The following is a 72,089-nucleotide window of genomic DNA, read 5'->3' as shown; positions in this document are numbered from 1 at the left end:
GGTCCCATGCTGTTTATACTTACGTACTACTGTTTGTATAGATGAACGTGGTATCTTCAGGCGTTTGGAAATTGCTCCCAAGGATAAACCAGAATTTTTGAGGTCTCCAATTTTCTGAGGTCTTGGCTGATTTCTTTTGATTTTCCCATGATGTCAAGCAAAGAGGCACTGAATTTGAAGGTAGGCCTTGAAATACATCCACAGGTACACCTCCAATTGACTCAAATGATGTCAAGTAGCCTATCAGAAGCTTCCAAAGCCATGACATAATTTTCTGGAATTTTCCAAGCTGTTTAAAGGCACAGTCAACTTAGTGCATTTAAACTTCTGACCCACTGGAATTGTGATACAGTGAATTATAAGTGAAATAATCTGTCTGTAAACAATAGTGTCATTCACAAGGTAGATGTCCTAAACAACTTGGCAAAACTATAGCTTGTTAACAAGAAATTGGTGGAATGGTTGAAAAACTAGTTTTTATCACTCCAACCTAAGTGTATGTAATTTTCCGACTCAACTGTATGTGTTGGAGTGTCAGTGTAAGTATGTGTGAGTGTATGGGTAGAATCCAGTGTGCGTGCATAGAGTGAAAAGTTAGTCCAAAAAGGGTAAATACAGATAGTTCAAGTAGCTATTTGGTTAACTATTTAGCAGTCTTATGGCTTGGGGGTAGACACTGTTTAGGGTCCTGATGGTTACAGACTTGATGCTTTTCAGCCTCCTGAGGAGGAAGAGGTGTTGTCGTGCCTTCTTCACAACTGTGTTGGTGTGTGTGGACCATGTTAATTCCTTAGTGATGTGGATACACAGGAACTTAAAGCACTCGATCCGCTCTACTACATCACCGTCGATGTGGATGGGGGCATGCGTTTCCTGTAGGATCGTCGTCGGTGATCAGGCTTACCACTGTCGTGTCGTCAGCAAACTTGATGATGGTGTTGGAGTCGTTCGCGGCCACACAGTTGTGGTTGAACAAGGAGTACAGGAGGGGACTAAGCACACACCCCTAAGGGGCCCCCGTGTTGAGGGTCAGCGTGGTGGATGTTGTCTATCCTCACAACCTGGGGGTGGCCAGTCAGGAAGTCAAGGATCCAGTTGCAGAGGGAGTTGTTCAGTCCCAGGGTCCTGAGTTGAGTGATGACCTTGGTGGGCAAGATGGTGTTAAACGCTAAACTGTAGTCAATGAACAACATTCTCATATACAGTACCAGTCAAAAGTTGGGAGACACCTACTCATTCAAGGGTTTTTATGAATTTTGACTACTTTCTACATCGTAGAATAATGGTGAAGATATCAAAACTATGAAATAACACGTGGAATCATGTAGTAACCAAAAAAGTGTTTTAGATTTGAATTTTTCTAAGACGCCACCCTTTGCCTTTATGACAGATTTGCACACTCTTGGCATTCAACCAGCTTCACCTGGAATGCTTTTCCAACAGTCTGTTGGAGTTCCCACATATGCTGAGCACTTATTGGATGCTTTTCCTTCACTCTGTGGTCCAACTCATCCCAAACCATCTCAATTGGGTTGAGGTCGGGTGATTGTGGAGGCCAGGTCATCTGATGCAGCACTCCATCACTCTCCTTCTTGGTCAAATAGCCCTTACACAGCCTGGAGGTGTGTTGGGTCATTGTCCTTCTGACAAATAAATGACAGTCCCACTAAGCACAAACCAGATGGGATGGCATATCGCTGCAGAATGCTGTGGTAGCAATGCTGGTTAACTGTGCCTTGAATTCTAAATAAATCGCTGACAGTGTCTCCAGAAAGATCCCCCACACCATCACACTTCCTCCTCCATGCTTCATGGTTGGAGCTACACATGCGGAGATCATCTGTTCACCTACTCTGCGTCTCACAAAGACACGGCTGTTGGAACCAAACATCTCAAATTTGGACTCATAAGACCAAAGGACAGAGTTCCACCGGTCTAATGTCCATTGCTTGTGCTTCTTGGCCCAGCAGGTCTCTTCTTCTTATTCATGTCCTTTAGTAGTGGTTACTTTGCAGAAATTCGACCATGAAGGCCTGATTCACATAGTCTCCTCTGAACAGTTGATGATGAGATGTGTCTGTTACTTGAACTCTGTAGCATTTATTTGTGCTGCATTTTCTGAGGCTGGTAACTCTAATGAACTTATCCTCTGCAGCAGGAAGACTCTGCGTCTTCCTTTCCTGTGGCGGTCTACATGAGAGACAGTTTCATCATAGAGCTTGATGGTTTTTGCGACTGCACTTGAAGAAACGTTCAAAGTTCTTGAAATGTTCCTGATTGACTGACCTTCATATCTTAAAGTAATGATGGACTGTCATTTCTCTTTGTTTATTTGAGCTGTTCTTGCCATAATATGGACTTGGTATTTTACCAAATAGGGCTATCTTCTGTATACCACCCCTACCTTGTCACAACACAACTGATTGGCTCAAATGCATTAAAAAGAAAGAAATACCACAAATATACTTTTAGCAAGCCACACCTGTTAATTGAAATGCATTCCAGGTGACTACCTCATGAAGCTGGTCGAGAGAATGCCAAGAGTGTGCAAAGCTGTCATCAAGGCAAAGGGTGTTTACTTTGAAAAATCTAAAATATATTTTGATTTGTTTAACACTTTTTTGGTTACTACATTGTCCAGGTGGGAGAGGGAGTGTGGAATGCAATAGAGATTGCGTCATCTGTGGATCTGTTGGGGCAGTATGCGATTTGGAGTGGGTCCAGGGTGTCTGGAATAATGGTGTTGATGTGAGCCATGACCAGCCTTTCAAAGCTTTTCAGTGCTACGGCATGATAGTCATTTAGACAGGTTACATTGGCATTCTTGGGCACAGGGACTATGGTGGTCTGATTGAAACATGTATGTTTTACAGACTGGGTCAGAGAGAGGTTGAAATTGTCAGTGTAGACACTTGCCAGCTGGACAGCACATGCTCTGAGTACTCGTCCTGGTAATTCATCTGGCCTCACAGCCTTTGAATGTTAACCTGTTTAAAAGTCTTACTCACATTGGCAACGGATAGCGAGATCACACAGTCGTCCGGAACAGCTGATGCTCTCGTGCATGGTTCAGTGTTGCTTGCCTGGAAGCGAGCATAGAAGGCATTTAGCTTGGCTGGTAGGCTCGCATCACTGGGCAGCTCGCGGCTGGATTTCCCTTTGTAATCTGTGATATATTGCAAGCCCTGCCACATCCGACGAGAGTCAGAGCTAGCGTAGTAGAATTCGATCTTAGTCCTGTACTGATGCTTTGCTATTTTGATGGCTCGTCTGAGATCGTAGTGGGTTTTCTTGTAAGTGTCTGGATTAGTGTCCCATTCCTTGAAAGTGTCAGCTCTAACCTTCAGTTCAGTACAGATGTTGCCTGTAATCTATGGCTTCTGGGATATGTACGTATGGTCACTGGGGGAACGACATAGCTGATGCACTTATTAATGAAGCCGGTGATTGACGTGGTAACACCTCATGTTATTGGATGAATCCTGGAACATATTCCAGTCTGTGCTAGCAACATCTCTCTCTCTCTCTCTCTCTCTCTCTCTCTCTCTCTCTCTCTCTCTCTCTCTTTCTCTCTCTCTCACTCTCCCTTTCTCTCTCTCTAGCTTTCTCTCTCTCCCTCTCTCTCACGCGCAAATTTTTCAGCGTTGCCTGGGACTGTGTACTGTCTCTCCCAAATTGGCGACCCGTCATTCAGGGCAGGTGGGGCAGAGCCCCACCTATTTTGAGCCCCTCATTTTTAGCCAAAAAAAATGTGTTATGTTATGTTATTTTGGCATTAAAATGTGTCACATATCAGTTTGCAAAGAATGTAAAAAAAAAAAAAAATCCTTGAGTTACATGTGGGACGAACTCGTCCCACCTACGTAAAAGCCACTGAAATCCAGTGGCGCGATTTTTGAATCGTTAGAAATGCTATAACTTCAATTTCTCAAACATATGACTATTTCACAGCTATTTAAAGACAAGAATCTCGTTAATCTAACCCCACTGTCCGATTTCAAAAAGGCTTTACAACAAAAGCAAAACATTAGATTATGTCAGCAGAGTGCCCAGCCAGAAAAAATCTGACACCCATTTTTCAAGCTAGCATATCATGTCACATAAACCCAAACCACAGCTAAATGCAGCACTAACCTTTTATAATCTTCATCAGATGACACACCTAGGACATTGTGTTATACAATACATGCATGTCTGTTCAATCAAGTTCATATTTATATCAAAAACCAGCTTTTTACATTAGCATGTGACGTTCAGAAAAAGCATAACCACCGCAAACTTCCGGTGAATTTACTAACAGTTTGCTAAATTACTCACGATAAACGTTCACAAAAAGCATAACAATTATTTTAAGAATTATAGATACATTACCCCTCTATGCACTCGATATGTCCGATTTTAAAATAGCTTTTCGGATGAAGCACATTTTGCAATAATCTAAGTACATAGCCCGGCATTACAGGGCTAGCTATTTAGATACCCACCCAGGTCAGCATCCACCAAAATCACATTTCCTATAAGAAAGATGTTCTTACCTTGCTTGTTCTTCATCAGAATACACTGCCAGGACTTCTACTTCAATAACAAATGTTGGTTTGGTCCCAAATAATCCATCGTTATATCCAAACAGCGACGTTTTGTTCGTGAGTTCTAGAATGCTTCTTCGCGGTGTCGCGCATGGCGCATTGGCGTGTCAAAAATGTCTAAATATTCCATTACCGTACTTCGAAGCATGTCAACCGCTGTTTAAAACCAATTTTTATGCCATTTATGTCATAGAGAAGTGTTAATATTCCGACCGGGAGTATGCATTGAGCCTAAACAGCCGAATAAAATTTCTCCTCAGAAGCGACTCATGCACGCGCATCATTGAAAGGTCCTCCGAGCATCCACTTACAAAAGGCGATAATATATTTCAACCTGAGGTTCCCTCGTAAACCTTCAGTTATTTCGCGGGCTCTGAGAGCCTATTGGAGCCCTGGGAATTGTCACGTTACAGCTAAGATCCTTACTTTTCAATAAAAAGAGGTAAGACGCACGACTCCTTGTCAGACAGGGTACTTCCTGCTTGAAGCCTTGTCAGGTTTTTGCCTGCCATAGGAGTTCTGTTATACTCACAGACACCATTCAAACAGTTTTAGAAAATTCAGAGTGTTTTCTATCCAAACCTGAACAATAATATGCATATTCTAGCTTCTGAGTTGGTGTAGGAGGCAGTTAAAAATGGGAACATATTTTTTCCAAAATTCTCAATACTGCCCCCTATACCAAAGAGGTTAATAAAGCTTCATGCAAACATGGTCTCTTTTTTGCTTTCTTGAGTAAGGCAGCGCCAAAATGCAGGTGTTTCAGCCTAGCTCAGTGCTTTCTGTGGTGGTAGGGCAACCAGTGGAAATTATGGAGCGTATGTGTTGGTAATGTTCTCTAGTTGCACCATGATTAGCTCAGTGTTCTGTCACTCATGTGGACAGTACGAGTTCCCGACTTACAATTCCAAGTCTAAGGGTAGACTTCGAAAATTCAAGCCCCTTGGGTGCTGCCATAGAGTTACATTAGAAGTGCCCATCCAATAAGGCTCAAGGTCATTGGCCAAAGATAAAATTATGTCAAATCATGTTATACTGTATCTACAGTAGCTTTGATTGGACTGATGTCAAAATCATACTTTCAAAATCTTAGCAAGCAGTCATCATCATGAATCAAGTCGACAATCCTTTTTAATCCTTGTCATATGAAGATAAATAATGAAGAGAAATTATGGATAAAATGTATCGGTGCTCATCGGCCATTGGACATAAACATTACACAACAAGTTGGAAATTGCAAATTCAACAATGAGTGGTTTGGTAGGAATCAGTAACAGTGGCTAACTGCAAGCATTGCAAAGCAATCACTAGTGGTCCCAAATCTGTGTTCCTAAATCTGGGATTGTGTCTCTTTTCCAAGTTTAAAATGATAAACATTCAACATTGGCCATGCTGTCAATGAAGCATGGTTTGTGCCGCACCCAAAACAACTGTTAACTCGGAACTGCGAAGCTGAAGATCAAGGACGTCCTCCTGGTTCAACCTTGTTTTTTTCAGAGTTCACCGGAAAGCACCATAAACCCAGAAATTTGCCCACAAAGGACCACCGTGCCACCTTCCTGTACAAGTGAGCACAGCACAACAAGGTGAGTCCAAAAATGTCTTGTATGCGGCTGCATAAATGATGTAAAATGCTAGGAAGATATGTATACTGTAGATAAGAAAGTAATATTAAGTGTATGTTGTGTAGTAAGCCGTTAGTAGCCCATGTGCTTCACCCTAAAAATGTGGTCTATTTACCTTTCTTAATTTCACATACTGTTCTGACTTGGTGGTGCACATGTAGCCTATAACCTGTTTTAGAGAATTGTAATCATCGAATGTTTAAGAGCTTTCATTGTCTGTTTATATGCCCCCTTTATTTATCCTACAGTTCTAACTTGGTTTACAGGGAGAATACTGTAAGAACAGCCCATGTTCTGAATTCTGTCGCTGTACATTTCAAAAGTGTTAAACAAATAGTTATGTTGACTATGTCCGTCCTAGCTCGCTCATTAATGTCTTAATCAAAACCACGGATTGCCTCTAATCCGCTTGTCGTCCTCTTATGCAATAGTTTGTACATCTCAATTGTTTAAGCAAGTCAGCCATATCAGCTATGTTTTTTAAAAGGCAGTAAATGAGGCTGAATGAACTGTTTTGCTGCCAGACAAGGCTCCACTGATATCCAGGTGTAGCAGTAGTAAGATGTTGGGACTGCTGTTGGAACAGCTTTATGTAGGCCCTAATAGTTTGTGGGCACCGTTTGTCACCATTATAGAACAATTAATGTATTGTTGCTGGCATGCATCCCACGTTTTATTATTTTTTGCCCCACCAAGATTTGCATGCTAAAATTGCAACTGCTCTCTCAGCCCTATCCCAAACTTGACTCTCTCTCCCAGCCCCATCTCAACCTTGACTCTCTCTCCCAGCCCTATCCCAACCTTGACTCTCTCTCCCAGCCCTATCCCAACCTTGACTCTCTCTCCCAGCCCCATCCCAAACTTGACTCTCTCTCCCAGCCCCATCCCAACCTTGACTCTCTCTCCCAGCCCCATCTCAACCTTGACTCTCTCTCCCAGCCCTATCCCAACCTTGACTCTCTCTCCCAGCCCCATCTCAACCTTGACTCTCTCTCCCAGCCCTATCCCAACCATGACTCTCTCTCCCAGCCCTATCCCAACCATGACTCTCTCTCCCAGCCCTATCCCAACCATGACTCTCTCTCCCAGCCCTATCCCAACCTTGACTCTCTCTCCCAGCCCCATCTCAACCTTGACTCTCTCTCCCAGCCCTATCCCAACTATGACTCTCTCTCCCAGCCCTATCCCAACCTTGACCCTGTCTCTCCCAGCCCCATCCCAACCTTGACTCTCTCTCACAGCCCCATCTCAACCTTGACTCTCTCTCCCAGCCCCATCTCAACCTTGACTCTCTCTCCCAGCCCTATCCCAACCTTGACCCTGTCTATCCCAGCCATGTCCCAGTCCTGACTCTCTCTCCCAGCCCTATCCCAACCTTGACCCTGTCTATCCCAGCCCCATCTCAACCTTGACCCTGTCTCTCCCAGCCCTATCCAAACCTTGACCCTGTCTCTCCCAGCCCTATCCCAACCTTGACCCTGTCTATCCCAGCCATGTCCCAGTCCTGACTCTCTCTCCCAGCCCTATCCCAACCTTGACCCTGTCTATCCCAGCCCCATCTCAACCTTGACCCGGTCTCTCCCAGCCCTATCCAAACCTTGACCCTGTCTCTCCCAGCCCTATCCCAACCTTGACCCTGTCTATCCCAGCCCCATCTCAACCTTGACCCTGTCTCTCCCAGCCCTATCCAAACCTTGACCCTGTCTCTCCCAGCCCTATCCCAACCTTGACCCTGTCTATCCCAGCCATGTCCCAGTCCTGACTCTCTCTCGCCCACATTCTTCAACGCTGGGCCTGGGCCAAGCAGTAAGCAGCAGAAGTCAGAGTTCATGCCTGGTGACCCAGAGCCCTCAGATAGAGAGCCTCCCCACACCAAGCATCAACACCAGAGGCACTTTGAAGGGCTAAAACCAACAGGGGTCATGGTCTGAGAAAACATAAGATCCACACCTTCTCTAGCCAAACACCACAATGGCATCAAATAGCCTTCCCACACCAGAGGCATCAAAAAGTCTGAGCTTGCTACACCACAGGCACGATAAAGACCTTATACCAATAGGGTCATAGTGATAGAAAATATGAGAACCACACCTCACTCCATTCACCTTCTCACTCCATTCACTCCATACACCTTATTTACACCCTGTTGCGACTATTACTGCCTCTCCACACCACATACACTTTCAACGGCTGAAACCAATTGGGTTCATGGTCTGAGAAAAACCTTCTCTAGCCATACACCCTCCCCATTGTGACTACTTCTTCTCTCTCCACAGTGTGCTTCCCTTTACCACCTCAGTCAATTAGACACAGTGTATTAATGTAGCACTACATACAGATGCAGGATCTCAATTTAATCCCCCTGTTGCAAGAGAACATTCCTGCAATGTAGGACATTTAAAACCTGTAGTGTTTTTGAGGTGACTGAAGGTGACAGAAGTTTGGAATTTCCACTTTGACATTTCACACTTAATTTTCCTTTAAGAAAAATGTATCAACCCCTGCAAAAATGTCCATTAATTACAATCCATATAATAATTAATATGTCCTGTTGCAGCAGGCTTATTTTCCTGCTGTAGAAAACTGGTTCAAATTAAGATCCGACATCTGTAGGGAATCAGGTGCCATTTCAGATACACACAGTGTAATAATAACAACAACAGATCTGATGCCCTGAGCCAGACTTTCTCCTGGCAGGAGTGTATCAGGGTCCTGGAAACAACAGAGCACCCCCAGGGTTGTCTCAGTCACCGTAAAGGGTACAGTATGCTAATGTGAGCTACTAAAGAAGAGAAGCACTAATGTTTACACAGTCTAAAGCTGTAAAAGTACAACTAGTCAAGTCTCACAACTATTTACAATCGCTTCATAACCGCAATGTAACTGTTGAAGAAATACACCAGTGAAATGTTTAAGGGAGATCAGTTGTATATTTAAGTTTTACAGGGAGATTTTTGTTCATTTTCTGCTCTTTAAATCATTTGTCAATCAATGTGGTTTCCAGGTATTTTACAGGACCCATGTTACCTTGTGTGGTTGACACGCAAGCAAAATCTATGCAAATGTAGCATATTTTCCAAGAACATCAGAAGTGTAAATCCCTATTTTTATGCAGTGTAAATCAGTGCAACACTTTATAAGTTCCAGATGCCTCTCTGGACGTCTTGCAGAATCACCCGTGTAGGTACCAACATATTTATTTGATTTTCATTCTTAACTGCAGCCAAGGGTCAAGAGGTTCTTATCACACACTCACTTTGACTGGAGCAAGGTGAAGTGATGTCACATTCCGTGAATTGGATGTGCTTTTATTATTTATTTCCTTGGTTGTAAAGATATCAGAGTTCCAATGATGCCTCTCTGTGTTATTGGATGATTGAATGTTTAAGTGCAACTATAAATAACTTCTAGGCGTAGTACCTTTAACCTTTCGATTAAATTAAGTGTTCAGTGCTCCCCTTGTGAAAATGGGGTCCGGTCCGGCAGAAACTGGTTGGTTAAGGACTGGTTGTGGGAGCCAAAAGACCTGGGTTCAAACACTATTTGAAATCTTTCAAATACTTTGAGCGTTTGTTCTATCCTGCCTGGAGTGACAAATGGATGGAGTTTGCAGTTTTGGGACTATTCTATTGGTCCATGAAGCCAGGCAAGCTTAATCCCGCACAGATAAAGTCATTGAAATTATTTGAAATAGTATTTGAACCCAGGAATGTGGGCCAATGAGAAAGTTTGTCTTGCTGGAAGGAGACAGTAGGAATGTAACAGGAAGTCAAGGGGCTGAGAGTCTAAATAAAGGTTCCTTCCTTTTAAAAGCGATGTCATAAACATCTACACACTCTCTTGATGTTTCCCAAATGTCACCCTTTTTCCTATATAGTACACTGCTTTTGACCCATAGGACTCAAAAGTAGTCAAAGTAGTGCACTATATGGGAATAAGGTGCCATTTGGGGTGCACACTGACTGTACAGGAAACTCATAGGTCACGTCATGTCACAATTTTCTTGCTATTCTTTCCACGTATTGTAATAGTACTGATGTTACTTGTGTGAGATTTGAAAGAATGGGCTACTTACTTGGAGTTTTCACTGATTTCCAGGGAGGGCCCCAGGCCCAAAAGTGTCCTGTAATTTATAGCTCTGGGCTCTGTTTCTCAGATAAGAAGGGGAAGACAAAGTATAGGGCTTACATTTGAGTCTCAAATTAAGCTGTCATTGGTGCACACACATTCACAGAAGTGTAGGGGGCCTGTTAAAAATGCCTCACTTCAAGGCAGGCAGAATATAGTCTCCAGATTGAACATCATCCCTGGGAACCTACAGCAAGTATTGAGGTAGTGTTGTGTCAATCAATCAATCAAATGTATTTATAAAGCCCTTTTTACATCAGCCGATGTCACAAAGGGCTATACAGAAACCCAACCTAAAACCCCAAACAGCAAGCAATGCAGATATAGAAGCACGGTGGCTAGGAAAAACTCCCTAGAAAGGCAGGAACCTAGGAAGAAACCTAGAGAAGAACCAGGCTCTGAAGGGTGGCCAGTCCTCTTCTGGCTGTGCTGGGTGAAGATTATAACAGTACATGGCCAAGATGTTCAAAGTTCATAGATGACCAGCAGGGTAATATAATAATAATCACAGTGGTTGTAGAGGGTGCAACAGCACATCCGGTGAACAGGTCAGGGTTCTTAGACGCAGGCAGAACAGTTGAAACTGGAGCAGCAGCATGACCGGTGGACTGGGGATAGCAAGGAATCATCAGGCCAGATAGTCCTGAGGCATGGTCCCAGGGCTCAGGTCCTCTGGGAGGGGAGGGAGAGGGAGAGAGAATTAGAGGGAGTGCACTTAAATTCACACAGGACACCAGATAAGACAGGAGAAATACTCCAGATATAACAGACTGACCCTAGCCCCCTGACAAATAAACCATTGCAGCATAAATACTGGAGGGTGAGACAGGAGGGGTTGGGAGACACTGTGGCCTCGTCCAACGATACCCCCGGACAGGGCCAACCAGGCAGGATATAACCCCATCCACTTTGCCAAAGCACAGCCCCCACACCACTAGAGGGATATCTTCAACCACCAACTTACTACCTTGAGACAAGGCTGAGTATAGCCCACGAAGATCTCCCCCACAGCACGAACCCTAGGGGGGCGTCAAGCTGGAAAGGAAGTTCACGTCAGTGACTCAACCCACTCAAGTGACACACCCCTTCTAGGGACAGCATGGAAGAGCACCAGTAAGCCAGTAAGCCAGCCACAGTAATAGGGTTAGAGGCAGAGAATCCTAGTGGAGAGAGGGGAACCGGCCAGGCAGAGACAACAAGGGCGGTTCGTCGCACCAGTACTTTTCCGTTCACCTTGACACCCCTGAGCCAGACTACACTCAATCATAGAACCTACTGAAGAGATGAGTCTTCAATAAAGACGTAAAGGTTGAGACCGAGTCTGCGTCTTTCACATGGGTAGGCAGACCATTCCATAAAATTGAGCTCTATAGCAGAAAGCCCTGCCTCCAGCTGTTTGCTTAGAAATTCTAGGAACAACAAGGAGGATTGCATCTTGTGACCGTAGTGTACGTGTAGGTATGTACGGCAGTACCAAATCGGAGAGATAGGTAGGAGCAAGCCCATGTAATGCTTTGTAGGTTAGCAGTAAAACCTTGAAATCATCCCTAGCCTTAACAGGAAGCCAGTTCTAGTCAAGATTATTGCAGCCGTGTTAAGCACTACATTAAGTTTATTTAGTGCTTTATCCAGGTAGCCGGAAAGTAGACTGCATTGCAGTAGTCTAATCTAGAAGTGACAAAGGCATGGATTAGCTTTTCTGCATCATTTTATGACAGAACGTTTCAGATTTTTTGCAATGTTATGTAGATGGAAAAAAGCTGTCCTTGAAATAGTCTTGATATGTTCATCAAAAGAGAGATCAGGGTCCAGAGTAACGCCAAGGCCCTTCACAGTTTTATTTGAGACGACTGTAGAATCATCAAGATTAATTGTCAGATCCAACAGAAGATCTCTTTGTTTCTTGGGACCTAGAACTAGCATCTCTGTTTTGTCCGAGTTTAAAAGTAAAAAAACACAGGCTGAAACACAGGCTTCTAGGGAGGGCAATTTTGGGGCTTCACCATGTTTCGTTAAAATGTACAGCTGTGTATCGTCCACATAGCGGGGAAAGTTAATATTATGTTTCCGAATGACATCACCAAGAGGTAAAATATATAGTGAAAACAATAGTGGTCCTAAAATGGAACCTTGAGGAACACCAAAACGTACAATTGATTTGTCAGGACAAACCATCCACAGAGACAAAAGGATATATTTCCGACAGATAAGATCTAAACCAGGCCGTGTAGACCAATGTTGTTTTCCAATTTCTCCCAAATAAGACCCTATTTTCTATATAGTGCAGTACTTTTCACCAGAGACCTATGGGCCCTGGTCAAAAGCATTGCACTAGATAGGGAATAGGGTGCAATTTATTACACAACCAGTGTGGTGTGATGTACCAGTTTACGACGTACCATTGTTTTCAGGCGAGGAGAAGAGATACCCCAGCTGTGATTTGTACAGGACCAATTAGTGAAGGGGGATTCACTCCCCAACAACCACACATCCCCCTTCCCTCCCTCATCCCTCCTCTTCTCTCCCTCTATCCTTCCACCCACCCTCCCTCCTCCACACACTCATCCCATCCCCACAGTTGATGAATTACATGCTACACAAGTCCTCTTCTCATACAACTGTTTTGAATTAGGCCTCTTCTCTTTATTTTGGATGAAACTAACAACTTTCTTTTAGCTTACTCATCTATCTCACACACAGACACTCATTAATAAGGAGGTAGAAGTGTGCCCTCGATGTGTGCCCTTGTTCAACTAAACAAACTCATTATACCTGTCATCAACCAGCTTGTACTGTATTGTAAGCGGAGAGGAGAGCACCGCTGTGTGTATGACAGTATGAGGGATCTAACGTCTGGGTTCTCGTGTTTGAGTGGAATGATTTATGAGCTTTGGATACAAACCCACACAGGGGTATTACAGATATTACATTTGGATTATTGTTCTGTTAGTGCACTCAACAATGTCGCGAGAGCACCGTGGTTACTGTACGTGCTTGCATTGTTTTGTTCTGTCCCTGCGGTACACATGTATAAAGAACAGACAGGATAATAAAGGGTTGTTGTCAGCGCAGCAGGTTTCTGCATCTTTCTAGCTCATCGTTGAAACCAAGGGGTCAGGTTTTCAGACCTCATTTCTCTATCCTGGGTAACATTGGCTTTTCCTGCTCCATTCTAGCCTTTAAATCCTATTTTTGTATATCTGCAATTATATGCAGTATGGTACCTTCCTCTTATTACTGGCTTGGTTAATGCAGCATAATCCACATCTCAGGTAGTCTCTAAATGTGTTTGTTATTCCAGGCTGTGGCTCATTTGAATGGCATAAATGTTAAGTGAATCTGTCCTGCTGGGGTTGCCTATGGTTCCCTATGGAGCAGGATTATACTCCAACCCAGTCATGAATCCTCTCCCTTGGAATAAAATAACCAAAAGGTTTCACCTTAAATATAAGTCTACAAAGGAGAGTTGCCTCTGTCATTTGACTATGGGTTGGTGATTCACAATGATCAGGAAACACCCCCTCTCTAGCCTGTATCAGTATGTGCAATTAAAGATACAATCAGAAATATTTACAGCGGCTTATCCAGCCCCATCCCTCGGCTTATAGCAAACAGGCAGGGCTGCCATTTGGCAAAAAATAAATAAATTAAGGATTGTGTCTTTAAACAAGATGTTTACTGACTGAACATATGCAATTAACCAAGTCCACACAGCAGCAATCAGGATGGAGATGGAGTTTAGGAAGGAATGTTGTTCTGTCATCCTGGTTGTGCCGGTGGCCTGTTCACTCATTTACTTCACAATTGTTCTCGTTTCCTCTCCACATCATCGGTGCATTCAGGGTCTTTTCATCGTATAAGGAAATGTTGTTTACGACCCGTCCCTGTTCACATGACTATCTACCAGACCTGGGTCAAATACTATTTGAAATAATTTAAAATACTTTAGCTGGGCTTGATTGAGCTTGTCTGGGACAATGGCACCAATAGAATAGTCCCAAAACGGAAAAGCAGAGTAAAGCAAATGCTCAAAGTATTTGAACGATTTCGAATAGTATTTGAACCCAGGTCTGCTGCTATCTACACAATGATCTGATCTACACAGCTTTCAGCTGTCTGTCCTATGCCTTGCTCTTAATAGGGTTTATGAGACACTTACTATTGAATGGACAGGCAAGCATGCCTCAAGTATTCAAGAGTAGGAACTTGCTAGTTCTCTTGTGAGATCATGTTGGTATAAACAGTGCGGGGGAGAAATACCTTCAAGTCAAGAGGCTATATTGTGAAATCTCGAATTGAACTGAGAGCCTGCTAAACATCATGTTAAATTCTCGACTTGACAGTACAAAATTATTTTCTGAGGAAACTATGCTTTCTTTTAATAGTCATAGTTATGTCCCTCAGTCAGAACAAATCAATTGTGAGTGTCTTAAAAATAACTTTACATCTCATAGTCAGCATCCTTTTCCAATTTCCACTTTATGTTCTGTTCTGGCGTTTTCTAGATGTACAGTGGTTCACTCAGTGAGTCATACATGCCTATTGACCCCTTCAATAAATCCCAAACACTCCAGACTGATTAGAAAACCACAATTTAGTTTCTCAACGATTCCCAATAAAAATGCCGATCATGTCAGTGAACAGTGTCACGTTTAGCTAGTTAACAGAAAACACATGTTGATGAAAAGCTGTTCAGTTAGCGTCATGGAAGGAAGTTTATATTCATTATCCAAAGCTGACTAACTGAAGTTTATATCCAAGGCTGACTAACTGCTTGTTCCCATCAGTTTTATGTCTTTGACTTGAGAAGACAAAAGAGGTTGCTTCTCAAATGGCACCATAGTCCCTATATAGTGCACTGGGAATAGGGTGCTATTTGGGGTACAACCAGAGATGACTGAGTATACTGCCTGCTGCCCAAACCACATTATACTCTTCAGCACACAAGAAGAAGTGGGAAACAGAACAGTCACACATTGTGACCTTATTTGGGCCTGTGGACAAACCCTATTCCTGTGTTTCCCTGTCTGTGTGAATGAATAAGACGTCTCAGAGTTCCACACACATAACCTCTGCTCAGACACACACACACACACACACACACACACACACACACACACACACACACACACACACACACACACACACACACACACACACACACACACACACACACACAACTCAGCTCTGAGCTCACTGTGGGGGCTAATCAGTGTGGTCACAGAGCTGATCTCACTGAGAATGACTATGACAGACAACTCTCGGGTGGCTTTTGCCTGGCAGGCAGCTAGACGCGTGGGTAGGGAGGCTTTCCCTTATATCCAGCACTGCTGGATGGGAAGGACAAGGGGTTTGTATTCAGTATTCAGCTGATCAGGAGCTGGAATGTTGTCTGAGAATAGGAGGTGTTCAGTGGGGTAGAAACCTGAGGACCTTGGGAGTAGCTCAGGGCTGCTAAAGCCCAAACCTGGTCATGTAAAAAAGCCTTCGCAACAGCCTTCTTAACTTGTCTCTGTTCTTCTTCAAATATGACATTCATGTCCATGTAAAAACCTGTTCTTTGGAACATTAATCCAACTGTTCTATCTAAACTATCAGACAGTTCCTGGGACAACAGGTTTGATGACCTGTGAAACACCTTGGTTTTAAAGACACGTTACAAGACGTTTATAAACATGAAATCTTATGAGATTTCTGACGTCTTCTTCATGTTCTCCAGCTTATGTCTTCTCCAGAAACACACTGCCCACGTTCCTAACTTATCTCCTATAAACTGATAGACAGGGATGCTGGATTCACTCAAGCCCCATACGGGAGAGCTGTATGAATCAAACAAGCCTGAAATAGAGTAGGAGTGATCGTAATCATAACTTTTTAAGGGAAAAGAATCAGCCCAGGTGCTGGAGCTGGCTGGAGGTACTGACAGACTCCGCAGTGGAGCGGAGCAAAGTGGAGGCCAGGTTAGGGGTCCATATAGGGAATAGGGTGCCATTTGGGACGCACACCCACTTTGTTGCGTCATGTAAGACCTTGTGTTTAGGAGATCACCATGGAGAATAAACACACAGGCTAGTCCTGTAAACCCAGAACAGGGTTCAATGGAGATGCAGTGTTTTGTTCAATCAAGAAGTAGCTAAGTCAGTACTGAAGCAATATCACCAAGGAGAGTAAACACAGTTTGCATCCCAAATGGCACCCTATTACCTTTGTAGTGCACTACTTCGTTTTAACCAGAGCACTAAAGGGAATACGTGTAAAAAACGGTGTAAAATAAACTCTACAGCACTCAGATGTCCCTGGTTGCAGCTTTGAGTTTGAAGGAGAACTGAAGAGGGGTTTTGTACACACGGTCTAGTCCTGAGCCCTGTAGCAGGAGCAGACACCCAGAAGTGATCCTCTTACTGCATGCAATAAAACACACAAACACAGGGATATTTCTGAAGACTAGTCTCTTGTTTTGAATTCTAAAATAATCACGAGAGTCACCATCTGCTGACTAGTACACAACGACCAGTCCCCACTTTACTGTGTGTGTGTGTGTGTGTGTGTGTGTGTGTGTGTGTGTGTGTGTGTGTGTGTGTGTGTGTGTGTGTGTGTGTGTGTGTGTGTAGATCAGATGAGACATTTCAAATTCTCTGACTACTTACAAGGAGTCATTGTTTGAGTTACCCCTCAAATCCACTATAACTAATTCAAAACATACACTTGTCAACATGGACTACAGGAGGCTTGAACCACACATAGTTTATTTAACAAAGTCACTGTACTGTCTTTCACATGCACCTCTGTACTGGCTGAGACTGCCTTCAGCTTTACTTGTCCTTTTTGTTCAAACAGGATTGACAGATTTGCAGGTGGGTGGTTTGTGTGTGTATTCTTTGATTAGCACCCCACCCATTTCCTCCTCTCACAGGGTTACAGTGTGAATGTAATCTGAAAGTATCGTAACCTTCCTGTCTGTAACACTGACTGTGGCACTAGTGACGCCCAAACATGTTTGACATAAAGAACACTTCATGCAAATATCCCAAGCTGTATACAGGAAATGGTGAAAGAGGATGTCGTCAAGATCAAAACTGACCAAAGATAAAAATCCTAAAAATCTTAATCCAGACAGGTTCATAGTACTCTGGGTTGCTGCAGTTCACTCAAATGATCTAAATTCAACCCATTTAACCTAATCTAAAATCCCCCAAAATAGGTCCGTGATGATAGCCTATCAGAGCCCTTGCTGATAAGCTGAATGCCCACACAGCTTCTTGAATCTTGAGCAGCACCAAGAGGTGAAAATGAAGAAACGGTGGACCTCAAAAAGAGGAACTAGGTAACGTACTCTCCCCTCTTCTCCACAGTGACATGGTAAGGGGCCAATGATCCAGGCAGCAGCAGCAGCAGCTGTGGTTTGTGAGAGGAGAGCATCTGATGTTGGAGACTGATTGGCTGGCTGGCTGGCTGGCTGGCTGGCTGGCTGGCTGGCTGCTAAGCTGCCATCACAACAAAATCCCAGAGGACATACTTAGCCACTCTTCTCAGATCCACCATGAAGACAAAGCAACTCCAATCTCTGTGTCGCTGGCTGGATGCAGCACAGCCAGAAATGAAAGTGTGGCTACAGCGCCATCTGTTGGTCACATACACTAGCACACATACAGTACTATGCCCTGAGTTGAATACTAGAGGTGAAAATAAAAACTTCCATTTGGAGACTAGGTTTGCTAGATTGAATTAAATGGAGATAGCCACTATTCATGGGAAAAATCTCTGAGTGAACGTGATACAATATAGTACGTGCTTGGAAAGTGTGTCCTTGAGTGATAACTTCAACACTACATTCTTTACAAAGAAGAAAAAAACATCTCAAAAAGAGAATCCATGCAATTTTTCTATCAAATGAAAATGTGATAAGTTTGTGTGATTTCATTATGACCATGCCGGCCTAGTGAAAGGGTTTCAGCTGAAAGGAGAGGTTAAACTGCCTGCTATTGAAAACACATAGTCCTTGAGAAACAACCAGGAAGGCTTGAGCACACACTCATGTACACACACACACACACACACACACACACACACATACACACACACACACACACACACACACACACACACACACACACCATCAGAGGGCTTCTATTGTGGCTTAGGCTTATGGCATTTAGGAGAGCTGTGATCGCAGCACAGAGAGCACAGCAGACCACGGATCACTTCATCACAATTAACTCATTGTGTCTGCCACTTGTAATGGCTCTAACCCCACGGGAGAGGAGAGAGGGGTCAGGTGTGATCATGCTGACAGAGAGGGGTCAGGTGTGATCATGCTGACAGAGAGGGGTCAGGTATGATCATGCTGACAGAGAGGGGTCAGATGTGATCATGCTGACAGAGAAGGGTCAGGTGTGATCATGCTGACAGAGGGGTCGGGTGTGATCATGCTGACAGAGAGGGGTCAGGTGTGATCATGCTGACAGAGAGGGGTCAGGTATGATCATGCTGACAGAGAGGGGTCAGGTGTGATCATGCTGACAAAGAGGGGTCAGGTGTGATCATGCTGACAGAGAGGGGTCAGGTGTGATCATGCTGACAGAGAGGGGTCAGGTGTGATCATGCCGACAGAGGGGTCGGGTGTGATCATGCCGACAGAGGGGTCAGGTGTGATCATGCTGACAGAGGGGTCAGGTGTGATCATGCTGACAGAGAGGGATCTGGTGTGATCATGCTGACAGAGGGGTCGGGTGTGATCATGCTGACAGAGGGGTCAGGTGTGATCATGCTGACAGAGAGGGGTCTGGTGTGATCATGCTGACAGAGAGGGGTCGGGTGTGATCATGCTGACAGAGAGGGGTCAGGTGTGATCATGCTGACAGAGGGGTCAGGTGTGATCATGCTGACAGAGGGGTCAGGTGTGATCATGCTGACAGAGAGGGGTCAGATGTGATCATGCTGACAGAGAAGGGTCAGGTGTGGTCATGCTGACAGAGGGGTCAGGTGTGACCATGCTGACAGAGAGGGGTCTGGTGTGATCATGCTGACAGAGGGGTTGGGTGTGATCATGCTGGCAGAGAGGGGTCAGGTGTGATCATGCTGACAGAGGGGTCAGGTGTGATCATGCTGACAGAGAGGGGTCTGTTCTGCTGTATCCCTGCCCACTGGGCTCCATCACCACAAGAAAGGAGGGAAGGTGCCCCTGCCCACTGGAGTCTGTTCTCAACACACCTATATCTACTCTCGCAGTCTGGAGTTAGGATTAGAAATATGCTCCATTTAATGTAAATAATCATTTTAAATTGTTCTAATGTGTCAATTAATTGAATAAATACAGCACAAAACATGAACCTTATCTCTGATATTAATGCCTTAACAGATAAAACAACTAGGTGAGATTCAGATGTCCATCATGATCCCTTACGGATACAGTCAGTAATACAACTGTCTGGACTTCAGCACTAGATTGGAACAGTTTGTCCAGTTCTCATCTATCACGCTGACAGACCATCCAGTATTTCCCACGTCTACATTAATCACTGGTCTGCCTATGAGCTCTGAAGGGTATATTCTCCGGCAAAAGCCCTCACTCTCTCTCCGCTGAATACATACAGACATGCACGCTCGCTTGTAGGCACGCACACACACAAAGAGAGAAACACACACACACACACACACGAGAGAGGCATACCACACACTCACACACACACAGACAGAGGTGGGAAAGGCCACACTCTCCATTGAATTCCTCTGAGAGAGCAGGACTGATGCCTCACTGCCGAGCATTATGGCATGCCCTGCCCTCTGCTGCCTACCAGCCATATAGATTCCTTCAGTCTGTGTGTGTATTCATGTGTGTGTAATTAATATACACTGAGTGTACAAAACATTTGGAACACCTTCTGAATATTGAGTTGCACCCGCTTTTGCCCTCAGAACAGCCTCAATTAGGCTAATTTTGGCTCCAATGCTTCCCACAGTTGTGTCAATTTGGATGTCCTTTGGGTGGTGGACCATTCTTGATACACAAGGGAAACTGTGGAGTGTGAAAAGCCCAGCAGTGTTGTAGTTCTTGACACACTTAAACCGGTCCGCCTGGCACCTACTACCATACCTCGTTCAAAGGCACTTAAATATTTTGTCTTGCCCATTCACCCTCTGAATGGCACAATCCCTGTCTCAATCGTCTCAAGGCTTAAAAATACTTCTTTGACATGTCTCCTCCCCTTCATTTACACTGGTTGATGTGGATTTAACAAGTGACATCAATAAGGGTTCATAGCTTTTACCTGGATTCACCTGGTCAGTCTATATATCATGGAAAGAGCAGGTGTTCCTAATGGTTTGTCCACTCAGTGTATACCTTACGATCTCCATCCTTTATATCTTTGCAAATAGAATGATTTACTCTCTCTTCAGGATTCACATTTATGTTACTGTCTCCCTTGTGTGGTTATTCCAGTCATAATTCCTGAAATACACAGCGTAATTAATTGTGATACACAATGTGATAACTAGTTAAGATTTTCAACTAGCCATTAGCCTGATAAGCATATTTTCCCATAGAAAGTCAGACATAATCTGCAGATAAGTCATACAGACTCAGTCATACAAACAATTTGAGCAATTATCTACAAAATATAAAAACATTTTGTGTCATATTTGATACAGTAGACAATCACACAGCAAGAAATCAGTAAGTTTCTCAGAGCATCATATCATAAAACCAGCAACATACCATAGATATATGATCATAGAGGGTACTCAATATAAGACAAGACCATTATATGATACAGTATTATAATACAGTATTGGTCTCTTCCAGATACAGTGCCTTCGAAAAGTATTTAGACCCCTTGACTTTTTCCACATTTTGTTAGGTTACAGCCTTATTCTGTAATAAGGCTGTAATTCTTCCATTTAAGAATGATGGAGGCCACTGTGTTCTTGGGGACCTTCATTGCTGCAGAAATGTTTTGGTACTCTTCCCCAGATCTGTGCCTCGACACAATCCTGTCTCGGAGCTCTATGGTCAATTCCTTCGACCTCATTGCTTGGTTTTTTCTCTGACATGCACTGTCAACAGCGGGACCTTATATAGACAGGTGTGTGCCTTTCCAAATCATGCCCAACCAATTTAATTTACCACAGGTGGACTCTAATCAAGTTGTAGAATTATCTCAAGGATGATCAATGGAAACAGGATGCACCTGAGCTCAATTTTGAGTCTCATAGCAAAGGGTCTGAATACTTACAGTGAGGGAAAAAAGTATTTGATCCCCTGCTGATTTTGTACGTTTGCCCACTGACAAAGAAAGGATCAGTCTATAATTTTAATGGTAGGTTTATTTGAGCAGTGAGAGACAGAATAACAGCAAAAAAATCCAGAACAAGGCATGTCGAAAATGTTATAAATTGATTTGCATTTTAATGAGGGAAATTAGTATTTGACCCCCTCTCAATCAGAAAGATTTCTGGCTCCCAGGTGTCTTTTATACAGGTAATGAGCTGAGATTAGGAGCACACTCTTAAAGGGAGTGCTCCTAATCTCAGTTTGTTGCCTGTATAAAAGACACCTGTCCACAGAAGCAATCAATCAATCAGATTCCAAACTCTCCACCATGGCCAAGACCAAAGAGCTCTCCAAGGATGTCAGGGACAATATTGTAGACCTACACAAGGCTGGAATTGGCTACAAGACCATCACCAAGCAGCTTGGTGAGAAGGTGACAACAGTTGGTGCGATTATTCGCAAATGGAAGAAACACAAAAGAACTGGCAAGATCTCACCTCGTGGAGTTGCAATGATCATGAGAACGGTGAGGAATCAGCCCAGAACAACACGGGAGGATCTTGTCAATGATCTCAAGGCAGCTGGGACCATAGTCACCAAGAAAACAATTGGTAACACACTACGCCGTGAAGGACGAAAATCCTGCAGCGCCCGCAAGGTCCCCCTGCTCAAGAAAGCACATATACATGCCCATCTGAAGTTGGCCAATGAACATCTGAATGATTCAGAGGACAACTGGGTGAAAGTGTTGTGGTCAGACGAGACCAAAATGGAGCTCTTTGCCATCAACTCAACTCGCCGTGTTTGGAGGAGGAATGCTGCCAATGACCCCAAGAAAACCATCCCCACCGTCAAACATGGAGGTGGAAACACTATGCTTTGGGGGTGTTTATCTGCTAAGGGGACAGGACAACTTCACCGCATCAAAGGGACGATGGACGGGGCCATGTACCGTCAAATCTTGGGTGAGATCCTCCTTCCCTCAGCCAGGGCATTGAAAATGGGTCGTGGATGGGTATTCCAGCATGACAATGACCCAAAACACACGGCCAAGGCAACAAAGGAGTGGCTCAAGAAGAAGCACATTAAGGTCCTGGAGTGGACTAGCCAGTCTCCAGACCTTAATCCCATAGAAAATCTGTGGAGGGAGCTGAAGGTTCGAGTTGCCAAATGTCAGCCTCGAAACCTTAATGACTTGGAGAAGATCTGCAAAGAGGAGTGGGACAAAATCCCTCCTGAGATGTGTGCAAACCTGGTGGCCAACTACAAGAAACGTCTGACCTCTGTGATTGACAACAAGGGTTTTGCCACCAAGTACTAAGTCATGTTTTGCAGAGGGGTCAAATACTTATTTCCCTCATTAAAATGCAAATCAATTTATAACATTTTTGACATGCGTTTTTCTGGATTTTTTTGTTGTTATTCTGTCTCTCACTGTTCAAATAAACCTACCATTAAAATTATAGACTGATCATTTCTTTGTCAATGGGCAAACGTACAAAATCAGCAGGGGATCAAATACTTTTTTCCCTCACTGTATGTAAATAAGGTATTTCAGTTTTTTTGTATTTCGCTTTGTCATTATGGGGTATTTTGTGTAGATTGCTGAGGATTTTTTTTTTAAATCAATTTTAGAATAAGGCTGTAATGTAACAAAATGTGGAAAAAGTGAAGGGGTCTGAATACTTTCCAAAGGCACTGTATGTGTGTAGTTCATAGAAACAACCACAAGGGGCGTTCTAACTTTGAGAGGGGTAAAGCACCGCCGTGGGGTGAAGCTGCCTCTCGATACAGATCTAGGATCAGCTTGCCCTACCCACATCCTAACCTCCACCATTGAGGCAAAACACACAACGGACCCCAGACCAGCATCTAGGGTTAACTTGGCCTTACTCCTACAGCACCCATACCAGGAATTCTTCCATCCATCTCCAGAATATCAATCTGACACATTATAATCCAGGCCAGAGGGCATCGATCTCTCACTGCACTGTTGAGGTTAGACCGTGAAAAGAGAAAAATTTGCCTGAACACTGACAGCAGCTACTCTTCAAAGACCAACTCTCAAACCACACATCAAAGAAGTCTGAGATCGAGAGAGAATACAGAAAAAACACACATAAATAAACCAGAAACCTGTGTCTTTGTGTATAGAGTGAAGAGACTGATAGCTAATATACAGATAACAGTATATCTACAGTTTACATACTAAATCTACTATAGCTACTAACTTCTACTTCAATAGCATTTATCAGTTTCTCTCTCTTTCCAGCCCTAAATGTATTTCTTTTGTATCCTCATAGGATTGAACTTCAAGAGAGAGAGAGCTGCGTCTGTTCCTCACAGATGTGAATCTGCCATTTTAGCTGCACTTTAAGTCTAGGTCGATTTGAGCACTGTCTTTTCCAACAGACATCAGTCCTTGTAGGGTAAAAGAAGTAGAATCAGTATGACATTATACATCCCAAGAGATAACAGTACGGCAGTTTGCATATCAGTAGTTCTGAGTGACTACTGTATCTCTATGCAACATAATGACAATGTCCTGTTCGTTTCCCGGGGAACGTGTCGTCTCATTCCTCTCATTATGCATACTGAGCCTGAACAAATTGAGCTTTTGTCTGCATCCCAAATGACACCCTTTTCCCTTATGTAGTTCACTTATTTTTTTACCAGGGCACATAGGGCTTTGGTCAAAAGAAGTGCACTATATAGGGAATATGGTGCCATTCTGGATGCACCCCAGGTTATTGAATGCCAGCCGCCAATGTCGATCATCCAATAGTTTACACTGTACAACTCAACCCTTGGGACAAGTTTATTGTGTTTTGGGGATGTTACAGTGGTGGCTCATCTTTTGCTGCACTACAAAAAGGTTTAAATGAAATCTCGTTTTCATTACAAATTGACAAAGGTAAAACAGTCACAACAGTATAATGTAACTACATAAGTGGAAATGGGTGTCTGGCTTTCATATAAATGACATCATCTTCTCTAATAATCTACATCAGCTAGTTGTTGTTTCTTCTTTAACTTCATACAGATAATGGACAAGGCTAAAATGCACCATAATATTTGGTTGAGGAATAGTTTCCTTTATTACATCACAAAATACATTTTATTTTTTAATATCCCAAAGAAGCAAGACTTGCAAGTAGAGGCATTTAAACATAGCTAAAATCTACAGCTACAAAATTCTACTCCAATATACATTTACCTGTTATTGGGCATTGTCTTCCGACAGATGGCGCCATTCTAACGCTCTGTGTTGCCATGAACTACCAGTGCAGACAAAGACGCAGCTGAGCTATCTGACGTGAGACAATGCCTGCTTGGATCTTTCTCTCTGTCTCTCTTCAGACCCAGTCCTCATAGCAGGGTCAAATGTGGAGGAGTAGAATCAGTAATCAGACAGATACACAGAAGTCCATATTGTAAAGGCTATAAAGATTTGTTGCACAATGTGACGTCGCCTCCGGGACCTTCACACTGCAGGCAGAGGGGCTGGGGGGACGGGGGGGTCAGACAGGACGGGGTCGGGAGTCGTGACCTCTATGTGGCGTATCTCTTGGTCCACTGTCGGGCTATCCTGTCATGCTCGGCTCTGTTGGTCAGGTACTGAGTGGCAATGCTACCAACCAGAGGGTCCGCTGAGGAGAGGGAGAAGACAGGAAGAGAGATGAGCAATGCATTAGTAAGAGGGCTGCCTAAGTCTAACATTTTATTTTATTGAACTTTTATTTATACAGGGTGGGTCACCATTGAGACCAGGGTCTCATTTGCAAGGGAGCCCTGTGAACATGAACATACAATAAATGATATCAATACAAAAAATACAACAAGATCAAAACAAACACAACTCTCACATATCACCTCCTTAAAACACGATCTAAACTGTCCAATGGAGACCAGCGAGTCTAATTTCAAGGTGGCCTGAAGGCTATTCCATGAGCTGGGGGCATTAAAAATAAAAACATTTTTCCCCAGGTCAGTGGAGACCAGCGGTTCCTCCAGAACCAGCCAGGCCAGAGAAGGGGTCTGAAAATGTCTGGATCTCCAGTTAATACGTGAGTTGAGGTAGTGGGGGAGTCTCTAAAGAACCATTTTATATACAAACATTTGCCAATGCTGGGCCCTTCTGGTAGTCAGAGACATCCAGCCAACAGAACTATACAAAATGCAGTGATGTTTACGAAACTTGTCCCCAGTGATAAAAAAGCAGTGCTGAGTGGTAAACTGAATCTAAAGGTTTTAAAGCAGATAGTATAAGCAGTGGCGGTTCTAGCTTGTATGGCTCCCTGCCTTGGCGGAACCCCCCCTTCAGCCCCCCCCCCCCCACCTCACATTTGGAACAACACAAATAAATAATCATAACATTTAAAACTATATAAATATAAAATATATACAAAAATAAGACTCATAAATATCAAAAAGAAGTAACAAAGACAAATAGAAACAAATTTGTGTTCACTTGGCACTCGAGCATCAATACATTACCCATCCCCCAACACTGTTAACCAAGAGTCAAGACTACATTACCCATCCCCCAACACTGTTAACCAAGAGTCAAGACTACATTACCCATCCCCCAACACTGTTAACCAAGAGTCAAGACTACATTACCCATCCCCCAACACTGTTAACCAAGAGTCAAGACTACATTACCCATCCCCCAACACTGTTAACCAAGAGTCAAGACTACATTACCCATCCCCCAACACTGTTAACCAAGAGTCAAGACTACATTACCCATCCCCCAACACTGTTAACCAAGAGTCAAGACTACATTACCCATCCCCCAACACTGTTAACCAAGAGTCAAGACTAAACCAATTTACCTTGGTGGTGTGCAGACTGATTTTATATTATTCTTAATGATTTCGCACAAACCAGAAAAAAATGCAACAATATGTCTGTGAAACTATAAATTCACAGTATTCTGATTGAATTGTGGTTTATTTGGTAGCATTTCAAAGTGTGACAGATTGTTCTAATTGCATTAGTACTGTACAAAGTTAGAGGTGCGCTATTTGATAGATTTCCCCGCTGAGGTCAACCTACCCCCGCCCCTCCCCATCTTGTACTTCTGAGTGGGAGACCTTCCCAGGCCGTAGCCTGCCTAGCTCACAAACTAGAATCAGGGTGCCCACTCCGACAAGGTCAATTGACCTACAGTCCCACACGGTGACGTGATATCATTGACATGATGTGCAAATGAGCGATAGAAAACCGATCGTGAAAATGTCACCATTCCGAATTTTTTTGTGCGGGCGCCCCGTGTCACACCCGGCAAGATGCCACCCTGGGCGGTTAACTTATATATACTATATATATATACTATACCTAACTATACCTAAATCCGCCACTGGGGAGATGTGTTGCTTGAACAATCTTACTTCAACATTCCAAAGTGAGGCAGGATTTATTTCTATAAAAGAAACCAAGAACTTGCTCAATTTGGGCTCGCTTCAATGTGCAAATATGCAGGTCCTTAGGGTCAATATTACGAGGCCTAGAAAACAACATAAACTTCATTTTATTAGCATTTAGGACTAGTTTAAGATCAGTAAGCGATTTTTGAACTGATTCAAAACCATGCTGAAGGTCACGAATGGCCTGCTGTACTGAGAGGGCACAGGAGTAAACAACTGTATCATCTGCGTAAAGATATCAATGTTACGGGTTTTAACAGACAGACCAATATTATTTATATAAATAGTGAAGAGAACATGGCCCAAAATCGTCCTCTGTGGCACACCTTTCGTAATATTGAGGAAACTAGATTTGATACTGTCAGTAAGCAGACATTAGGTCCTGTCTGTTAGGTAGTTCTTGAACCAATTGCAAGATGCCTGATCTAGGCCTATTTCAGACAACCTTTGAACAAGTAAGAAATGGTCAACCATATCAAATGCCTTCAACAGGTCAATAAATAGGGAAGCACAATGATTTTTATGGTCTAACCCAGGTATTCCCAAACACGCGCAATCCCGTCGGGGGTACGCCAAACAAAAATGTGATTCACATTTAAAAAAACATATTTTTGTACATATTTTTTTCTTCACATTTTCAAACAGTCCATTTATATTTTCCAACAGGTTATACACTTGGGTGAGTTTTTTTTCTCGCCTGAATAGCCTCGTTTCACTGCCAAAAATAAAATTAAACCATTTAGTGTTCAGCGAAATAACAACACAATGTCAAATACAGGTAGCCTGGTCAAATAATTAACATCCAATCACATTAAGCGTTACTCTCTCGCGGGAATTCCACTAATGTTCCATTTGTAGCCAAACATAGCTGCTGCTCATGTTGGTATCTGTACTGATGGCGTAAAAGCCATGACAGGGAGACATAGAGGAGTGGTAACGCGCATGTAAGCAGTTGCTCCCGACGCCACTTGGGTGCACTGCAGCATCCACCGAGAGGCTCTTGCTGCCAAGGGAATGCCTGACAGCTTGAAAGACGTTTTGGACACTACAGTGAAAATGGTTAACTTTGTTAAAGCAAGGCCCCTGAACTATAGTGTATTTTTTGCATTATGCAATATGGGCAGCGACCAGGTAACGCTTTTACAACATACAGAAGTGCGCTGGTTAACAAGGGGCAAAGTATTGACGCGTGATTTTTTTTATTGCGAGACGAGCTTAAAATTTTCTTTACTGACCATAATTTTCACTTGTCTGACAGCTTGCATGATGACGAGTTTCTCACATGACTGGCCTATCTAGGTGATGTTTTTTCTCGCCTGAATGATCTGAATCTAGGATTACAGGGAATCTCCGCAACTATATTCAATGTGCGGGACAAAATTGAGGCTATGATTAAGAAGACGGAGCTCTTTACTGTCTGCATTAACAAGGACAACACACAGGTCTTTCCATCATTGTATGATTTTTTGTGTGCAAATTAACTCAAGCTTACGGACAATGTCAAATGTGATATAGAGAAGCACCTGAGTGAGTTGGGTGCGCAATTACGCAGGTACTTTCCCGAAACAGACGACACAAACAACTGGATTCGTTATGCCTTTCATGCCCTGCCTCCAGTCCACTTACCAGTATCTGAACAAGAGAACCTCATCGAAATTGTAACAAGCGGTTCTGTGAAAATGTTATTTAATCAGAAGCCACTGTCAGATTTCTGGATTGGGCTGCGCTCAGAGTTTCTTGCCTTGGCAAATCGCGCTGTTAAGACGCTGATGCCCTTTGCAACCACATACCTATTTGAGAGTGGATTCTCGGCACTCACTAGCATGAAAACTAAATACAGCCACTGACTGTGTGTGGAAAATGATTTAAGACTGAGACTCTCTCCAATACAACCCAACATTGCAGAGTTATGTGCATCCTTTCAAGCATACCCTTCTCATTTTTGATGAACAAATAAGGTTTTATATGTAAGATGGCTAAATAAAGAGCAAATTTATTGATTATTATTATATTACTATTTGTGCCCTGGTCCTATAAGAGCTCTTTGTCACTTCGCACGAGCCAAGTTGTGACAAAAACTCACACTCATTCTTATGTTTAATAAATGTATCGTACAGTGTGTGTGTGTGTGTGTGGCAGGCTTACAATAATGGCAAAAAACAACATTTGAGAGTGTGCTGACCCTGGTGCTAGAGGGGGTACGCAGCTGGAGGTTGAATGTTTGAAGGGGTACGGGACTATAGTTTGGGAACAACTGTTCTAACCAACATAGCACATCATCGAAGACAAGTGTAGCCGCTGAAACAGTGCTATGTCCAGGTCTAAAACCAGACTGGTGCAGTGCTATGTCCAGGTCTAAAACCAGACTGGTGCAGTGCTATGTCCAGGTCTAAAACCAGACTGGTGCAGTGCTATGTCCAGGTCTAAAACCAGACTGGTGCAGTGCTATGTCCAGGTCTTAAACCAGACTGGTGCAGTGCTATGTCCAGGTCTTAAACCAGACTGGTGCAGTGCTATGTCCAGGTCTATAACCAGACTGGTGCAGTGCTATGTCCAGGTCTTAAACCAGACTGGTGCAGTGCTATGTCCAGGTCTATAACCAGACTGGTGCAGTGCTATGTCCAGGTCTAAAACCAGACTGGTGCAGTGCTATGTCCAGGTCTATAACCAGACTGGTGCAGTGCTATGTCCAGGTCTTAAACCAGACTGGTGCAGTGCTATGTCCAGGTCTAAAACCAGACTGGTGCAGTGCTATGTCCAGGTCTAAAACCAGACTGGTGCAGTGCTATGTCCTGGTCTTAATCCAGACGGGTGCAGTACTATGTCCAGGTCTTAAACCAGACTGGTGCAGTGCTATGTCCAGGTCTTAAACCAGACTGGTGCAGTGCTATGTCCAGGTCTTAAACCAGACTGGTGCAGTGCTATGTCCAGGTCTAAAACCAGACTGGTGCAGTGCTATGTCCAGGTCTTAAACCAGACTGGTGCAGTGCTATGTCCAGGTCTTAAACCAGACTGGTGCAGTGCTATGTCCAGGTCTTAAACCAGACTGGTGTAGTGCTATGTCCAGGTCTAAAACCAGACTGGTGCAGTGCTATTTCCAGGTCTTAATCCAGACTGGTGCAGTGCTATGTCCAGGTCTAAAACCAGACTGGTGCAGTGCTATGTCCAGGTCTTAAACCAGACTGGTGCAGTACTATGTCCAGGTCTTAAACTAGACTGGTGCAGTGCTATGTCCAGGTCTAAAACCAGACTGATGCAGTGCTATGTCCAGGTCTTAAACCAGACTGGTGCAGTGCTATGTCCAGGTCTAAAACCAGACTGGTGCAGTGCTATGTCCAGGTCTAAAACCAGACTGGTGCAGTGCTATGTCCAGGTCTAAAACCAGACTGGTGCAGTGCTATGTCCAGGTCTAAAACCAGACTGGTGCAGTGCTATGTCCAGGTCTAAAACCAGACTGGTAAAGTGCTATGTCCAGGTCTAAAACCAGACTGGTGCAGTGCTATGTCCAGGTCTAAAACCAGACTGGTGCAGTGCTATGTCCAGGTATTAAACCAGACTGGTGCAGTGCTATGTCCAGGTATTAAACCAGACTGGTGCAGTGCTATGTCCAGGTCTAAAACCAGACTGGTGCAGTGCTATGTCCAGGTCTAAAACCAGACTGGTGCAGTGCTATGTCCAGGTCTTAAACCAGACTGGTGCAGTGCTATGTCCTGGTCTAAAACCAGACTGGTGCAGTGCTATGTCCAGGTCTTAAACCAGACTGGTGCAGTGCTATGTCCAGGTCTAAAACCAGACTGGTGCAGTGCTATGTCCAGGTCTATAACCAGACTGGTGCAGTGCTATGTCCAGGTCTTAAACCAGACTGGTGCAGTGCTATGTCCAGGTCTTAAACCAGACTGGTGCAGTGCTATGTCCTGGTCTTAAACCAGACTGGTGCAGTGCTATGTCCAGGTCTATAACCAGACTGGTGCAGTGCTATGTCCAGGTCTTAAACCAGACTGGTGCAGTGCTATGTCCAGGTCTTAAACCAGACTGGTGCAGTGCTATGTCCGGGTCTTAAACCAGACTGGTGCAGTGCTATGTCCAGGTCTTAAACCAGACTGGTGCAGTGCTATGTCCAGGTCTTAAACCTGATTGGTGCTCATTAAGAATAGAATGAGAAGTTAAAAAAGTTCTAAGCTGAAAATTGGCCAGGGACTCTAAAACTTTATAACCTGGACTCTATCACTTCCTTGATTACCTGCCCTATATATGTCACTCCATTTGGTTCCTTCCCCAGGCGTCATTGTTTCTGTTTCTGTGCCATGTCTGTGCGTTGTTCATGGTTTTTTGTTTTGTATTATGTTACGTTTATTTATTAAAACACTCCCTGAACTTGCTTCCCGACTCTCAGCGCACTAGTTACAGGTGTACAGCACTAGTTACAGGTGTACAGTAAGAGGGTGACCTTCGATAACCAAGTCTTTCAAGGCAGGCAAACAGGATTATTTCGTTTTAAAATGTTTATAAACGACTTCATTCAAGTAGAAATTAAAGCATGCATCAAGGTAGAATACAATTTTATGGCTGTCCACGTCTGACACAGCACAAACATTCTAAAAGTAAATTGCAGTGTAATGTATTTGGTTTGAATCCCTGCCATAGAGAACCCGTGTCACTCACCAGGGTTACAGTCTAACATGTGTACAGTATATCTACTGTATGTCTGATTGGTTGACCGTTGCGTCACTCACCAGGGTTGCAGTCTGTGAGCAGGGAGCAGATGGACAGCAGCACCTTGGAGATGGTGAGGGCGGGGCTCCAGTTGTCTTTCAGGATATCCAGGCAGATCACCCCCTGGCTGTTGATGTTACAGTGGTAGATCCTGGTGCGGAACGTCACCTGGGAAAAGCAAAAAGTAGATCTAACATCACCTAGGAAACAACACAAAGTAGATCAAGATCACAGACAGATCACCCCGACTGTTGATGCTATAGTTGTAGATCCTAGCGTGGGACGTAACCTAAGAGACCACAGGAAGTAGATCCTGGCTAAGAAATAACCCAGACAAACAGCTCAGTACTCCCTGATTGGTGTTTTACTGTTGTAAATCCTCGAATGGAAATTGACCTGTGGAAAAGGAAGAAATCATGAAACACATTCAGGCCTTATCAATCAGCCAGGCAGATAAAATAATCTACAGTGTTAACAATGGGGTCAACGATAAAGCATGCAAGGATTACGGTTACTGTAATTCACCAGCAAAACCTTTAACTGTTTCCAGTCGACAAGAAGCATTGTGTCAAAGGAGCTAGAACATTCCCAATCCACACCTCCCAGTCTGCAGATGTTTTATTTAACCTTTATTTAACTAGGCAAGTCAGTTAAGAACAAATTCTTATTTACAATGACGGCCTACTCTGGCCAAACCCTACCGACGCTGGGCCAATTGTGCGCAGCCCTATGGGACTTCCAATCACAGCCGGGTTTGATACAGATACTATACTCACCTAAACCTCACAAAGCTAAACCACACATCCTTAACCTATCACCATGTCCCAACATTTGCCCTTATAAAACAGAAAAACATAATTAAGACAACATAGATGAGAGACAGGGAGACCCCAGGCCAGGAGCAAATGGTGTGTGAACATCTATTGACCTTTCCATCCAATCTCAAGTAGGGCCATGGTCGGTGACATATGCTTAAGCTTGGACTCTTAACATCCCATTGAGGACTTCTCCCTCTGAGCAGACCTTGTCTGCGTCCCAAATAAAATAGCACCCTATTCCCTATATAGTGCACAACTTGTCAATAGTAGTGTGTTATATAGGGAATAGGGTGCCATTTGGGACAAAGTCCTTAATGCAAGGAAAACCAATTAGACCAGGCACGGAGGATGATCTTAATGATACCACTGGCTTTTTATGCCTTTGACATTAGAGGGACAGAGAGGGACAGAAAGGGAGAAGAGAGAGAGAAAGGGAGGAGAGAGAGAGAGAGAGAGAGAGAGAGAGAGAGAGAGAGAGAGAGAGAATATACAAGGTCTGAAGTCATCTTCCTTTGGCCTAAAGAGCAGGAACCCAGACCTCACCAAAGAAATTGGAAATACAGCCATTGTCATCCTACAAGAAACATGGTATAAAGGAGACAGACCCACTGGTTGCCCTCTAGGTTACAGAGAGCTGGTAGTCCCATCCACCAAACTACCAGGTGTGAAACAGGGAAGAGACTCAGGGGGTATGCTAACTTGGTATAGAGCAGACCTAACCCACTCTATTAAATTAGTCAAAACAGCAACATTTTACATATGGCCTGAAATTAATATAGAAATGATCTCAACAGAGAAAAATGTCCTCATGTATGCTACATATATCCCCCCAATAGAATCCCCATACTTTAATAATGACAGCTTCTCCATCCTAGAGATCAACAATTTCCAGGCCCAGGGACATGTACTAGACTTTGCACACCGGGGGACAAACATCTAGTTGGAGGTGACAGCATTCCCTCCCCCATATGCCCCCCTAGACACAACTACGACAACATAACCAACAAAAATGGGTCACAACTCCTGCAGCTCTGTTGGACGCTGGGTATGTACATAGTCAATGGTAGGCTTCAAGGGGACTCCTACGGAAGGTACACTTATAACTCATCTCTTGGCAGTAGTAATGTAGACTACTTTATCGCTAACCTCAACCCAGAGTCTCTTAGAGCGTTCAAAGTCAGTCCACAGATCACAGCAAAATCACACTCTACTTAAACAAAGCTATGCTCAATCATGAGGCATCAAAGCCAAAGGAACTGAATAATATTAAGAAATAGTATAGATGGAAGGAAAGTAGTGCTGAAATCTACCAAAACACTATTAGGCAACAACAAATTCAATCCCTTCTAGACAATTTCCTGGACAAAATGTTTCACTGTAATAGTGAAGGTGTAAACTTAGCAGTAGAAAACCTAAACAGTATATTTGACCTTTCAGCTTCCTATCAAATCTACAAATTTCAAGCAGACAATCTAAGAAAACGAACAACAATGACAAATGGCTTGATGAAGAATGCAAAAAGCTAAGTAATTTTTTTAGAAACATATCCAACCAAAAACATAGAGACCCAGAAAACCTGAGCCAGAATCACTAAAACAATACAGAAATACACGGAAAAAGAAGGAACAGCAAGTCAGAAATCAGCTCAATGTAATTGAAGAATCCATAGAATCTAACCACCTCTGGGAAAATTGGAAAACTCTAAACAAACAACAACACGAAGAGTTATCTATCCAAAACGGAGATGTATAGGTAAACCCCTTCTCCAATATTTTTGGCTCTATAACAAAGAACAAACAGCAAAACGATATACATGATCAAATACAAATCTTAGAATCAATTCCACAAAGCTATCAACGATCTGAGAGACCAGGCAAGAAGGGCATTCTATGCCATCAAAAGGGGCATAAAATTTGACATACCAATTAGGATCTGGCTAAAAATACTTGAGTGATAGTACCCATTGCCCTTCAAAGGTTGCGAGGTCTGGGGTTCGCTCACAAACCAAGAATTCACAAAATGGGACAAACAACAAATTGAGACTCTGCATGCAGAATTCTGACAAAATATCCTCAGTGTATGACGTAAAACACCAAATAATGCATGCAGAGCAAATTAGGCCGATACCTGCAAATTCTAGAAAAGAGCCGTTAAATTCTACAACCACCCTAAAAGGAAGCGATTCCCAAACCTTCCATAACAAAGCCATCATCTACAGAAAAATTAACCTGGAGAAGAGCACCCTAAGCAAGCTGGTCCTGGGGCTCTGAGACCCAACCAAATCATGAGAAAACAAAAAGATAATTACTTGACACATTGAAAATAATTGACAAAAAACCTAGAACGCTATTTGGCCCTAAACAGAAAGTACACCGTGGCAGAATACCTGACTACTGTGACTGACCCAAAATTAAGGAAATCTTTGACTATGTACAGACTCAGTGAGCATAGCCTTGCTATTGAGAAAGGCCGCTGAAGGCAGACCTGGCTCTCAAGAGAAGACAGGCTATGTGCACACTGCCCACAAAATGAGGTGGAAACTGAGCTGCACTTCCTAACCTCCTGCCAAATGTATGATGATATTAGAGACACATATTTCCCTGAGATTACACAGACCCACAAAGAATTTGAAAACAAATCGAATGTCTTCATTCTTTTGGAACTTTGTGAGTGCAACGTTTACTGTGAATTTTGTATTGTTTATTTCACTTTTATTTATTATCTATTTCACTTGCTTTGGCAAGGTAAACATATCTTTCCCATGCCAATAAAGCCCCTTAAATTGAATTGAAAGACAGAGGTAGAGAGGAGGGAGTCAGACACACCACTAAGGGTAATCAGTAACTCTCTCTCTCTCTCTCTCTCTCTCGCTCTCTCGCTGTCTCACTGTCTCGCTCTCTAAACTGTTTGTGCCATCTATATGACATGTTAATAGAGAATGTATTTTATTCCCATAACCACTGTAAAGGCTAATCCCATCACTGGGGATTTGTGTTTAGTACTATAACTGCTGGACAGAGCAAACATATCATGACCAGTGTAGAGTGGTAAAACATTAAGTTCCGTGGCTAATTTCTCCTAAATGTTTTTGTCTGTTTGTTTTTATGTGAAATGGGGTAGAAATAACCATAGTAGCTAGTTCCCCTCCACTCCCAGAAAGCAATTATGATCCAGCTCCTGTAAAGTGTTTTCAGAAACTGTTAGAAGTCTGTATTAACCCTTGACATGTATGTGGACCCTGCAGCAAAGCCATTGCAAATATTTGATTGGAACAGTAGCAACAAGTAGCAACAACTCATTCCATAAACCAGTCTAAAAAACAGGTTGCGCTGACAAAAAACAAAACATAAGTTAGCAACCTAACATCTCCAACTTCAGTGCGTTCAAGACAACTGAGAACTCCGAAAAAAACGAGCTTAGACTGAAAAAAATCCTCCAACTCGGGAACTTGGGCCTCTTTCTAGAGCTCCAAATTTCCGACCTAAAGATCACTGACGTCATGATTTGACCTCGTATTTTTCAGAGTTCCCAGTTGTCTTGAAAGCATGCTCGCGTCACGTTCACAAGCATTGCAAAATAAATGGACACATATATGTTATTCAATCACTGTACCCACACTGCTCGCAAGCGTCTGTGTTGCCAGGCGCTAAAATAGAACTTGGTTCTATTTGTGACACTTGACGAGCTTCAAGTCCTGCCTCTTCCATCTCCTTATTGGTTTTTAGGAGCATATACCCACGTGGGTGATTGAAAGATGAACTGAGGTCCACACTCCAGTCCAATTGGTAGTAGTAATGCAGCTTAAAGTTTGTTGCCTACCACTATATAAAGTCCAAAGAAGAAGCCTGAAGGAGGAGAGATTACTAGGATCTTACTCGGTTTACCGTTTTATCTGTGGATTAATTGTCAGAGTAGAGGACCTTGTGCATTTCAGGTGAACTAGCATCCCAATGTTTATATACCAGGACAAATTAGCTAGCAACAGCAAGCTAGCTAGCTAAATTGCCATGAATGTTTAATGCTTTTTGAGCTGTCCTCAAATTAATACAGTTGGTTCAGAGTTTATTTTGATGGGTGGACAAAATCTACATGCACGCGATGGCGCGCACGTATGCGGTCTGGTCAGCATGTGAGTCAGTCGGGTATCCCTTCACCTCCCTTTGTTATAACATCCTAGGTCTGACAGACGCTTACTAGACAACCAGAATGCATTGTATGATGTCAACAAACATGGCGCTACACATAGCTGGCAAATAGCTTAGTATTTTCTCATCATAATCAGTACAACCTTCAAAAAGGTATTTTACACATATCATATGTGCCCATTACAATATATGCAAGAATAGGAATACATGGTTTGTCACCAGTACTTGAAAACATGTGAATAAAACAGTAAATACATTATGCTCCATATATGGTGTGCTACAGTAGAAACAACACTATATACAGAAAATAAGGCACTTACTTTGATAGGAGCGCACACATGTCCAAAGTTATTATTTGTAAGGAAAACATCAATGAAGGCCAGGGGGGGAAGGGTTTGCGCAAGGCCTGTTCTGACTAGAGATGCGCAATGTCTTCATACATGATCTGGGGTAGTGCTTGGGCTCTTGTCAAAGAGGGAAGTTTGTCTGGCTCAGTAGAGCCTCAAACATAAATTGTCCACAACAGTGAAATGGGCTACATTTTATAGGAATTAATGAGGAGGCAGAACACATCTTAATTCAAACTGTTGTTAGAAAATAAAACTTGTTAGAAAATAATTAGAAATTGACAAATTGAAACATAGCCTATAGATAATTAGCAGGCAGTGTGCCTTGGTTTGAGGGCAGCGCGGGTTAACTGTCCTGTTGCGTAACAATCCCATTTTGGAACATTGAGTGCATTCTGTCTTTACGCGCATAAAATAACTCAGCTGGGGCGACCGTTAGAGATATTTGGAACTCACATGTGAAAAGGTTAATGAGAATATATGCTGTAAACTCAGTAAATGGCTCTAAAAAAGAGGAGCCCCTGCAGTGCCTATAACACAGAGTCTACATCCCAAACGGCACCCTATTCCCTAAATAGTACACTACTTTTGACCTGAGCCCTATGGGCTCTGGTCAAAAGTAGTGTACTATGTAGAAAATAGGGTGCCATTTGGGGGACCCATTCAAGCTTTGCTGGCCTTCTCCCTTAGTGCCCAGTATCACACAGCCACAAAGCCACGTCTGACCGAGACTGAAACCACCACTGCTGCCTGTCTCTCTCTCAATAACAGCATTGTGTTAAATGGTTCAGGGTTATTCTGGTCCCCTGGTCTCCACAGTCATATGACAGTAGAGCAGAGTGCTGTAGTGTTACTGCTACTGTGTAGTGCATAATAGCCTCAAGGAGATGATGGCCGGGCGCCAGTCAACAAACACAAGACAAGACATCATGTTTATCAGCCTCAAGGTTTCAACTGATGACCTCAGCAAACTGCTCTACCTCCATGAAGAACGATAGAGGACTAGCTGCAGACAGAGGCTGCGTACCAAATTACACCCTATTCCCTACTTAGTGCACTACTTTCGAAAAGAGCCATGTGGGCCATGTTACTGAGCTGTTAACCGTTAATACTCCGGCCTCTAAACCTATAAAGCAAGTGATTAAAGCATACAGTACCTTTGGTGGCTTGAAGGGGTAGTCGGATGAGAAGGTGATATCTAGGAAGAAGACCCCTCCCTCGTACACCGAGCCTGGTGGTCCTAGGATGGTGGATCTCCATTCATAGATGTTGTCTCCCTTGGGTCCCGCACTGCAAACACACAAAGACAACAGCACAGAGTGAGTGAAACACTTTATTATTTTTGACTTTCAGGTATAAACGTTGCACTCAATAAAACTTTGGAAGCATTCAATAGTGTGCAGGTACCTTTTTTTCATAACTTGACTTTATGTACCCTGTTGCTACCTATTACACCTCAGTTCCTCAGTTAGAGACCCCATCCCTCCTCCAGGCCATTTTAAATAGATATAAAGGGGAGAGTAAGAGGTTCAAGGCTCTGCCTGAATAGGCTGTAGAAGCAGGAGAGATCGCTATGTGTTAATGTAGCACCCAGGTGAATGAAGGGGTGGAGGCTAGGGCTGTTACGGTGACTGTAGTACCACCACACTGGCGTTCAAGAGTCACGAAGGCAGTCTATTAAAAAGAGGAGGATCCCATCAGTTTTCTATAGGCTAGGCCTGCTATATTTATTTCTCAAAGTTCCTAATATTAAGCACATTGCTTATATTTCCAACAGGAGTACAGCCCACCTGGCTGGCATGAAAATGAACCATGGGACAAGTGTCCTCCGTTCTCTATTTAAGTGCATACAGTAGATGACATGTCATTTTCCCCAGCCCGTTTCCAGACAGGTGCATGATAATTGTCAATTCTAAATCAAAACTAATTTCACATATACAGATTTTGTCTTTGTAAAGACAAGATTAAATCAAGAATAGTCTGATGGGTGACAATATTAGCCTATCACTTGTGATGTACATATTATCACTTGTGAATGATGCCCAGCTTGTGTGCAGTAAGGCAAGAAACAGCGCATGGCTTTTTTTGCAACTTTTTCAAATCATTGTCGCACACCTCATGTTGCCTAGTCCATAGGCCTATACATTTTGATAAGGTTTGTATCACAACTAAAGTGGCCAAATAACTTCTTAAGATTAAGCACATTAATGTGCTTTACAAGGGGTGTAGAGCATAACTGGCATACATAAGCAGCGCATGAGTTTCAAGTTTGGGGAAGATCATTTTCACCATAAAAATGCATTTTATAATAAAAGCATTACATGCAAAATTGCATTTGCAGTCACTTTTGATGATGGTGTTTCCCGCTAATTGATTGCATTTTGGAACATTTGGGCTTATAGGCTACTACCATGTGCGCATTGCTGCGCTTATAATGTGAAGAAATAGCATAATAGTTTATCAACATTTTAAGCTAAACATTCTGATCTGTTGCGTCAGCCTCATTGCTTTAAAAAAAAAGGACTCTAGTGGATGTATTGATTTGGGATCTATCGCATCCCACAACTGTCCCAGACTATGTTTGAAATATGTGTTCCTCGCACAGAATAGAATGGGCCAACTTTTTTACCATGGGGAATAGTAGATGGACATAGGCTAGTGCTTTTGCTGTTCATTAGGCCTGCTCATCTTGTTGGCTGATGAAAAGTAAATCTGGACAGTTCTTCAATATGTGGCAACATCTTCAATATGCGCCTCGGAATTCGACAAGAAGCCTTAGAATGTATAAAAAATCAAAACAAATAGCCCAACATTTGTATCACAACTAGTTACATAACTATAGGAGGACCTGTTTCTTTGTTAACTGCTCAACACAGAATAACAGCATGTCCGCACTCCCTCAAATCGTTTGGAGAAAATATCCTTTCTATTTTATTCAGCTATATTCAATTGTATTCTTCATAATATAAAATAATTCCACAGAATTCTAAGCAAATCTTGTCTGCTAAATGAACTAGTGTAGCCCACAACCATATGGCATTGCCAGAACAGGGCTTAACATAAGGATAACTATTCTGTCCTTCTGAAATAGCTCAACACAGAATAAAAATAGCTCAACACATTTTCTTCATATCATGTTTCTTCAGACCTGTCGAAAATAAATAATGGATTTATTGTGAAGGTGTAGGCTATATTACATGGATTCATTATACTTTTTAAAATGTAGATGCTCCAAAGGTCTGCATCAGTGGCTTGTAGGCTGTGTGGAAGCCAGGAGATGCTAAATGTGTTTGTGTTAATTAACAGGCAATTACCGTGAGACTGTGAGTTATTTGCTTGACAATCACCGGCTGACAAAATTTCATGACCACCACAGCCCTAGTGGATGCTGCCTTGAGCTGACAGACACTTATCTACACTGTCCTCACTCCTCACCCTCAGCTCCATTACCATGTGATAAAAAGACATCACACACGAGCACGCTCTCACGTACACATGCACACACACACTCCACCAACATGTCTGACAGTAGCCTTGAGATATATAGATATACAATCGAAGTCGAAAGTTTACATACACTTAGATTGGAATCATTAAAACTCATTTTTCAAACCACTCCACACATCCTAACTGACCTAAGACAGGGACGCACTGGAAATGTGATACAGTGAATTATAAGTGAAATAATCTGTCTGTAAACAATTGTTGGAAAAATGACTTGTGTCATGCCCAAAGTAGATGTCCTAACCGACTTGCCAAAACTATTTTTTGTTCATATAATTTAAAAAGCAGGTCACTAGGTGCAAAACTATAGTTTGCTAACAAGAAATGTGTAGAGTGGTTGAAAAATGAGTTTTAATGACTCCAACGAGAGAGAGAGAGAGAGAGAGAGAGAGAGACAAAGACACAAATTCCATCTAGACACCGTTGCCCTAGAGCACACAAAAAAACTATACCTACCTCGGCCTAAACATCAGCACCACAGGTAACTGGCTAAAAAATCAGTTATAGAACCCATTGCCCTTTATGGTTGTGAGGTCTGAGGTCCACTCACCAACCAAGAATTCACAAAATGGGACAAACACCAAATAATGCACGCAGAGCAGAATTAGGCAGATTCTCGCTAATTATCAAAATCCAGAAAAGAGACATTACATGAAAATCTGTTGGCCAGCAAGTTGGAGGGTTTTATGCGTTTGAAATAAATGTATTCAGCCTGCAAAGTCTGTTATGCACCATCATAAGGTAAGTCTGAGTACTAACTACTGAGAAGTGCGTAGGAAAGGTGTAAATTCTGAATTGGGTCATAGGGGAATTCTTCAAGCATAGTCACTCTTACAAAACATGGTGCAAAATCTCTGTTATTACCTCTTAACACTTTGCTCTACAACCCAGATCCTTCCAGTTACAAACATGGTGAATGAGCAACACTGTCTGGTGCTATTCTGAAACACAAAGCAGGAAGTGGTTTCTGAGGTGGCTGTCTCTCTGCTGTGACAGAGTATTTAGTGCAGAGAGAGAGAAATAAGCATTGTCTGTGGTGTATTATAGTAGAGCTTTAAGTTATGCTGAGAGCATCATGCCAGCCTAGAACAACACGATACAGTACAATCACACACTAGTCAACAAGCACAACACAGTTTCATAATTTTAAGCAAACATGAACCCTTTTTAAAAAGCCCTGGGAGAGTAATACATTCATGATTAGGATTTGTCATACAACCACTACTATAAGATAAACCAACACACAATCAAATCACACCATAACATTTACATTTTAGCTAACGCACTTATCCAGAGTGACTTACAGGAGCAATTAAGGTTAAGTGCCTTGCTCAAGGGCACACCGGCAGATTTTTGCCGGATTCAAACCAGCAACCCTTTGGTTACTGGCCCAATGCTTTTAACCACTAGGCAACCAGGACATTGAAGACTAGGATAGAAGTGCTTCTATAATATATGTCCCAGGAGAGGACTGAGAAGGTGGGCTCTGCGGAGGAGCGGAGGAGACCAACTGAGAGATGAATCATCCCTGACCAGTTATTGCCTTTGTGTGTGTGTGTTTGTGTGTGTGTGCATGCATGTGTGCAGCTGGGCTACAAAGCTGCTCTTTCTCTCTCTCTCTCTCTGGTAAGACCTGTTGCTAAGGGATCTGCCAAGACATTTAATTGTGGATTATGACAAGGCAGACAGTCATGAAAGAGAGCAGCCCTATTCATCTCCTCTGTCTATGATACAACGAGAAAGAGAGAGACAATGATACTACAAAGTGGAGAGACGCAGCACTTCAAAACACTGTTCTGTTTGAGGCCTGACATGGATGTTTACACAAATGAATCGCTTCTTGTGGTGTTGTGTTTATAAAGTCCTAATTAAACTCTGATTTCAACAAAGAAGGTGGAGGACAACCCACAATGTATCCTGTAACAGCTCTTCTCTCCTCTCCACCATCTATGAAGATTTATTTCAGGAGGAAAATTTAATTTCTACTTGTTACGACTCGCATGAAAACTTTTTAAAATCAGTAAGCAGGCTGTGACATTTCGTTTCTGACAGATGCCAAGTCCTTTTTCAAACCTGGCCCTGCTCTTCATCCAAAATAGACACAATAACATGAACAGAAAAGTTTACACAGAGTACTGTATCTGTTGTGAATGAGATGCTTTTCTGTAAGACAAGGTCATTGCTGACTCATGAGCTATTGCTGGAATAACATGTCTCATGCACTCTAAACAGGAAAACAGCACAGAGAAGATACAGCTCATGAACACAAGGAGAGGGGGTGAGTATCCAAACCAGTGTTTGCAAACAACAGGAATGACAGATAAACAGAAGCTCTGTTTGTTGGGCACAGCACAGAGCGCATGTCATACAAGACAAACCACTGCTGATTAAAATACACACAACACCACCACATCCCAGGTCTATTGACGGGTACACTGTGATGAGACAGACCCGCGTCTGTCTCATCACAGTGTACCCGTCAATAGACCTGGGATGGCCCACGGGCCTCCATCCCTACTGGGGGTCTGTGATTAGAGTCAGCTAGCTCAGCATCTCCTGGGCCAGGGGCAGAGAGGGAGGAGGCTGCGTCCCAAATGGGCCAAGGTCAAAAGTTGTGCACTACATGGGGAATAGGGTGCTATTTGGGACGCAGTCAGAAGAGAAATGCAAATCTCGGAAACGGACAGGCTTTGCTGACAAAAACAAGTGCCTGATGTGGAGAGCAGCTTGTTGACAGGCCACTTTGATGACAGGATGAGGACTCTTTTGTCTGGTTCAAAGGGACCGAGGCAGTAAAAAAACGGTTAACCAAATTGGACTGGCGCGTTGTGTAGCTGGTCTTCCCTTTGTGTGTGTGTGTGTGTGTGTGTGTGTGTGTGTGTGTGTAGTAGAAGGGCAGGTGGCTTAAGGGTCTGTAGGGTCTGGTGTCTTATGTTCTGGAGATGTAGTGAGACGAGACTCCCTCTAGAACCCTTGGCTTCCTATTCTCTCCAATACTAGCGTGAAAGTGAGTGGTGTGGATTTGTGCTCTATGTTACAGTGAGGAGCTAGTGACCGGAGACCAGGTCTGTATCCCAAATGGCACCCTATTCCCTATGTAGTGCACTACTTTTCTATTCCCTATATAGTGCACTACTTTCAATCAAAGCACTGTGGGGCCTCGTAAAAAGTAGTGCATTATATAGGAAATAGGGAGCCATTTGGGACTCAACACAGGTGGATTCGTCAGGCAGACATAGCGTGCACTCTCTGACAGCCTGAGCCTTATCAGAGCACAGCAACACAGTCAGTAGAAGTATAAAGCAGATCTGAGCCCATATTCATAAAGCGTCTCAGAGTATGAATGCTGATCTAGGATCAGGTCCTCCATGTCTATTTAATCATATTTATTATGATCTGAAAGACAAAACTAATCAGCCCTCCTACTCTGATATGCTGTGTGAATACAGACCCTGATTACAGGAGAAAAATACCAGTGAGTGAAACATTTTACCACAAATCAACAACAGAACATTACCAAGTGCTGTGTGGCCTGACCTCTAAACCCAAACTAATAGGCTAACATGGTTGGGCTTCCATGGAAGCAGCCGAGAGGGGGGAGAGTGATTATAAAAGGAACACAATGTTTTGCCTTAATAGTCCCTTTAAATGGAAATGAGACATGCCACAAGTAGGTGAAGGTGGGAAAAAACAGCTGTGATCAAACTGATGAGTGTTTTATCCTTCCTATCCCTCACATAGTAGCATTGTGACATGAAGGGGCACTGTGGTGTGTGTGTGTGTGTGTGTGTGTGTGTGTGTGTGTGTGTGTGTGTGTGTGTGTGTGTGTGTGTGTGTGTGTGTGTGTGTGTGTGTGTGTGTGTGCGTGTGAGGTCTAGGCCAAACGGCCGTGGCATGTCAAGGCTTCTATTCCGTGTTTTATCAGAGTAATGGGCTCTGAGCAGAGGAGGGGGGGAGGGAATCATACTGGGACAGCCAGCTCACTCAGGAGACCCTGTAGAGGGGGTGGGAAGGGAGGGGGGAGAGGAGCAGCCAGGAACAGCCAGCCGAAAGCCTACTCCTGAGACACTGGATTCAGACAGAGCAAGGGGCCAGCAGCCTAGCAAATGACATTAGGGATATACTCCATTGGGATTAAAGGGCGGGGGAGCACAAGCATGATAGAGATAAAGAATCATTATCTATATTTACCATGTCTGGGGGAACTAAAGCAGGACCGGCTTCACATACCATCCAAGGCAGTAGTCAGAATCTATCTTTAAGAAAAACCCAGGCTTTCATATTACATTCCCCAAACAGCAATCAGGATTCACTCATTTATATTATGCAGGTTAGATAGTCTCTTTTTGTAAGCCTTTAAAACAGGATGATGTCATCCAGTAACACGAACAAGAGAGATAGAGGTTGGTGAGCTACTGCAAGTGACTGACCCAGGCTAGGTCCTCATACTACACCCTTCCCCTGAAGTGTGCAGTTGCACACTCCCTCCCCATCATCGATTTAAAAGCATAGGATTGGTGTAAGTATTGGCTGGAAGGAGTTTCCACCATTTGTAAGTCAATGAGAGGAAGTGTGTAGGTGCCCACTTCAGAAGGTGTGGATAATGGTTCAGAATAGGGATCCAGCTTGTAGTCCCGTCCAGTGTCCATTCACAGTCAGGCCCAGACTACAGGACATTCGCCAGAAGGTCAGACTGTAATCTAAAACACCCTTGTCCCCCTGTGGGACAAGCTAGGGGTAATTCATTCACAAATAATGAATTACAGGCAAAGCAAGGCCTCACACAGGTGACGCTAATACGCTGAATGAATCACTCAGAACAGAGGTAACAAACACAACATAACACACTTCAATAACACATCAAGTGTGTGATAATGAATGGGGGGAGGTGGAGAAACATCCTATAGAGAGGTGTGGGAAGGGCAGAGGGCAGTTTGATGGGGCACAGGGGCAGACAAGGTGTGTGTGTGTTTCTGCTGGGTAATCTTGTGCCACAGCAAACCCCAGTGGGACTCTGATAGCAGCCAGCCAGGGCAGGTCCCGCCAGATAAATAGTATTACTTCATCTCAGGAGTAAATGTGTGTTTGAAAGGCAGCCAGCACAGAGAATGTAGAAAGACTACAGAGAGGAAGGAAGAGCCGGGACTGGAGTGGACAGCAGTTTTACCTTAGGAAGGGACTGGAGTGGACAGCAGTTTTACCTTAGGAAGGGACTGGAGTGGACAGCAGTTTTACCTTAGGAAGGGACTGGAGTGGACAGCAGTTTTACCTTAGGAAGGGACTGGAGTGGACAGCAGTTTTACCTTAGGAAGGGACTGGAGTGGACAGCAGTTTTACCTTAAGAAGGGAGTGGACAGCAGTTTTACCTTAGGAAGGGACTGGAGTGGACAGCAGTTTTACCTTAGGAAGGGACTGGAGTGGACAGCAGTTTTACCTTAGGAAGGGACTGGAGTGGACAGCAGTTTTACCTTAGGAAGGGACTGAAGAGGACAGCAGTTTTACCTTAGGAAGGGACTGGAGTGGACAGCAGTTTTACATTACAAAGGGACTGAAGAGGACAGCAGTTTTACCTTAGGAAGGGACTGAAGAGGACAGCAGTTTTACCTTAGGAAGGGACTGGAGTGGACAGCAGTTTTACCTTAGGAAGGGACTGAAGAGGACAGCAGTTTTACCTTAGGAAGGGACGGGAGTGGACAGCAGTTTTACATTACAAAGGGACTGAAGTGGACAGCAGTTTTACCTTAAGAAGGGAGTGGACAGCAGTTTTACCTTAGGAAGGGACTGGAGTGGACAGCAGTTTTACCTTAGGAAGGGACTGGAGTGGACAGCAGTTTTACCTTAGGAAGGGACTGGAGTGGACAGCAGTTTTACCTTAGGAAGGGACTGGAGTGGACAGCAGTTTTACCTTAAGAAGGAAGTGGACAGCAGTTTTACCTTAGGAAGGGACTGGAGTGGACAGCAGTTTTACCTTAGGAAGGGACTGGAGTGGACAGCAGTTTTACCTTAGGAAGGGACTGGAGTGGACAGCAGTTTTACCTTAGGAAGGGACTGGAGTGGACAGCAGTTTTACCTTAGGAAGGGACTGGAGTGGACAGCAGTTTTACATTACAAAGGGACTGAAGTGGACAGCAGTTTTACCTTAAGAACAGAGTGGACAGCGGTTTGACCTTAAGAACGGAGTGGACAGCAGTTTTACCTTAGGAAGGGACTGGAGTGGACAGCAGTTTTACCTTAGGAAGGGACTGGAGTGGACAGCAGTTTTACCTTAGGAAGGGACTGGAGTGGACAGCAGTTTTACCTTACAAAAGATCTGGAGTGGACAGCAGTTTTTAATTTTTGTATTTTTTAATTTCACCTTTATTTAACCAGGTAGGCCAGTTGAGAACAAGTTCTCATTTACAACTGCGACCTGGCCAAGATAAAGCAAAGCAGTGCGACAAAAATAACACAGTTACACATGGGATAAACAAACGTACAGTCAATAACACAATAGAAAAGTCTATATAGTGTGTGCAAATGGCGTAAGGAGGTAAGGCAATAAATAGGCCATAGTAGCGAAGTAATTACAATTTAGCAATTTACTCTGGAGTGATAGATGTGCAGATGATGATGTGCAAGTAGAAATACTGGTGTGCAAAAGAGCAGAAAAACAAAAACAAATATGGGGATGAGGTAGGTAGTTGGTTGGATGGGCTATTTACAGATGGGCTGTGTACAGCTGCAGCGATCGGTAAGCTGCTCTGACAGCTGACGCTTAAAGTTAGTGAAGGAGATATAAGTCTCCAACTTCAGTGATTTTTGCAATTCGTTCCAGTCATTGGCAGTAGAGAACTGGAAGGAAAGGCAGCCAAAGTAGGTGTTGGCTTTGGGGGTGACCAGTGAAATATACCTGCTGGAGCGCGTGCTACGGGTGGGTGTTGCTATGGTGACCAGTGAGCAGAGATAAGGCGGAGCTTAACCTAGCAAAGACTTGCAGATGACCTGGAGTCAGTGGGTTTGGCGACGAATATGTAGCGAGGACCAGCCAACGAGAGCATACAGGTCGCAGTGGTGGGTAGTATATGGGGCTTTGGTGACAAAACGGATGGCACTGTGATAGACTGCATCCAATTTGCTGAGTAGAGTGTTGGAGGCTATTTTGTAAATGATATCACCAAAGTCAAGGATCGGTAGGATAGCCAGTTTTACGAGGGTATGTTTGGCAGCAGTGAAGTTGGCTTCGTTGTGAAATAGGAAGCCGATTCTAGATTTAACTTTGGATTAGAGATGCTTAATGTGAGTCTGGAAGGAGCGTTTACAGTCTAGCCAGACACCTAAGTATTTGTAGTTGTCCACATATTCTAAGTCAGAACCGTCCAGGGTAGTGATGCTAGTCGCGCGGGCGGGTGCGGGCAGCGATCGGTTGAAGAGCATGCATTTAGTTTTACTAGCATTACCTTAGGAAGTGACTGGAGAGGACAGCAATTTTACATTATAAAGGGACTGAAGAGGACAGCAGTTTTACCTTAGGAAGGGACTGGAGTGGACAGCAGTTTTACCTTAGGAAGGGACTGAAGAGGACAGCAGTTTTACCTTAGGAAGGGACTGGAGTGGACAGCAGTTTTACCTTAGGAAGGGACTGGAGTGGACAGCAGTTTTACCTTAGGAAGGGACTGGAGTGGACAGCAGTTTTACCTTAGGAAGGGACTGGAGTGGACAGCAGTTTTACCTTAGGAAGGGACTGGAGTGGACAGCAGTTTTACATTACAAAGGGACTGAAGTGGACAGCAGTTTTACCTTAAGAAGGGAGTGGACAGCAGTTTTACCTTAGGAAGGGACTGGAGTGGACAGCAGTTTTACCTTAGGAAGGGACTGGAGTGGACAGCAGTTTTACCTTAGGAAGGGACTGGAGTGGACAGCAGTTTTACCTTAAGAAGGAAGTGGACAGCAGTTTTACCTTAGGAAGGGACTGGAGTGGACAGCAGTTTTACATTACAAAGGGACTGGAGTGGACAGCAGTTTGACCTTAAGAACAGAGTGGACAGCGGTTTGACCTTAAGAACGGAGTGGACAGCAGTTTTACCTTAAGAACGGAGTGGACAGCGGTTTGACCTTAAGAACGGAGTAGACAGCAGTTTTACCTTAAGAAGGGAGTGGACAGCAGTTTGACCTTAAGAACGGAGTGGACAGCAGTTTGACCTTAAGAACGGAGTGGACAGCAGTTTTACCTTAAGAAGGGAGTGGACAGCAGTTTTACCTTAAGAACGGAGTGGACAGCAGTTTTACCTTAAGAAGGGAGTGGACAGCAGTTTGACCTTAAGAAGGGAGTGGACAGCAGTTTGACCTTAAGAAGGGAGTGGACAGCAGTTTTACCTTAAGAACGGAGTGGACAGCAGTTTTACCTTAAGAACGGAGTGGACAGCAGTTTGACCTTAAGAACGGAGTGGACAGCAGTTTTACCTTAAGAAGGGAGTGGACAGCAGTTTTACCTTAAGAACGGAGTGGACAGCAGTTTTACCTTAAGAAGGGAGTGGACAGCAGTTTGACCTTAAGAAGGGAGTGGACAGCAGTTTGACCTTAAGAAGGGAGTGGACAGCAGTTTTACCTTAAGAACGGAGTGGACAGCAGTTTTACCTTAAGAAGGGAGTGGACAGCGGTTTGACCTTAAGAACGGAGTGGACAGCAGTTTGACCTTAAGAACGGAGTGGACAGCGGTTTGACCTTAAGAACGGAGTGGACAGCAGTTTTACCTTAAGAAGGGAGTGGACAGCAGTTTGACCTTAAGAACGGAGTGGACAGCAGTTTGACCTTAAGAACGGAGTGGACAGCAGTTTTACCTTAAGAAGGGAGTGGACAGCAGTTTGACCTTAAGAACGGAGTGGACAGCAGTTTGACCTTAAGAACAGAGTGGACAGCAGTTTTACCTTAAGAAGGGAGTGGACAGCAGTTTTACCTTAAGAACGGAGTGGACAGCAGTTTTACCTTAAGAAGGGAGTGGACAGCAGTTTGACCTTAAGAAGGGAGTGGACAGCAGTTTGACCTTAAGAAGGGAGTGGACAGCAGTTTTACCTTAAGAACGGAGTGGACAGCGGTTTGACCTTAAGAACGGAGTGGACAGCAGTTTGACCTTAAGAACGGAGTGGACAGCGGTTTGACCTTAAGAACGGAGTGGACAGCAGTTTTACCTTAAGAAGGGAGTGGACAGCGGTTTGACCTTAAGAACGGAGTGGACAGCAGTTTTACCTTAAGAAGGGAGTGGACAGCAGTTTGACCTTAAGAACGGAGTGGACAGCAGTTTGACCTTAAGAACGGAGTGGACAGCAGTTTTACCTTAAGAAGGGAGTGGACAGCAGTTTTACCTTAAGAACGGAGTGGACAGCAGTTTTACCTTAAGAAGGGAGTGGACAGCAGTTTGACCTTAAGAAGGGAGTGGACAGCAGTTTGACCTTAAGAAGGGAGTGGACAGCAGTTTTACCTTAAGAACGGAGTGGACAGCAGTTTTACCTTAAGAAGGGAGTGGACAGCAGTTTGACCTTAAGAACGGAGTGGACAGCAGTTTGACCTTAAGAACGGAGTGGACAGCAGTTTTACCTTAAGAAGGGAGTGGACAGCAGTTTTACCTTAAGAACGGAGTGGACAGCAGTTTTACCTTAAGAAGGGAGTGGACAGCAGTTTGACCTTAAGAAGGGAGTGGACAGCAGTTTGACCTTAAGAAGGGAGTGGACAGCAGTTTTACCTTAAGAACGGAGTGGACAGCAGTTTTACCTTAAGAAGGGAGTGGACAGCAGTTTTACCTTAAGAACGGAGTGGACAGCAGTTTTACCTTAAGAAGGGAGTGGACAGCAGTTTGACCTTAAGAAGGGAGTGGACAGCAGTTTGACCTTAAGAAGGGAGTGGACAGCGGTTTGACCTTAAGAACGGAGTGGACAGCAGTTTTACCTTAAGAAGGGAGTGGACAGCAGTTTGACCTTAAGAACGGAGTGGACAGCAGTTTTACCTTAAGAAGGGAGTGGACAGCAGTTTGACCTTAAGAACGGAGTGGACAGCAGTTTGACCTTAAGAACGGATTGGACAGCAGTTTTACCTTAAGAAGGGAGTGGACAGCAGTTTTACCTTAAGAAGGGACTGGTGGTACTGACAGATAATAATAAACTAACAACACATGACACCGCTTCTATTGAAATATGAGTATACGATCCCTGAGGGGATTGAACACATAAAGCCACACAAAGCATGACAGGTATAGAGAGCAGGTTGACGTTTATTGTCATGAGTCTTGTCCTGGGGGCAGAACTCTTAGATAGGCCAACTGCAAAGTCAAAATTGGCTATTTTGTAAAAATTCATGAAAACTAAAATTAGCTTTTTGGTGTAAATTGAAGTTTGGGTCAGGCATTAGGGTTAGCAGTGTGGTTAAGGTTAGGGTTAGGAATTTGTCTGTGCCGACTAGTGATCACTCTGCAGAGTTGCTTCCAGAACAAGAAAAATGCTAACCTGCGTGCTATGACAGGACAGAACAACCTTTTCACTGTCCTGGGGGTGAGGGGGTGAGGGAGACAGGGGGGAGGGAAGCGGGGAGGGGGGATTGAAGGGGTGAGAAGGGGGATAGAGGGGGTGACTCTTTGGCCTATGTGTACGTGGCAGTGGGGACAGTCTTCCACTGTGTGACCCCACAGTAATGCAGGGTAGAATGTCCAAGACGCCTACCACAGCTGACAGACTAGGCAGTAACTGACAGACTGCCAGCAGCAGGCGACTACCAAGTAACTCTGATTCATATCAAATCTGTGCATCAAACCGTAATGACACGTTCCAGCCTAAAGGGTTCTAAAAGGGTTCTTCAGCTGTCCCCAAAGGAGAACCCTTCTTGGTTTCAGGTAGAACCATTTTGGGTTCCAAGTAGAACCCTCTTTGGAAAGGGTTCTACATGGATCCCAGAAGGGTTCTACCTGGAACCAAAAAGGGTGCTTCTAAGGGTTCTCCTATGGGGACAGCCGAAGATAGCACCTTTTCTTCTAAGAGTGTAGAGCTTTCTTTAAACGTTTATTCAAGGTAGATCAGCTTGGATGAACAGGGCAGAGAAATCAGCATTATATTTCTTCATAGCCCATTCTACATGCACTGCTTGCTTTAGGTGTAATAATGACAAGATACATAGAATACAGCTGTGGGGTACAGTGTGTGTAGAGTTTCTCTGGATGAGCCTGTTCTATGGTGATACACACTAACATTGCTTCTTTCCTGATCTGTTTCTGAACTAGACTGTACGCAGAAAATAATCACCAATTACTGAACTAATCTACCAATTATATACAAATGAGATTGTTTGAATAAATTAATGGAACATGGACAAATAAGATGGAGAAGGCCTTTTCATAATTTGTCTAAATGATTATTCAACAGTATCCCTCTAGAAACCAGATGATGAATTCCACCCGCTGTCTTCTAACAAGAGTAGAGGTAGGGGTGGCCAGACGGTGAAATTTAACCTGCCATGCAGAATAAACTAGCAATACACAATGCAAGCTAACAAGAAGAACGGCTCAAATGTATACACAATTGTATCTTGTACCTAACTATTTTCAATGATTATGTATCCTTTATTTAACAAGGGAAGTCACATTGAGATTGACTGGATATGCTGTGCAGATGCAGAAGCTTCAATCCATTTTCCAGTGCTGTTTTTTAAAGTCCTCTGCTACAATGTGTTCACTCGCACTAGAAATTCCATGGCTATTAGCACTTTGTCCTTTCGAAGAAGAAGTGAGCAGAGCGCACGTTGTAAACCAATACCAGGAAGACAGGCGCGGGAAGGATCGCAAGTCAAGGTACATTACAAACGGAGCAGACTAGACTATACAGTTGATGTGCTTTATAGTAGCTTTATTTCATTCAGTCATGTAGTCATTTAGATGTTTTTCCTTTTCTAAAGGAGAATACATCCCCATATATGTCATGTGTGTTTATGTGTGGTCAGACAGGTCTGCATGGTGGCGTTGGTGTTTCATCAATAGCAGTGCTTCTCTGCATTACTATCCAATAGCATCGGCATAAACATTAAAACCATCATCGATCAGGCTACTGAATATGAATAGACTAGAATAGGTTCCTAGAGGGAACATCACTGCACTGGGTCGCTGACCAATGTGGACCAGCAACACAGAGGCAATGTTTTAATTCATCTGTTTAAGAATGGCATTCAGGTCCATTAAGGCTGTAATTCTTAGCGTCAAATTGCAGGAGAGCTTGCCCTTGGTTTAGTGTAGTAAGTAGTGTGTGTGTGTGTGTGTGTGTGTGTGTGTGTGTGTGTGTGTGTGTGTGTGTGTGTGTGTGTGTGTGTGTGTGTGTGTGTGTGTGTGTGTGTGTGTGTGTGTGTGTATGTGTGTGTGTGTGTGTGTGTGTGTGTGTGTGTATGTGTGTGTGTGTGTGTGTGTGTGTGTGTGTGTGTGTGTGTGTGTGTGTGTGTGTGTGTGTGTGTGTGTGTGTGTGTTACTGTGTCAATTTGGAGTACACGAGGGCCTAAGGTGAAAGAACAAGGAAAATATTTGATAGTTGATACTGTAACCAAAACCAACAACAATGAACTAGGCTATCTAAACCAAGTGAAATTAGAGCCAAGTTGTGGGCCAAGGCACTATCAACACAGTGAGCCTAAATGTGATGCATTACCATCAAACCACTGTAATGTCCCAGGCAGCCTCCAGGTAAATGCACTGGCCACTGGGGATGTGTGTCCCAGGCAGCCTCCAGGTAAATGTGTGCACTGTATAGGACACTGTATAGTGCACTGTAAATGTGTGCATTGCATGCTATTTGGAACACAACCAGAGACTGACTGTCCAATTGACTGAAAGGGGATTCATGAGCCACGCACGCACACACCATGACAGCAGTGCTGATCTAGGATCAGGTCCCCCTTGTCCATTTAATCATGTTTGTTATAATCTAAAAGGAAAAACTGATCCTATATCAGCACTCCTACTCAAAGTGCACAGCACAAAGTGAAGGATTAGACCGAGAAAGGCCCTGCACTGTCAATTACCATTATCAAAGGTTGTCTCGGGATGCCCTAGTTGTGCCAGGGCAGGATATCGATCCCCGTTTCAATCCAGAAGACACACGGTGTGGGCTGGAGCTCACCACTACCGCATCAACACAACAGGCAGAGGAGGACCACACATTCACCCACATCATGCTGATCTGTGGTCCATGATCCACGACCACATGTTCACAGGGACACAGTGATCCAATCTACATCTCAGTGAGGCAGTCTTAACTTAACCTATGCATACATGCAACATCAGCATTTTAGAAAACAGGGGTGTATTCACTTGGAACCAAACAGAACCAAACAGAAGCAAACGGAACGATATAGGGAGGCACCGACCTGAAGTTTTCCAATAGAAACTCTTGTTTCGGTTGCAAAACTTTTTACGTTTGGAGTAAACCGTTTCCGTTGCGAAATGTTTTGGACTAATTACACCCCGGAATGTTTGTCCAAAGACGTTTCTTATAAATGTCTCTAAAGGTAGCGGGCTCTACATCAACCCCTATGACACCACAGTAACTGATTCTATTCTAAAACAACAAACCTGGAGTCAAAGGAATTCATGTCGGAGGTTAGTGTTAAGTTTAGTTTATTAGGATCCACATTTGCTGGCTAGTCTGAAGAATGCCAGAACCCCCCTTTAAGTCCTGGGTCTAGAGAGCAAAACAAAGACCATATGTCATAGTGCTGCTTCATGAATATGTTCTAGAAGGACATTCCCAGGCTGGGGTCAAAGTCATTAGAGCTAATACACTTAATGACAGAATGAAACCCAATTTCAGAGGCATAACTCAAACTCTGTCTGTAATTTCTCCTTGGTTGAAGACATTTAAAATGCAACAACAAAAGAATGATGAAAATACAACTGTCGGTATCTGTGCAATAGTGGTTTGGATAAAGAACATTTGCACACCCCAGTAAGCAAAGTATTGTAAGTTTATCAAATCGCATGACTGCAATTGCATTTCAGAAGACTCAAGGATGACAAAAGGGCATTCAAGAATCTAAACAGACAATTTTTTCTCTCTCCAAAAGACTTGTTTAACAGCAAACAGTTGTTTAACAGCAAACAGTAAGACTTGTTTAACAGCTAAAAAGTATGATGCAAAATTCTTCAGCAGTCATCCAAAAACATAAAATCATACATTCTCTAATTAAACTGAATCTGCAGCATCCCATCTGCTTTATAAAAACATATCCAGGTCAACTCTGTTATAGACACATATCTATGTCAACTCCATTATAAACACATACTGTATCTATGCCAACTCTGTTATAAACACATAACTGTCAACTCTGTCATAAACGCGTATTTGTGTCAACTCCATTATAAACACATATCTATGTCAACTCCATTATAAACACATATCTATGTCAACTCCATTATAAACACATATCTATGTCAACTCCATTATAAACACATATCTATGTCAACTCCATTATAAACACATATCTATGTCGACTCCATTATAAACACATATCTATGTCAACTCCATTATAAACACATATCTATATCAACTCCATTATAAACACATATCTATGTCAACTCCATTATAAACACATATCTATGTCAACTCCATTATAAACACATATCTATGTCGACTCCATTATAAACACATATCTATGTCAACTCCATTATAAACACATATCTATGTCAACTCCATTATAAACACATATCTATGTCAACTCCATTATAAACACATATCTATGTCAACTCCATTATAAACACATATCTATGTCAACTCCATTATAAACACATACCTATGTCGACTCCATTATAAACACATATCTATGTCAACTCCATTATAAACACATATCTATGTCAACTCCATTATAAACACATATCTATGTCAACTCCATTATAAACACATATCTATGTCAACCTCGTTACAACAGATGGAATCTAAATGGACAGAGATCAACAGCATGTAGGATGGAATCAAAGACAGTCCGCATAAATGCAGCATCTGTTGCATTATTGAAAACATGACAGTGCAAAAACCATAGCTAAACATCAATTATTTAACACATCAAAAACCATCAAACCAGACCATCCTCTTCGTCTCTGCTTTGAAGCCAGGCATTGGAATAATATGAATGTCCTATTAGAACACTTTAATATGACAAGTAATACAACAAGTTCAAATAAATATCTGCAACAGTTTTGTGTGACAGCAGAACACATAACTGACAGCCTTCAGTCTCATCCAAAAAAGAGCACAAACAGAATAAAAATGAATATGAAATCTTTGCAATACCTGCAGTTAGGTGGTGGATCCAGAGTGATCTCAGCAAGCTCCTTCTGGATTCTGTGGGAAATAAATGAAACATGTGATGAAGCTATGAGAACAGGGCTGTGAGAGAAGAGACTCAACAGCACTAGACTAGAGCAGCCCTGTAGGGATGAACAATACACACATAAAAAATCATCAAGGATAAAAACACAGCAAAGTCAACAGACTTGTTTCTATTGTAGACCTCGCTGTCAGAGAGAGAGAGAGAAATGAGAGGGGAGAAGAGAAGAGATTTTACAGCACTAAACTAGAGTAGCCATGTAGACTAGGGACTTACACTGCCCTCTACCAATGTAGCTCTAACTGCACGGCTCTCTCTCTCTATATCTCTCCCTCTCTCTCTCCCTCTCTCTCCCTCTCTCTCTCTCTCTGCTCAGCACAGCTAACATGGCTGCTTCCTCTTTGTTCTCCCAGGCAGAACCCGAAGCCCAAAACAGCAAAACTTTCTCTCCTTCGTTTCTTCCCATCCGTTCACCCCAAAACAACACTCTCACCCCCAGCACAAAGCTAGCTCCCCTAACCTCCAACCCCGCCACTCATCCACCCATTCCAGTCACATTAAGCACAAAAGATTTTCTTTTAAAGCTTATATGCAAATGAGGCAAAGAGGGAGAGGGAGGGGGGAGGACCTCGGGTATATTTGACAAGGGCTTTAAACCAGAAAGAGCTGCGTAGGGGGCTGTTACTAAAGCATTATTAACAGTTCGTAAGGGAGAAAAAGGGGAGGATTTTGACATACTTGCCTTTAAATACATTTCTATTCTGGTCTACTGTTAGTATTTGATACATATATTTAAGGGGCAATCAGCAGTTGCTAGATACATTTTAGGACTTATAAATTAATGATATTTACCCACTGATTCTTGAAGAATACAACTCCATTGTTTGTAAACAACTTAAATGTAAACAAACACTATATAGCCTTAAAACATGGTTGAAACTATCATTTCAATATCATGGATGGTCAGTCCGTGTGCATCCATAGCGCTGTCCATGAATTTGAAAGTGATTGCATTTCTCCAGCCCCATTCCTCAGCTTTTGAATGAAACAGGGGCGGGGTTAAGGCTTGGTTATTGTGTTTTTTTTATTTATTTTACCTTTATTTAACTAGGCAAGTCAGTTAAGAACAAATTCTTATTTTCAATGACGGGCCTAGGAACAGCGGGTTAACTGCCTTGTTCAGGAGCTGAACGACAGATTTCTACCTTGTCAGCTCGGGGATCCTTTCGGTTACTAGTCCAACGCTCTAACCACTAGGCTACCTGCCGCCGTTTCAACTGCTGATTGACACTTTAAGGGCTATTGTGTAGATCATTCTGTTTATTTTTGAAGTTCAGATAAGATTGAAAACTGCTAAACATTTATGTATGTTAAAGTGACTATCATCCACACATATCATTAAATATTGTGACATGATAAGGAGAATAGGTCACTATCAATACTTCACAAAACCTTGATCAAACAACTTAATATTAAAGCCTTTACTACATATGATAATGTAGTACAATGGCTGTAGTTTTTAATAATCTTATTTGGCACATGAATAATAGATTTAAAAAAATGGCTCCTATCATAATAGGATTTGTGACTCAAAGGATTAAAGCATTATAAATTAATCATAATTCTTACATTAGGCTACTCAGTTTAGCAGAAGGATGTAGGCTACAGTAATTATGAATTATTCCAAATTGGAAGAAGACAGTGATAATGAAGACATTACCTTTTAGCACTAGTGGACAACTTGGCGGTAGTCTTGCTGGATAATTTGGTAGGTTTCTTCTGTTGCTGAGGGGGTGTGGCGGGCTGCTGTTTTCTCTCTGGCTCCGGCACCGCCGGGTCTCGCTGGTCCGCATCAGAACTACCACTGCTGGTGCTTGGACTCTCATCATCTGACCGCCCTTGTCTTTCACTGGACATTTTGATTCCCCCTATGAAGAAAGAACAGAAATGTTATGCACTGTTTCAATAACTGTGATCCCTACATCATAACTTTGGATAATAACATGGTCATAGGCTACAGCTAATCGATAACTGCATTGAATCTACGCATGATGTCATTGCAGCTGTGATAATTGATATCCAGCCGAGAGAGATAGGTGTTGCTCATCATCAGACATGTAGGTTACCTCCTCAACTTTACATCATTCACTGGACTGGTAGACCCCTTTGTGGGCTGGTCTGTGGTTTGTAACCTACATGAATAGGCCTATTCAGGCCTATGTCCTGTCTGTCAATTTGATGGTTGGATGTTGAGCATTACTGAGTATTCATCAAAAGTTATTTATAAGCAAAAGCTACAAACTATTTCAACATAATATCCATTAGAGTACTTTATTTAAATCACTGTCATTTTGATGGACAAACGATGTTCTTGATGATTCCATAATGGTCACACCACACGCCTATATCAAGCTATATGGTTAGATAAGGGTCACCAAATCATTCTATTAGCTCGATTCAATTGGCTTTTAATAATCCCCGCATAGACCCATAACACGCGTGCAAATATTGTTACATTATCGCAGTTTATTTGAAGCCTTGTGGTCGGTAATAAAAGAAGGCTCGGATTCAATCCTTGTGACTAATGACTAGGGTACTGTACCCTCGTTTTGGGGTGAGTTCCCGAATGATTTAGCTGTCAAAAGCCAAGCAATAGAAAACAATGATACAAAACACTCCTAGCTAGCCTACAGCATAGCCACCATCACACAAATATTGGTTTGGAGAATACGAATGAAGAGCTGCAAGGAAAGCATAATTGCACCTATTTGCAGCAAGGGGGCTCGCAAGACAGGCAGGCGAGCTAAATAAAACATAGCATGTTTCTCTCACTTTAGGAGAGCATTATTATACGTCTATACCCGACGAATAGGAGCATATCGACTATAATTCAATTGGCGCATTCTAAGGAACAGTACATGTTTCGAATCCGACCTTAGAGTCCTTTGTAGATCGGCAAGGTTTGTTATGGTAGGAGACTCCAGTATCAGCATGGTGTACCAAGTCAACTGATGCATGAAGTCAGTTCCGAGCAAGCTCCCTCTAACACGACAGCGCTGAAAAAAAACAAGAAAGGACGATCTTTCTCCGCCTAACCTAGACTCTCCCGGATCCTTGGAGCTTGTTCTTTACCTTTAGCGTGGTCTCGTCCTGATTTAGGCCGGGTAGGAGTGTTAAAAATCCGGTGGAATTGTAGCCGGGAAGACGACGAGCTCCGGCCAAGCTGTGAACATTGGAGAATCGGAAGGAGTGGAGGCGCTGCATTACTGGCTTAGAAGAGACAGGTGGCGCTGGGTAGCGAGTGACTCAATCGTTGCTTTGGGTCCATTGAGATTGAGACAAGGGGATCTGTTTCACTCTCACTTCCAAACGATGGTCATAGAGCAAACAGCGGGAAATGTACTGGCTGTCACTACTTGCAGTCCTCTGATATTCATTCGAGTGAAGGAGCATATGTAGGACTATTATTTTGTTGTTTTGGGGGCTTCAAAACAGCGGAGGGGAATACAGAATACAGGTTTGAACAACGCTTGTTATGTGTCACTACAGTTAGATACAATGTTGCCTTGTGGAAGTTTTCTGTGATGATTGCCTTGACTGCAGCTGTGCACGGAACGAGAACGGGTCCATTGTATATAGACAAGCTATAATGTATCCCTTTGGGAACAAGTTGAAGATTGTCAAATACTTCTGAATTTATAACATATGTATTACCTTCTGCATTTGTTTTTCCATAACGGAACATGTATATATTTTACATTATATGTTAATAATTCATATCCTATAATATCTTCATTGAATGCATTTTAAATGTTTATCATAATTGGATAATTGAACTGATCTTATTTGAATAGGCTTACAGTAGATACAGTTCTATTGATTGCGTCTCACATCACTTTATTAGTGCTGTATTCATTCTTTCATTCATCCATACATTAGTTATTTGATGCATTCATTCAAAGGCAAATAAAGCACCTGTGTTAACTGTGTGATATAGTAAACTATTGCTGGGTCTTGAATGGGCACTGTCTCCAAGGCCAGGTTACCCAGGTGTGGTATGAGATATTTAAAGGTTGAATGGGCACTGTCTCCAAGGCCAGGTTACCCAGGTGTGGTATGAGATATTTAAAGGTTGAATGGGCACTGTCTCCAAGGCCAGGTTACCCAGGTGTGGTATGAGATATTTAAAGGTTGAATGGGCACTGTCTCCAAGGCCAGGTTACCCAGGTGTGGTATGAGATATTTAAAGGTTGAATGGGCACTGTCTCCAAGGCCAGGTTACCCAGGTGTGGTATGAGATATTTAAAGGTTGAATGGGCACTGTCTCCAAGGCCAGGTTACCCAGGTGTGGTATGAGATATGTAAAGGTTGAATGGGCACTGTCTCCAAGGCCAGGTTACCCAGGTGTGGTATGAGATATTTAAAGGTTGAATGGGCACTGTCTCCAAGGCCAGGTTACCCAGGTGTGGTATGAGATATTTAAAGGTTGAATGGGCACTGTCTCCAAGGCCAGGTTACCCAGGTGTGGTATGAGATATTTAAAGGTTGAATGGGCACTGTCTCCAAGGCCAGGTTACCCAGGTGTGGTATGAGATATGTAAAGGTTGAATGGGCACTGTCTCCAAGGCCAGGTTACCCAGGTGTGGTATGAGATATTTAAAGGTTGAATGGGCACTGACTCCAAGGCCAGGTTACCCAGGTGTGGTATGAGATATTTAAAGGTTGAATGGGCACTGTCTCCAAGGCCAGGTTACCCAGGTGTGGTATGAGATATTTAAAGGTTGAATGGGCACTGTCTCCAAGGCCAGGTTACCCAGGTGTGGTATGAGATATTTAAAGGTTGAATGGGCACTGTCTCCAAGGCCAGGTTACCCAGGTGTGGTATGAGATATTTAAAGGTTGAATGGGCACTGTCTCCAAGGCCAGGTTACCCAGGTGTGGTATGAGATATTTAAAGGTTGAATGGGCACTGTCTCCAAGGCCAGGTTACCCAGGTGTGGTATGAGATATTTAAAGTTTGAATGGGCACTGTCTCCAAGGCCAGGTTACCCAGGTGTGGTATGAGATATTTAAAGGCTGAATGGGCACTGTCTCCAAGGCCAGGTTACCCAGGTGTGGTATGAGATATTTAAAGGTTGAATGGGCACTGTCTCCAAGGCCAGGTTACCCAGGTGTGGTATGAGATATTTAAAGGTTGAATGGGCACTGTCTCCAAGGCCAGGTTACCCAGGTGTGGTATGAGATATGTAAAGGCTGAATGGGCACTGTCTCCAAGGCCAGGTTACCCAGGTGTGGTATGAGATATTTAAAGGCTGAATGGGCACTGTCTCCAAGGCCAGGTTACCCAGGTGTGGTATGAGATATTTAAAGGTTGAATGGGCACTGTCTCCAAGGCCAGGTTACCCAGGTGTGGTATGAGATATTTAAAGGTTGAATGGGCACTGTCTCCAAGGCCAGGTTACCCAGGTGTGGTATGAGATATTTAAAGGCTGAATGGGCACTGTCTCCAAGGCCAGGTTACCCAGGTGTGGTATGAGATATTTAAAGGTTGAATGGGCACTGTCTCCAAGGCCAGGTTACCCAGGTGTGGTATGAGATATTTAAAGGCTGAATGGGCACTGTCTCCAAGGCCAGGTTACCCAGGTGTGGTATGAGATATTTAAAGGTTGAATGGGCACTGTCTCCAAGGCCAGGTTACCCAGGTGTGGTATGAGATATTTAAAGGTTGAATGGGCACTGTCTCCAAGGCCAGGTTACCCAGGTGTGGTATGAGATATTTAAAGGTTGAATGGGCACTGTCTCCAAGGCCAGGTTACCCAGGTGTGGTATGAGATATTTAAAGGTTGAATGGGCACTGTCTCCAAGGCCAGGTTACCCAGGTGTGGTATGAGATATTTAAAGGTTGAATGGGCACTGTCTCCAAGGCCAGGTTACCCAGGTGTGGTATGAGATATTTAAAGGTTGAATGGGCACTGTCTCCAAGGCCAGGTTACCCAGGTGTGGTATGAGATATTTAAAGGTTGAATGGGCACTGTCTCCAAGGCCAGGTTACCCAGGTGTGGTATGAGATATTTAAAGGCTGAATGGGCACTGTCTCCAAGGCCAGGTTACCCAGGTGTGGTATGAGATATTTAAAGGTTGAATGGGCACTGTCTCCAAGGCCAGGTTACCCAGGTGTGGTATGAGATATTTAAAGGTTGAATGGGCACTGTCTCCAAGGCCAGGTTACCCAGGTGTGGTATGAGATATTTAAAGGTTGAATGGGCACTGTCTCCAAGGCCAGGTTACCCAGGTGTGGTATGAGATATGTAAAGGTTGAATGGGCACTGTCTCCAAGGCCAGGTTACCCAGGTGTGGTATGAGATATTTAAAGGTTGAATGGGCACTGACTCCAAGGCCAGGTTACCCAGGTGTGGTATGAGATATTTAAAGGCTGAATGGGCACTGTCTCCAAGGCCAGGTTACCCAGGTGTGGTATGAGATATTTAAAGGTTGAATGGGCACTGTCTCCAAGGCCAGGTTACCCAGGTGTGGTATGAGATATTTAAAGGCTGAATGGGCACTGTCTCCAAGGCCAGGTTACCCAGGTGTGGTATGAGATATTTAAAGGTTGAATGGGCACTGTCTCCAAGGCCAGGTTACCCAGGTGTGGTATGAGATATTTAAAGGTTGAATGGGCACTGTCTCCAAGGCCAGGTTACCCAGGTGTGGTATGAGATATTTAAAGGTTGAATGGGCACTGTCTCCAAGGCCAGGTTACCCAGGTGTGGTATGAGATATTTAAAGGTTGAATGGGCACTGACTCCAAGGCCAGGTTACCCAGGTGTGGTATGAGATATTTAAAGGTTGAATGGGCACTGTCTCCAAGGCCAGGTTACCCAGGTGTGGTATGAGATATTTAAAGGTTGAATGGGCACTGTCTCCAAGGCCAGGTTACCCAGGTGTGGTATGAGATATTTAAAGGTTGAATGGGCACTGTCTCCAAGGCCAGGTTACCCAGGTGTGGTATGAGATATTTAAAGGTTGAATGGGCACTGTCTCCAAGGCCAGGTTACCCAGGTGTGGTATGAGATATTTAAAGGTTGAATGGGCACTGTCTCCAAGGCCAGGTTACCCAGGTGTGGTATGAGATATTTAAAGGCTGACGGCGGAAGAATGAAATAATTAGTCTGGCTGACACCTAACTTCAAGTCCTCCTGGCTTCCACGTGAGTCGAGACAGCCAGGCTATGAAAGAATATCCAACGACCTCAAACATTTGCTTATGAATAGGCCTACCTCTCTGCACTACACACATTCAAAGGAATGCCATGACAGCTTGACAGGGTGTTAACATGAAGAACACAGGAGTCAGAAATAAGTCATAAACTGTTGTGGCAGGTTGGAATGTACAGATGTCAGCCACTTACTCAGAGGGAAAAGAGTTGAAACGGTTGCTACTTCAGCAGCTTCCACAGGATACATGTGCAAACAGGAGGATTAGCTGCAACGTTTGACACCCAGCAGATAACCACATAGTTGATTGATAGAGGGGGGAAAACATTATCAGTAAATGATTTGCCAAGTTCTTGTCATACCTTTGTGATAAAAAAGATTGTAGAACTGCCACCATTGATTAGTGTAGGATTCAGAATCAGCTACAATACGTTTTGATGGCTCCTTCACAGAATCTAGAGGTGAAATCAGAAAGGAAGATAATTTAGTTTGGCTGTGTGGCTAGCACCGCAGAGGATAGGATAGGATAGGAGAGGAGAGGAGAGGAGAGGAGAGGAGAGGAGAGGAGAGGAGAGGAGAGGAGAGGAGAGGAGAGGAGAGGAGAGGAGAGGAGAGAGCAAGTGCCTAACGTCTGGGCCTTATCGTCTGTGACTGCTCACTGACAGCAGGGAAAGGAAAGGAAAACAGAGTTTTCCAATAGATGTGATGAAAGTGAATTACAAGGCTGTACTCAGCCATGATATGAATCAAATGTACAGTAGGGAGAGAATAGATAAATCTCTGGAGGGCATATATCAACAGAGTGAAAAATGGGTTGGTATTCATTGTTGTGTAGAATATAAGTGCAAAGGGAAGTGGGGCAGTAAGTCCTTGGTTTATTGTATCTTTGTTGTAATCGCTTCCCTTCCCCTTAGCGAGAGGAATACGTGCAAGTCAATTATTCATGAATAATACCTCAAGGTAAATAAAGGTAGGAATGTCTTTGAATGAATCAGTAGGTCAACTGATACAGTTATCTGCAATGTTATCATTCGTGTTCTGTCTACATCCAACTTCCAGTTGATTTAACTCTTTTAAGCTTAACTGAAGCGGTCAAGCTCCCTTTTCAAAAGTATGCAAAGTAATGGAACATAATGCACCTGCATTTTACTAAAAGCTGCAGGATGACCTTCATCACTCATCCATGATATGAGTGTAGTAACACTTTATTGCCAACTGAAAAAGCCCTTACGATAACAGAGAAAAACCACTGTACCGCTATATATTTCTGATCATAATCAGCCAACTGCATTTTTCAAACCATAAAATGCTATACTCAAGTGTTTTAAAGCCTTTGGTGTGAACGACAGGGAGATGGACTAAAGTAACTCATAGAAACTAATATGAGAGCTACTCTAAAGACAATGGGTTTGCATTTACAAGAGAGCCAGTAATTCATTCGCCCACATACACACACAGGCACAGGCACGCGAATACACACACACACACACACAGAGTTACAAAGCCACTATAAATAAAAGTAATGTACCTTGTGGCTCTTTTAAATGAGAGTACATTTAGGAATTGCCAGGACCCTAAAACGATTGTCCTGCTTTAATATTAATAATGGGTTCTTAATTAGACTGTCAGCACACAGAAAGCAGAGGAAATGGACATTAATATTTCATCACACAGATGTCTCTGTCTGTCTGTCTGTCTGTCTGTCTGTCTGTCTGTCTGTCTGTCTGTCTGTCTGTCTGTCTGTCTGTCTGTCGGTCTGTCGGTCTGTCTGTCTTTCCATCCACCCCAGGGAAACAGCTACAGTAGACAGGGCAGAGATTCACAACAAGCACTTCAAGTGCAGACCGACTGTGTCTGGACTGGAACATTGCTCTTAAAAACTGAACTTCCCCTTCCAGTGCTGTCTGTGTGTATTTTTGGTGGTAGTGGTTTGTCCAAAGGTAGGACCTGATGTTAGCTTGTTATTTATTCCTGATATTTACTAAGAGTCTTTGTGTATCGGGGATGTCTATATTTGAAGTTAGTTTATTGGGTCAATTAAGCTTTCCCCCTCTCTTATACTGTACCTTTAATGATGATATGGAAGTACTTGCCATGAGTGAGCTGACTATGTGTGTGTAGAGGATACGAGTCAATAAGGTCCGATAATCAGAGAGGAGGAAGTGTATATTCCATCTTTGTGAAGGTGCCCTCTGTCTAGTACTGAGTGTAGATAGAGCCACTAGTGCGTCAGTCTGGTCTACACTCTTAGGAAAAAAAAGTGCTATCTACATGGAACCCAAAATAGTTCTACTCGGAACCAAAAAGGGTTCTACCTGGAACCAAAAAGGGTTCTCCTATGGGGAGTGTAGTGGAAGTGCTGCAGACTCCGAACCACGTATCCCTCACGGTGATGGGGGTTTGAGCCCCCTTTCTGATTACTCTGTCTAAGCTCCTCTATCTCTGCAACTTCCAATTGTCCATTCTTAAAATAATAAAAAAGTGAAAGGGCATTAGAAATCTGATGTCCTTTTTGAAAGAATAGAGAGGCCTCCATTCCTCAGGGAAGTGCCTTCTCCTGCTCCTCCTAGGTCTACTGGCTGAAACAGCATGTTGGGACATCCAGACTCCCAGACATAACACACCGCTGTGCTCATTGACACTGAGTCACTGGCACCATGCAGCCAAAGACAACTCCCCCAGAAGAACATTGTGTAATCTGATGTTGTTTTTTCTCTTTGGTGTGGTTTTGGATGAATTCATATTTTCCTCACACAAGTATTTAAGTCCTGGTGAGACATGGAAGACAGACACCTCACTAACTTAGTTGTGGGTTGTCCCTTCTCCAGAAACAAATTTGTGTCCAAAATGGCACCCTATTTCCTATAGTGAACTACTCTTGCCATTTGAGACACATGAAATGGAGCGCTGTAGAGGATTGCCACCGAGTGTTCTGATATTGGGTAGAGCTGCAGAGCTTTGTTTTCACTGTAGTTGAAATTTTATCATGTTCACTCTTGTGGGAAGTTGTAGACTGGAGATGATAATATTGCCTTAAGAGTATGGTCAAATTATTCCATGATGTGGTGTGTTAATACCCCTGATGTCTTTGTGGATGTTTGCCATATGGTTCTAATCAAGTTAAATGCAGTGATTTCAAAGAAAAGGCAAATAGTTTATTTGCTGCATCTGTCAATTTGATACCGGATCCGATTTCCTTTTATCTAATATGGTGGTGGTCATTTCTTTGCTTATTGACCAATTCTAACATTGTTTGGTTGGAATTGCTTTTCACATGTTGTCTGTAGCTGTAGCTCTGCCACACAATTACACATAACCTGCTGACTATTACATTTCTTTTGTCTAGACATTGCTCTCTCTGATGGATTTTATACAACGAGAACAAATATTTACTTTGTTGTAATCCAATAGTTTTGTAGGGGAGGACATTGTGTGAATAACTCCTTCTGACTGTGTATGTTTACTGATTGGTTTGTAGATTTAGCTTATCTGAAGACATTCGAAAGGGAGGGCTTAGCGAGGACATCTGCGTCCCAAATGGCACTCTATTCCCTATTTAGTCCACTACTTTTGACCGGGGCTCTGGTCAAAAGTAGTGGACTATTTAGGGAATAGAGTGCCATTTGGGACGCAGCTTGTGAATATAAGCCCTCTTTGATTACAATATTCTACTGAAGTGAAATGAGCCTTCTGTTTTCATCACACAGTGTTCACAGTTCACGCTTTGGCTGCCCCACCGCATGTGTGTGTGTGTGTGTGTGTGTGTGTGTGTGTGTGTGTGTGTGTGTGTGTGTGTGTGTGTGTGTGTGTGTGTGTGTTTGTGACTGCGGGTGTGTGCTTCCATGTGTGCGCGCGTGTGTGCCCATGTGTATGTGGGGGGGGGGGGGGGCGGGGGAGGGGGGCAGTGTGTGGTAATTAGTACCAATGAATAGAGCTGCTGATGGGGGTGAGAATCTGTGAATTATGACCCTTTATTCATTCTGAGGTATATTGCAAGTGTATTACAACTTGGAGGTACGGAATCACGATAGACATTCTGATTGAACTGTATGAAAGGCCACCTAAAGACAGAGGCATGTGGGGGATGACTTAGGGAAGGTGATGCATAGTAGCCTGGTCCCAGATCTGTTTGTGCTCTCACCAACTTGTATATAGTCGTTATCATGCCAATAACCACAGGAGTTCCATATACAACACAAACAGATCTGGGAATAGGCTATGTTCACAGCACTTCTGGGCTGGTTTTGTCTTGACCACTGAGGATTTATTAAATAGGATTTTATTTTACCTCCGATATGTTCTCTGTTGACCTGGATTAATATAAAGTATATAGCCTCTGAATAGCCCCTTCTCAAGACTCCTCTCTCGCTTTCTCCCTCTCTCTTTCTGCTTCTCTCTCTCTTTCCATCCCCCCTCAGGCCCCCTCTCTCCCTTAATGTAGCCCAATGTCCTCTGATTACCACTGTGCAGTTTGCATGGTGTTGAAATTGAAATGTGCTGTACTAATATCCACCATTAATTATTGCCAGGGAAAAGAGAGGAATTCCAGTTATTCCTCTCTCTCTCGTTCTCTGTCTCCTCTCATGCTCTCTCTTTCACTCTCCTCCTTATTCTTCTCGTTTCCATTCTATGCTAGGAAGCAGGATTTAGCAATCATTATTACCCATCTGGATTCATATTCACCACCCACTCAGCAACATTTCAAACCAGTCTGACCCAATGTCAATCTGAATTGGTTAACATGATCAGAATCCATCCCTACGCGAATAGACCTCAACACAAAACGGTGTAATGAAATGTATTTGCCTTAACGTCTATCTCACAGACATAAGTAAAAGGTGCTATAAAATACACAGTGACTGTGGCAGTTTAGATTGAGAATCATCTCTGATGACTCTCTGATGACTTGAGCAGAGCAGAGTTTTAAATACACTTTTCAAGGCCACACAGATAGAGGCAAGCTGCTCCAGAGGCACTCTACTCTTTATAAATGCGCTCACACACACACACACACACACACACACACACACACACACACACACACACACACACACACACACACACACACACACACACACACACACACACACACACACACACACACACAAAGCTCTTTATGGGCAAACTGCCACATTCAAATTTCATCAGATGAAGAGCATCTAGCATCCCTCCCTCATAGGACTGTCTGTCACCATGTCTGGTCATTAGTTCAGCTGAGGGATGATCTATTTTACTGTTGAGGTGGTTCCTTCCTGGTTTGACCAGGCTAGCTGCATTTTGGCAGAAATTTAGACTCAGGCCATACCCAGTGGGCAAAACTGGTTGAAATGATTTCAACAACCAGATTACAACCAACCGTGTGACAATACATTACATTTGTAAACTGGTTGTAATGATGTCAACAACCAGATTACAACCAACCGTGGGACAATACATTCAGCTTGTAAACTGGTTGTAATGATGTCAACAACCAGATTACAACCAACCGTGGGACAATACATTCAGCTTGTAAACTGGTTGTAATGATGTCAACAACCAGATTACAACCAACCGTGTGACAATACATTCAGCTTGTAAACTGGTTGTATTGATGTGTCACAACGTGGCCCTTTTGGGTGTATATCGTGGCTCTCTCACTCTCTCCTACATCAGGTTTTACAACGGTCATACATTCCTGGTAGAAACTCTCAGTTTAGAGGGAGAGAGCCTATGGAGAACAAAGACATTCTCCTTGCCAAAACTCCTAATCCCCCAAAACGGGAGAATTAAACAATATTTATATTTTTGAGAATGTGGGAATGGTCCATGGACACTTAAGGGACAGTTCTGTTGAGTGTGTTTCATTTGGTGATCTCATGAAGGACAGGAAACACACATTACTGTGTCTTTGTTTGGATACACTTCTCAGTTGTGGGGTTTACATCTAAATGTTGTGAAACGTATATGATTACATATTAGACTATTCGTGAAAGATGAAATGTGATGTTAGCCTTCTAAATGAGAGTATGGATTTTCATATAAAGTTTAACTGGTCAATGGCCACACCCCCGTGAGCCCAGCCATAACAGCAAGCATCATGGAACGCCCCTTCTTCTACTAAGTATGAAACCCACTTCAGACAAAATTTACATTAGATCAGAAAACATGAAGCGGTAGCTACATGTTGAAATGGTTGGCAACTGTGCCAAAGAGACGTAAGCCAGACGTCTTGAATGGTTAAGAAGACTAGAAAACCTGGAGCTGACGCTACATGTTGAAATGGTTAAGAACTAAAACTCTACCAAAGGACAAGACCAGAGAACGTGGAGATCATTCCCACGTTGAAATGGCGAAGAAATCTACAAACTAAAGAGCAATTATTCAGACTACATCTGTTTAAATACTTTAGTCTGGTAAACGCATTCGATCTAAGAACATTTCCAAATAGTACTCTGAAGTATCCATTCCAACAACCTACGACCAGAGGCTCTCTGTTGACTGACTATCCAGCAGACGGACCGGCAATCGCAGAGAGGGACAACAAAGGCAGACACTCGTAGATATATAATTGCAATTTATTTTCAAATGAGCGGTTGTTCATGCTCAAAGGATTAGCAATTTCTATGAGTTTAGTAATCCTCTATGAGTTTCCCGCTCTTGAGCGGTCCCCACCGCCTTTCCTTTGTCTACAATGCCGTTATATCAGTTTCGTCCGCTAGGAACTTTTTCTTTGTATCATGTAGTAACAAATGTATGAACTATTTGTGTGTGTGTTTATGTAATTTTGTGATTGATTAAGTTAGTTAGTAAATAAATAAGCCAGTTTGCATATCGTTGATTCATGATTCTATGCTAGGGTTTGTGCAGATATCAAAGGGTTAGCGACGTTCAGTAATGAGACTGATGAGGTAATAAAATTCATTAATAAGATATGAAAATATCTGAAGAGTTATATTCGGGAAATTGACACTCTATAAACAACATTTTTCTGTGGTGCCCTGACTTCCTAGTTAAATAAAGTTACATGATTAGTTTAATCGCATAATTAAATTACACAGAGAATGATAGTCAACGACAAGACAGATGTCAACAACCAGATTACAACCAACCATGTGACAATACATTCAGGTTGTAAACAGGTTGTAAGACACAATTACTGAGTGCTGACCAATCAGGTTCTTATTAATCAAATCAATAAATAATTATATGGCCATTGCAGCCAATCAAAACAGCTTAATTCTTAGAAAAACAGTGTTGAATATAATATATTAGAAGATGTATGCTGTGTACGCAGCAAAGTGCTATGTATATCAGATTCAAATCTGCATTATTCTGTTAGTTTCTGGAGGTCAGTGTGAGGTCAGTGTGTTGATAACTGAGATAAGAGTTTCCTGTGAGAGACTGATAGGTACAGTTGAAGTTGGACGTTTACATACACCTTAGCCAAATACATTTAAACTCAGTTTTTCACAATTCCTGACATTTAATCGTGGTAAAAATTCACTGTTTTAGGTCAGTTAGGATCACCACTTTAGTTTAAGAATGTGAAAAGTATAGAATAAAAGTAGAGAGAATTATTTATTTCAGCTTTTATTTCTTTGACCACATTCCCAGTGGGTCAGAAGTTTACATACACTCAAATAGTATTTGGTAGCATTGCCTTTAAAATGTTTAACTTCAGTCAAACGTTTCGGGTAGCCTTCCACAAGCGTCCCACAATAAGTTGGGCAAATTTTGGCCCATTCCTCCTGACCGAGCTGGTGTAACGGGATCAGGTTTATAGGCCTCCTTGCTCGCACATGCTTTCTCAGTTCTGCCCACAAATGTTCTATAGGATTGATGTCAGGGCTTTGTGATGGCCACTCCAATACCTTGACTTTGTTGTCGTTAAGCCATTTGCCACAACTTTGGAAGTATGCTTGGGGTCATTGTCCATTTGGAAGACACATTTGCGACCAAGTTTTAACTTCCTGACTGATGTCTTGAGATGTTGCTTCAATATATCCACATAATTTTCCTCCCTCATGATGTCATCTATTTTGTGAAGTGCACCAGTCCCTCCTGCAGCAAAGCACCCCACAACATGATGCTGCCACCCCTGTGCTTCACGGTTGGGATGGTGTTCTTCGGCTTGCAAGCCTCCCCCTTTTTCCTCCAAACATAACAATGGTCATTATGGCCAAAAAGTTATATATTTTTTTCATTAGACCAGAGGACATTTCTCCAAAAAGTACCATCTTTGTCCCCATGTGCAGTTGCAAACTGTAGTCTGGCTTTTTTATGGCAGTTTTTGAGCAGTGGCTTCTTCCTTGCTGAGTGACCTTTCAGGTTATGTTGATATAGGACTTGTTTTACTGTGGATATAGATACTTTTGTACCTGTTTCCTCCAGCATCTTCGCAAGGTCCTTTGCTGTTGTTCTGGGATTGATTTGCAGTTTTCTAACCAAAGTACGTTCATCTCTAGGAGACAGAACGCGTCTCCTTCCTGAGCGGTATGACGGCTGCGTGGTCCCATTGTGTTTATACTTGTGTACTATTGTTTGTACAGATGAGCGTGGTACCTTCAGGCGTTTGGAAATTGCTCCCAAGGATGAACCAGACTTGCGGAGGTCTACAATTCCTTTTCTGAGGTCTTGGCTGATTTCTTTTGATTTTCCCTTGATGTCAAGCAAAGAGGCACTGAGTTTGAAGGTAGGACTTGAAATACATCCACAGCTACACCTCCAATTGAGTCAAATGATGTCAATTAGACTATCAGAAGCTTCTAAAGCCATGACATAATTTTCTAGAATTTTCCAAGCTGTTTAAAGGCACAGTCAACTTAGTGTATTTAAACTTCTGACCCATTGGAATTGTGATACAGTGAATTATAAGTGAAATGATCTGTCTGTAAACAATTCATTGGAAAAATTACTTGTGTCATGCACAAAGTAGATGTCCTAACCGACTTGCCAAAACTATAGTTTGTTAAAACCTGTTATGGCTTGAATCCCGTTAGCGGGAT

The 72,089-nt window shown here is 43.1% G+C and overlaps 1 protein-coding gene across 2 annotated transcripts; it reads right to left on the bottom strand.

Annotated features, from left to right (window-relative positions):
- Positions 1 to 24,415: 24,415 nt before the first annotated feature.
- Positions 24,416 to 59,160, bottom strand: LOC115161002 (ubiquitin-conjugating enzyme E2 E3). 2 transcript variants are annotated; one of them, XM_029711632.1, is made up of 6 exons: positions 59,024 to 59,160; positions 57,612 to 57,819; positions 55,855 to 55,905; positions 38,224 to 38,356; positions 31,777 to 31,924; positions 24,416 to 25,261 (listed from the first exon to the last, which is right to left on the bottom strand). In XM_029711632.1, exons 2-6 carry the CDS (start codon positions 57,806 to 57,808, stop codon positions 25,164 to 25,166), a joined length of 627 nt encoding a protein of 208 aa, XP_029567492.1. In that variant the 5' UTR covers positions 57,809 to 57,819; positions 59,024 to 59,160; the 3' UTR covers positions 24,416 to 25,163. The 2 variants fall into 2 exon arrangements, with proteins under 2 accessions (XP_029567492.1, XP_029567493.1); XM_029711633.1 differs by lacking the exon at positions 59,024 to 59,160 and adding an exon at positions 58,826 to 59,005.
- Between the last annotated feature and the right edge of the window lie 12,929 nt (positions 59,161 to 72,089).

This window comes from Salmo trutta, chromosome 24, assembly GCF_901001165.1.
Source record: "Salmo trutta chromosome 24, fSalTru1.1, whole genome shotgun sequence".
In the NCBI taxonomy this organism is placed as follows: domain Eukaryota; kingdom Metazoa; phylum Chordata; class Actinopteri; order Salmoniformes; family Salmonidae; genus Salmo; species Salmo trutta.
This window is presented reverse-complemented; position numbering and strand designations above follow the sequence as displayed.

Bases quoted from the DNA above. Each gene is read 5' to 3' on its own strand.
- LOC115161002 (XM_029711632.1), bottom strand. From the start codon at position 57,808: ATGTCCAGTGAAAGACAAGGGCGGTCAGATGATGAGAGTCCAAGCACC. The intron at 38,357-55,854 runs GTATTGCAAAGA...GTGTGTTTGCAG, and splicing joins GATCCACCACCTAACTGCAG to TGCGGGACCCAAGGGAGACA. The intron at 25,262-31,776 runs GTGAGTGACGCA...CCCTCTCCTCAG, and splicing joins GCTCACAGACTGCAACCCTG to CGGACCCTCTGGTTGGTAGC.